Source organism: Ylistrum balloti, unplaced genomic scaffold (genome assembly GCF_031769215.1).
Source record: "Ylistrum balloti isolate Yb309-2 unplaced genomic scaffold, AGI_CSIRO_Ybal_v1 Utg369670, whole genome shotgun sequence".
In the NCBI taxonomy this organism is placed as follows: Eukaryota; Metazoa; Mollusca; class Bivalvia; order Pectinida; family Pectinidae; genus Ylistrum; species Ylistrum balloti.
The window spans coordinates 826227-881816 of record NW_026781916.1 but is presented as its reverse complement, the minus strand read 5'-3'; the positions used below and the strand labels follow the sequence as shown (position 1 = coordinate 881816).

The window sequence follows — 55590 nt, the reverse complement described above, 5'->3', positions numbered from 1 at the left end:
GCTACTGTTTGTAACAGGGATGGGTTCAATTACATGATGACGTAATTAATGAAATTACAATTACATTATGAAAATGGCATTGCCATTGCATGACGGTCCAATGTAATTAATTAAATTACACATTACCTTTCAAGTCATAATGATTTTTGAAATACAAACGTCAAAATAAATTATCATACTGCACAGATTTATCTCATGAATTTAACTTTATGATTCAATCTCTGTATGACCATGGTCAAGATATTCTTATTTTCTAGCTGTCCATCACTTCATAATTTGACAGTCCTGAATGTCAAAATAATTAATTATATTTAATATAGACTCCTATTGGGAAGTTCAAGACTATAAGCTTATACAGAAGTGTATATTTCTTGCACATAATCATAGCAATAAAGAAATATAGTTATTTATTTCCCTTACTCTCTTTCAGCAGGTGGATGTCCCTGAAGAAATGAAATCTGGAATGGTAGAAGGTATCTCTTGATTCTTCTAACTTGGAATTGGCCATTGTGACCAACAATGGATTTGAGGACCTTATGGTGGAGAAAAACGTCCTTCTTTCCGACCTCCAATTAGATGTTGAAGATGGTTAATCACTTGAGGATATGCTAACAACCATGTTGCCTTTTAAGGTCACAGTACTCTCTAAAGGCGGCAATATATTTACCATCACAAAAGAAGAATCAACAAATGGCAGAAACTAAACAAATGTGGAAAAGATCATTGTATGCTGCATTTGTAGTAAATTTCTTTACAATCTTCAATTTACTTAAGTAGAAAGATTCACTAGTTATACCAAGTTTATGTAGAAAGGCTCACTGTATACTGAGTTTGTAGTGTACATAGAAAGGTTTACTTATTTTTTTTTTCTGAGTTATGTATATACAATATATATAAAAACTTTTTGTAGAAAAGATCACCGCATACTGAGTTTGTTGTTTACAAATGTGTAGAAAAGATCGCTGTGCACCGAGTTTATAGTTTACAATTGTCTAGAAAAATCACTGTATACTGAACATAATACGACTTCTGTTTAAAACCTTCATTTAAACTTAGACATGTATTTTTTTTTATTTATCTTAAAAGTCTACCTACAACAATTTTGTGTATGCAATCTTGTACTAGGATATTTACATGACAAGATTACATTGCTGATCAAAGCATGGAAAGAATACTGAATAAAGAAAACAAGATATAAGCATCTTTATCATGTTTTTATTTTTATTATTATCATTATTATTTTTCCATGATGTCTGTCCACATGGAATTTGTAAGCACTCTTGTGCATTCTTATACCACCAAAAGGGTGGGTAAATCGAATCAAGTTGTCTATCTGTCCATCCATCTGTTTGTCTGTCTGTAGACACATCTTGTCTAGACAACTCCAATGAAACTACAGTAATATTCGGGACAATGTGTAGATGTGCATGCACCATTTTCCCCTGGAAATATTGATTGCCATGGCATCTGGTCAATATAGACAGGTTTTGCATGTCGGTCAACTTCTAAACCTGTGGACCAATTTCAACAAAACTTCGCAGGAATATTAGGGAACATGTGCACATGCCGCTGTGTTTCAGAGGATGTTTTTTTGCAAAAGGTCACCATGGGGAGATAACTAAGGCTGTGGGTGATGGGGGTATTAGCTATTTGGATTACAGTTTCAGTTATCCCTGGGCAATGTGGAGAGGATATAGTAATGATTTTGAGGATTGAATGTAGAGGTTACAGTACTTGCATAAGTACTATATGATTACCTTGTAAACGCATTGAGACCAAGACAGTTAGTATACCTTAATCAAATTTGGAACATGTATCCCTTGTGAGGAGAAGTCGGTTTCTTTAGAAATTCAGGGTCAGATATCAAAGATCAAGGTCACAGTCAAAAAACGGATAGTTGCATGGGGGTGTTTTTCCATTGTATTACCCTCGTTTTTCTATCAAATTTCACAACCTAAAAGATATTCACATCTTGTAAATTTCAAGGTTCAAGGTCACTGTAAGGATGTTAAAAAAAATGATAATACAAGAGGAATAAAATATCTTGTGACAAGTTTTAGAGAACAAAGAATATATAAACATGAAAAATTGGAACAAAGTCAATATCTACTTGAAGATTCCCAGAAAAAGTACAAGGAGAATAAGACCAGGTTTTCTGGAAGAATAGGCATCTTCTATTTTAAGTTATGGTGACAAGTCATGTTTGTTTTAGAAAATTGGCACTCTTATGCAGTCATTTACAAACAATCTGGAAAATGAAGCTGTCCAATATTTGTATGTAGCATGTTATTTGCATGATGGTCTAACTAATGGTCTTAAACCAATAGGATACACAGTCTTTAAAGTGATTTATGGTGTCCATGATCAACATTCCCTACAATGTATCCAAAGAAATGGACAACTTCCCTATCATTGCATCTTGGAGCCTACTTGGGACATGTATTACATAAGTAATACTACTATGCTTGTTATTTCTGATATCTGCTGGTCATTTTTTATGGGCTGCAATGATTTATTGATTGCATATAGTTGGTTTCAGTATATAGCAAGCTAATAACAAAGAATTTATTTTTTAATGGTCTTAGCATACCAGTACTTTCAGTACTTTGATTATATTAGAGTACGAGGACTGATGTTTGCTGTGAGAGAACCATTAAGGAGAGTAACACTTGTAGAAAGATAAACTATAGTTTAGAGTTAGCATCCTTTTATATCAGAATATGAGGAGTTATAATTGCTGTGATAGATACAATATGAGGTGTTATTATTTGCTGTTAAAAATCAAATAAAATGAATAACTACGAACGGCTTCTATTATATCAGAATCGTTGGGTGATATTTGTTGAAGAAATTCGATGGAGAGTCGGAGGAAGCAAACTCGTGGAGAGCTACTAAACTTTTCTCTATCAATTCGTGATATAAAGAATGGTATTTGTCGAGGTTCAAGACTTCGGGAGTAGAAAGATCGAATGTAATCAAAAACTACTTAACCTTTTCTTTTTAAATTTCCGTAACGTTTGCTGTATTACAGGGAATAAGAAGGACAAGAGGTTTGATGGGACCTACAAATCATTACTTTTTACATTATAATACGGGGAGTGACATTGGTTGAGAGAGACATTATGGGGAGTTATGAATATAATACAGGGAGTAACATTAGTTGAGAGAGACATTATGGGGAGTTATGAATATAATACGGGGAGTGACATTAGTTGAGAGAGACATTATGGGGAGTTATGAATATAATACGGGGAGTGACATTAGTTGAGAGAGACATTATGGGGAGTTATGAATCTAATACGGGGAGTGACATTAGTTGAGAGAGACATTATGGGGAGTTATGAATATAATACGGGGAGTGACATTGGTTGAGAGAGACATTATGGGGAGTTATGAATATAATACGGGGAGTGACATTAGTTGAGAGAGATATTATGGGGAGTTATGAATATAATACGGGGAGTGACATTGGTTGAGAGAGACATTATGGGGAGTTATGAATATAATACGGGGAGTGACATTGGTTGAGAGAGACATTATGGGGAGTTATGAATATAATACGGGGAGTAACATTAGTTGAGAGAGATATTATGGGGCGTTATGAATATAATACGGGGAGTAACATTGGTTGAGAGAGACATTATGGGGAGTTATGAATATAATACGGGGAGTGACATTGGTTGAGAGAGACATTATGGGGAGTTATGAATATAATACGGGGAGTGACATTAGTTGAGAGAGACATTATGGGGAGTTATGAATATAATACGGGGAGTGACATTGGTTGAGAGAGACATTATGGGGAGTTATGAATATAATACAGGGAGTAACATTAGTTGAGAGAGATATTATGGGGAGTTATGAATCTAATACGGGGAGTGACATTAGTTGAGAGAGACATTATGGGGAGTTATGAATATAATACGGGGAGTGACATTGGTTGAGAGAGACATTATGGGGAGTTATGAATATAATACGGGGAGTAACATTAGTTGAGAGAGACATTATGGGGAGTTATGAATATAATACAGGGAGTAACATTAGTTGAGAGAGATATTATGGGGAGTTATGAATCTAATACGGGGAGTGACATTGATTGAGAGAGACATTATGGGGAGTTATGAATATAATACGGGGAGTGACATTGGTTGAGAGAGATATTATGGGGAGTTATGAATCTAATACGGGGAGTAACATTAGTTGAGAGAGATATTATGGGGAGTTATGAATCTAATACGGGGAGTAACATTAGTTGAGAGAGATATTATGGGGAGTTATGAATCTAATACGGGGAGTGACATTAGTTGAGAGAGACATTATGGGGAGTTATGAATATAAGATATATGGATTTTCTATAAATCCTTCTTTTGAAAACTGATAGAACGTGAGAAAGACAGAAACTCCATGGACCGCTACAAACTTCACCTTTTTCAATATATATATATATATATATATATATATATATATTGAAAAATATATATAAAGAGGATGATACTTGGTGTAAGAGAAATATTTTTGGGAGTTCGAAAAGCTAAAAATAAAGGTGAGGAGGGCCAAGAACCTTTTCTTTCATTTCACATTATGTAGTTGTAACGTATGCTGAGCGGGATTGTTGCACAACACGAGAAGACAAGTCTACAATATTTACAAAATTTATGTACATTTTTTTTTACAATATTTGCAAAGACTTTATCCTGCATTTACTCACAGATACCTCACACATCCGGTCATTCCACCTCACATACAGCTATCCCTTACAAAGATGTTTTGAATCGTTTTCTGAGACAGTTTTTTTTTATTTATTTAACAACAAACTTTCAACCCCTGACTAAATAAAAGTTCACTTTCTGTACTTTTGATTCGCGAAAATGTCCATGACAATTTCCGTATCTTGGTTACATGTACCTTCAGTCTTTGATGTGTCACTTTTAGTGTGGTCACCCGATTCGACTTTATTTTGTTTGAAAAACTTGTCGATCGACGTCTGTAATCCAGAAGCCTTCTACATTTTGAAAATTTGCACTTTAACAACATTATAATCGGAAACGTTGAAATGATAGTAAGAAGTAGAATACTATGACGGGTATAAAGTTCCGGAAAGCAATGCACTAGGCCTAGTTATTCAACAATTTCATATTTCTCATATACGAGACCAGAAAAATAGTACGGGGAATTAGAAAGAGAAAAGTCAACAGAAAGCCACGAACATGTGCTTGTCTTATTGCAATTATTGGGCAGGAACAATCATGATATGGTAATGGACATTGCTTTGAGTTTACCGATAGCGTAATGATAATGGTTTGATGATGATAGATCTGAAATATACCGGTAACTATTAGTTATACTGAAATTTGTGATATAATTCAGTTGTAAGACACTGAAATATGAACGCTTTTGTATCAGACAAGGTTTTTTTTTCTACATGACTTCACTACCATTACTTTTACTAAGCATTGAATCATCGTGACTGGGAGCTGGTCATGCCATCAGTTACATAACGGGAAGATTTTAATTTTAAACTCTGACCACTGGATGTTTTCCTTCTTCTGTCGTTATTTTATTAGATACATCGGCTATATACAACTATTTGAACAGTGGTCGAGCCATTTTACAAATACAAGTAGAGAGGACCATGTCACACAATCGAGGTATCAACCCTGACAATTTCTTATATAGACTTAATTACCGCATGCTAATCATCCCCAGTTTTGTACCATAAGATAAGAAATATTACTCACCTATATAATTTACATGTTTTTCACTGTCTACAACTTGTTCTTGTAAATAATCACCATAGATACTTGACACCTACAACCTCATTCCGGAAGAATGTGTGTTTCATACATCATAACATGTATAGTATTACGTGAAATTCAGCACTTGTTGTGCATTTTCCTTACAACTGCGAGGCAAATGATCGGAAATGAGTGTGTGATAATACATAAAAAGGTTCATTTAATATTAGGTACGTATTTTTTAATATTTGATTTAAATACGTTAAGTATTTTTGACATGAAGACATTATACAATACAACTGAATAACTACATAATAATGTTTATATCTGACATTTGTATCATGTTATATGATTTAGGTGAATTATGGAAAAGTTAGCTTCAGCACAAAATGTATGCTTCAGCATGAGAACGGTTTCATGAATACGGGCCCAAGTGTTCAGGAAGACAAGCGTCTTCTACTACATCGACGATATCCTCCATCTAAATCCTGGTTAATTTAAATGATGATCTTAGAAAACGGAATTACCAGACATACCTCCAAATTTGTTATTAGTATTGGTTAGTAGTTATTAATGACATATCCAAATTAACTGTCTCTAGGACCCTAACTGGACGGGCCAAAACGGGTAAAATTGACTGTCTCTAGGACCCTAACTGGACGGGCCAAAACGGGTAAAATTGACTGTCTCTAGGACCCTAACTGGACGGGCCAAAACGGGTAAAATTGACTGTCTCTAGGACCCTAACTGGACGGGCCAAAACGGGTAAAATTGACTGTCTCTAGGACCCTAACTGGACGGGCCAAAACGGGTAAAATTGACTGTCTCTAGGACCCTAACTGGACGGGCCAAAACGGGTAAAATTGACTGTCTCTAGGACCCTAACTGGACGGGCCAAAACGGGTAAAATTGACTGTCTCTAGGACCCTAACTGGAGGGATCAAAACGGGTAAAATTGACTGTCTCTAGGACCCTAACTGGACGGGCCAAAACGGGTAAAATTGACTGTCTCTAGGACCCTAACTGGACGGGCCAAAACGGGTAAAACTGACTGTCTCTAGGGCCCTAACTGGAGGGATCAAAACGGGTAAAATTGACTGTCTCTAGGGCCCTAACTGGAGGGATCAAAACGGGTAAAATTGACTGTCTCTAGGACCCTAACTGGAGGGATCAAAACGGGTAAAATTGACTGTCTCTAGGGCCCTAACTGGAGGGACCAAAACGGGTAAAATTGACTGTCTCTAGGGCCCTAACTGGAGGGGCCAAAACGGGTAAAATTGACTGTCTCTATGGTCCTAACTGGAGGGATCAAAACGGGTAAAATTGACTGTCTCTAGGGTCCTAACTGGAGGGACCAAAACGGGTAAAATTGACTGTCTCTAGGGCCCTAACTGGAGGGGCCAAAACGGGTAAAATTGACTGTCTCTATGGTCCTAACTGGAGGGATCAAAACGGGTAAAATTGACTGTCTCTAGGGCCCTAACTGGAGGGACCAAAACGGATAAAATTGACTAATATTTTATAATGTCTGCTTGTCAATACCCATACAGGATAGACTAAAAAATACTCATAATGTTTTAAAGGGTTTCAATGTCCTTTATTCCAATTGTGAATTTGATGGCCCTACTTCTCCTTGGGAACGGGGTCAGGTTTACTGTACAATGTAGTTTATATAAGAAAATAGGATGTTTGCTCATGATTTGGTTCAGTTCCATTGGAAATAATTCTAACATGTTTAGAAGTATTAGAATTGTCACCAGGGGCCTGACAGGAAGGGTAAAAAAGGGTAAAATTGACAACTTGTAATTACGGTTTTTACATCTGCCAGCTGCTTGTTATTTTTACATGAACAAATGTATCGTTGTATGATGAGGTAATAGTGTCTATTGTATCGTTGTATGATGAGGTAATAGTGTCTATTGTATTGTGTATGATGAAGTAATAGTGTCTATTGTATTGCTGTATGATGAGGTAGTAGTGTCTATTGTATCGTTGTATGATGAGGTAATAGTGTCTATTGTATTGTGTATGATGAAGTAATAGTGTCTATTGTATCGTTATATGATGAGGTAATAGTGTCTATTGTATTGTTGTATGATGAGGTAATAGTGACTATTGTATCGTTTTATGATGAGTTAATAGTGTCTATTGTATCGTTATATGATGAGGTAATAGTGTCTATTGTATTGTTGTATGATGAGGTAATAGTGTCTATTGTATCGTTGTATGATGAGGTAATAGTGTCTATTGTATTGTTGTATGATGAGGTAGTAGTGTCTATTGTATCGTTGTATGATGAGGTAGTAGTGTCTATTGTATCGTTGTATGATGAGGTAGTAGTGTCTATTGTATCGTTGTAGTGTCTATTGTATCGTTGTATGATGAGATAATAGTGTCTATTGTATCGTTGTATGATGAGGTAATAGTGTCTATTGTATCGTTGTATGATGAGGTAGTAGTGTCTATTGTATTGTTGTATGATGAGGTAGTAGTGTCTATTGTATCGTTGTATGATGAGGTAATAGTGTCTATTGTATCGTTGTATGATGAGGTAGTAGTGTCTATTGTATCGTTGTATGATGAGGTAGTAGTGTCTATTGTATTGCTGTATGATGAGGTAATAGTGTCTATTGTATTGCTGTATGATGAGGTAGTAGTGTCTATTGTATCGTTGTATGATGAGGTAATAGTGTCTATTGTATTGCTGTATGATGAGGTAATAGTGTCTATTGTATTGCTGTATGATGAGGTAATAGTGACTATTGTATCGTTGTATGATGAGGTAATAGTGTCTATTGTATTGCTGTATGATGAGGTAATAGTGTCTATTGTATCGTTGTATGATGAGGTAATAGTGTCTATTGTATTGCTGTATGATGAGGTAATAGTGTCTATTGTATTGTTGTATGATGAGGTAATAGTGTCTATTGTATTGTTGTATGATGAGGTAATAGTGTCTATTGTATCGTTGTATGATGAGGTAATAGTGTCTATTGTATTGCTGTATGATGAGGTAATAGTGTCTATTGTATTGTTGTATGATGAGGTAATAGTGTCTATTGTATTGTTGTATGATGAAGTAATAGTGTCTATTGTATCGTTGTATGATGAGGTAATAGTGTCTATTGTATTGCTGTATGATGAGGTAATAGTGTCTATTGTATTGTTGTATGATGAGGTAATAGTCTATTGTATCGTTGTATGATGAGGTAATAGTGTCTATTGTATTGTTGTATGATGAGGTAATAGTGTCTATTGTATTGTTGTATGATGAGGTAATAGTCTTTTGTATTGTTGTATGATGAGGTAATAGTCTTTTGTATTGTTGTATGATGAGGTAATAGTGTCTATTGTATTGTTGTATGATGAGTTAATAGTGTCTATTGTATCGTTGTATGATGAGGTAATAGTGTCTATTGTATTGCTGTATGATGAGGTAATAGTGTCTATTGTATTGCTGTATGCTGAGGTAATAGTGTCTATTGTATCGTTGTATGATGAGGTAGTAGTGTCTATTGTATCGTTGTATGATGAGGTAGTAGTGTCTATGGTATGATCCACGTGTCTTTATTTGCTTTGGAGCGGGTTCACTCCCATCAGATGATCTTTCACCATTTTGAGGAGATCTTATTTGGTCGACACCAACAACAATTGTACGTCAGACCCATCACTAACTCAACGATGAAAACATTGTGGAATTCATGCAAAAAATTCACAGGAAAGTAATGAAAAAAAATGTACATCATGATACAGTTAAAGAAATTAATGATTTAGTGATGTGGCAGTTATATTTCGGACAAACGTCTGTCCATAGACAGGAGGACGGACAGATGGATTTTGACATACCCCATCCACAGAAAAAGAATTCTTTAAAATTGAAAATATTTTTAAGGAAGCTGCTTCAACGCATGTTTTATTTAAAAATCGCTTTCAGATGATGTTCTAAGCAAGAAGTGAAAAAAATATATAAAATTTCACAATTCATCTGAAGAATAGTTCAGTTTTCAAGTTTTATCCGAATGTCACGAATTCGGTATAAAAATGGCAATTAATACTTAATGAAACTGCTTTGATATCTATATTTATCTTGGAATCTGTTATATGAACCCGGATGTGCCAAATATCCCCAAAAATCACAGAAATTGAAACCTTTCGCACGGTATCTCTTCTTTTAGAAGAGATAATCATAGAACGTCAACGAATCATTCATTTTTTTGGCATACACATTTATCATGAAAATGATAATTAATTGATCACAATCGTTGATGAGAAAATAAGTTTATTTAAACTAATATCATTTTCTGGTGATAAAAACTTACTCGTTCTAGGTTGTGAGCTATATATAGGTCTAAGTTACTTGAGTGACGTAATCATTGTGTTAAAACTGACCTATTTATATGACTGATATAAACTACATGCTTTATTGCCTGTAAGAGTGGTAAGTACAGACGTACATATAAATCGTATCAGTAATAGTTCAATTTATAATGATCTTGAATTTTTTATATTACTGATCTATTGCAAAATTAAGACACGTATGATCAGTGACATGTCCTAGAAAGACGTAAAAGATGTAGAGTTCATTATCTCTATTGTATTCTAAATCTGTAATGAAATGTGCTATTTACTTGTTTGTTTATTGTACGATCACTGAACCTCGAAATAATTTAGCTAATCTGTAATTGTATTATAAATCTGTATTGAAATGTGCTATTTACTTGTTTATTGTACAATCACTGAACCTCGAAATAATTTAGCTAATCTGTAATTGTATTATAAATCTGTATTGAAATGTGCTATTTACTTGTTTGTTTATTTTACAGTCACTGAACCTCGAAATAATTCAGTTAATCTGTAATATTTTTTGAGACCACACTTCACAATAGTGTTTTGTATTAAACTACCGTGTTATTATTGCTGGGAGATAATATAGTAAATTACCATCAATATCACAGCGATGATACTAATAATGTTTTTCATATTTAAATAACTACAGTTTGCTCATTCAAACTCCCAACCATTTACCATACTAGTAAATCAATAGTATTAGTGGAAAAGACAAATTCAGAAAGTTCGTCATCTGTCTATTTTTGACATTTTGTGAATAACCCATGCCCTTTGGCCTCGTTTGGTTGGAGTTCCCTTAGCAGACCGGTTTGGTCAAATCCACCTGTATAAATAACTACTACTTGACTATGTTCACCATTAGATCCGTTTATCTTAGTTGTAATCGTGTACGCCCTAGAAATGAAAGCAAATATAGAAAAATCTGGATCGTTCATGCATCTGTTCTTGGAAACGTCATACCAAGTTTTCCTTCCTCATACAAACATAGAACCGCCCACTAAATCCGAAGTACATGGGAAGGACACAAGTCTTAATGTCAACAAAATAGTTGTTTGAGCCATAGTTACAATTTGTCCATCGTAATGTTAATCCTACCCAAAACGAAAGAACCGATTCGTGTATATTACTCAATCAGAAAGCCACTGCCGCATGTTTGTCTAGTCTAGCCGTTCCACTAAGACAACATTTAATTGATCATTACTTCTCATTTACGCGTATATATACTCAAACACCCCACCCCATACACCAACACACACTCACACCTTCCGCGACCGACACTCTCACACACATACATATGATTTTGACACTTGTAGCACAAATTTCCGAGAGGGAACCCAATTTTTGACCTCTGTCGTGTCTTGACCTCGAATTTTCTTTCGATCTCTTTGGATTTTCCTCGGTCGCCTTCTAGGCCCTTAGCATCACTGAAGAGTCCTAGAAGGACGAACAGCTGTATGACGCAGCTTCAATAATTTTTTGCATCTGTTGTATTTACCTTTTGATTACTAAAATGTCATTCACTTGTGTGTCTGTACAATTTTCCACTTCTTCTGCTAATCATTAGCAGTCTTTGGTGTGGAGGTCGCTTCAGAGTGACGGGGAAAGAAGGAGGCTTTAGCTTGAAAAAATTCTCATTTTCACTCCATATGGCGACAAATGGCAGTTATATTCTATTTTGATCCTCTGATGTCTTCAGTTTCCTACAAGAATGCCTCCACGCCGCCAACTGGATCACGTCGTTACCCTTGTATCTACATAACAGAAAAAGATATTGTTGGAACTGTGACCGGCATATTTAACATACAGCCTATGTTAATAACCATGGGGTTAAATAATAGATTTAATACCCACACTGTTAGTTTAAGTCTACAACAGATCATTGTAGACACAACAAACACACCGATGTAATCCGAAATCACAGTGTAATATTCTCCCCTAATGCCTCCTTAAATCCCCCAATGCCCTTAAATCGCGTAATGCCCCCTCAAATCCCCCAATGCCCTTTAAATCCCGTAATGCCCCTCAAATACCCCTTAAATATATTGTTATAGTTAGCAAATATCTAAAATCCTAAACTGCCTTCATTTTAGACATAAGTGCGGAACTGTCATGGCTGCTGGAGGGGTCGTCTCAACAACTGACCAATACAGGGAGCTACAGGACAAGCTAGAAGAGCTCACAACATGTCCGATATGTCAGGAACGTTTCAAACAACCAAAAATTCTCAGCTGCCATCATACTTTCTGTTGTCCATGTTTGCAAAGTTACTTTATGCAAACACCGGAGGATAACTCGCCGTGTCCTCTTTGTCGGTGTTTGTTTTTCCCGCCAAAAGGAGATGTTTCAAATTTACCAACAAGCACTTTCATGCAAGATGTGGTAATGATGATTGAGAAAAAAAGTCCAATTACGAAGAAAGATTGCATGGTTTGTAAAAATATCAATAAGGATGCTGGCTTTATGTGTGTAGAATGTGACGTACAGATGTGTGAGTCTTGTAGGGACATCCATGAAATGTTCCGAATGGATTCTCATAATCTTTTAAGACTTGATGAAACACAAGACGTTCCGATAATATCTGTAATCGCTGGAAAGAAGACCAGTCGAACATGTGACGAACACAACGGCCAGATAATGGAACACTTGTGTATATCTTGCAACGTGCCGATATGTTCCGAATGTAAAATCACAAACCATTTTCAACATAGGGTACAGAACATAATCCACGCAGCAGAGGAAACCCGAAACATTATCCGGTTGTTAAAAAAGAGCTCAGATCCCGAGGTAAAGCGTCTAAGAGAAACGATTACGGACCTTAAATCTCTCTCGACATCCATTCAAATTTCAACCGACGCGATGAAAGACGAGGTCAGAACGACAGCCGACAAACTGGTAAAGACGGTACGCGAGAAAGAAAGCAAAATGCTCCGTATTGTAGAAACGGACGTCATAGCGAGACAGAAAGAACTCAAGTCGATAGAAGATGCGACAGAGTTACGCCTGACAAGCATCTTCACGTTCCTGGACTACATCAAGTCACTTGAAACGTTTGGAGACGTGACTCAATTGTCCGTTGCTAAGCAAACCATACAGAAACAGATTGATGAAAACAGTGTACAATCCACGCCGACGCTTCCGGCGTCTTGTCAATGCAATCGCAAATTTATACCATCCGACATTTTTGAAAGAATCCTTCATTCGGAAGACCTTGGAAAAATTGAATCATTTGCGATACAGTCCTTACGACAAAATGCGCCCCCAATACCACCAAGACTTCACCGCCACCAGAACAGATTAAACCCTCTTAAGTCAAAAAGTCCTGATGATGATGAACCGATAATTCCTCCACCAAGAGATCCGAAATGGGAAGTGACGCCATCAGAGGAAACATCCGTAAAACAGCGGGCAGAAAGTGATAATGAGTACACAAATCCCAAAGAATTTCTGTGGCGAGAAACAGACATTAACGACAACTCTTCGCCTCTTAATTCACCAAAGAGATCCACCCCGAAACCCCCGCAGTTAAATAGACCTCTTCCTCCACCACCAAGGCCACATGCGTCTTCAGTATCACTGAGCGTGAATGGATCGCAGTATTTGAAAATGTCCTCGGAGACGAAGCAGCAGCGATTGAAGCGGGTGATGAGCGACTCCGATTTACTTGACGAGACCGGAGTTAAGTCAATGATATCAGGTCCAAAAATAACTAGTGGTCAGATGTCCTTCAGTGCTAAGGTAAGAATTTCTGGATTGGCCGTAACAAGGAAAGATGACATGATCGTGGTCAGTAACTATAGTAAAAAGTGTTTGGTGTTCGACAAGTTTGGCGACCTCAAGAATGAAATATCGGACCAACTGGCAAATCCGTGGGACGCAGCTGTCAGTGTTACCGATGATGAACTCAAGGATATCGTTTACCTTACTGACACAGGTAAGTACTCACTTGGACATAGGTCAGCACTCGCACTTCTTAAAGTCTCACGTGCTGTCAAATGTCAGTTTTAACATTCGTAGAAAATATCGGTCTTTGTGTGACCTGTTAAGGTGCTCACGTATAGATTTTGTTCATTTAATTGAAATTTGGTATTCACTGGGTATTTTTTTTACAATTTGAACATTACCTTTTTCAAAGCATTAAAAAAGCAAGCAAACAAACAAAAACTGAGTTTTTTCTTTCCATAGGTGAAAAGTCTGGAGAAGGAAACGTGAAGGAATACAAATTAGATGGGACGTACCTCCGGACACTGGTCAGCAAATTACGAAAACCTCACGGCATCACAACGTCATCAGATGGTGACGTCATATACGTGTGTGACGCCGAGGACAGTAGCATCATCGCCTTATCACCAAGAAGAGGGAAAAAACCTCGCAAAATCAAACAGAATATGTTGGGAAAAAACCTGTTTATCTGCCCTTGGTATGTTTCCGTGACGGCAGGTGGAGAGATATTAGTTTCCGATTTCCACGCGGGAAAATTGGTTGGTATCAATGAGGACACCGATCGGAAGAAGAAATCTTACAAGCCAGAGAAATCCGGAAATTTGCAGGATTTTCGGCCAGCTATGAGTTGTGTCGACTCCGAGTCCAATATCTTCGTTGTGGATCAGAACAGTAATTGTATCTTTGTGTGGGCGGCGTGCAGAAACCTCATGAAAGTCTCCATCCCATCTACCATCGATATCAAACGTCCAGTGGCCTTGGCCTTCGACTCATCCGGGGCACTTTGGATTGGCTCCCGGAAGGGCGAGCTCGTCAAATTACATTTCAACCTGTAATATTGTGATACATGATGCAATATCGATGTTTACTGTAAAACAACAAATATTCGCTCGCGTAACAGAAACCGCGGGAAATTAATAACCACGAATATATTATCTTCATAACAATGAAAGATTCCCGGAAATATATTGACGAATGCGAAATAGTTTAGAAGAGCAAAATCGGGAAAATCATCAGCTCACATATCAATTAGCGATGATAATAGTTTACATCCGGGATAAATTTGATTTGGGAACTTACTGGCAGAAAAGGTTTTAGTTCTTTTACATGCGCAGTCGATGTTAAACGTTTGATGATGGAGGAACCTTTTTCGTGTTCCCTGTTGTGTGTTTTTTTTTTTTTTTTCATTTTAAATGCGTCATGCGGTTTTGAAAAAGACATTCCCTGCGTTGTTGGGTGTTCTGCTTCTAATTGTGGATTGCTACATCGAAGTCACCATGACTGTCCTACCGTCTTCAATTTTCTCTCCTCACTAGAAACCATAAACATTCGTCGCATGGCATCCACTGCAATGACACAACTACAAGCGCACATACCAGTCCGTTTATCAGCTTACTGATACTATTCAACGTTTGCTCAGCTTACTGAGAATTACAAACCGCAACGGGTTAGGAGCGTCGGACCTGACACCTCGGATCTTCTATGTTTATAAAGATTATCGCTCTGATCAACTGAGCTATCGGGGATCCTGACATTGTCTCCATCTTTACAAAGATGCCGACGATAATTTAAGTGATGTAATGCGCGAGACCAAACCAAAGACAAACCATGATGCAGCTTTTTGTTTTATATGTTATTTCTATACTAACTTATCATATACTACAATTACAATCAACAGTGCATTGAACCATATATGGTAATCTAATGAAATGTGTTCGTACATATGTTTGCGTATGTTTGCGTGAGTGAAAGCAACCTTGGGTGTGCATACACAAAAAAATATATATCACGGGTTTTTTATCATCTCTGTTATGGAGAACACGTGGTGAACGTCTTAAATTATAAGCTTTATTTTTTGGCCTCTGGCGAGTCACTTTTGTCTTTCTGTTCCGAGTCAAAATACTGCTTATATTTTAAGACACTGACCACGTTTCTGTTTATCCTGCAACACTGATTGAAATTCAGACTAATGAAACGGAAACAGTTGTTCAATCTATATTCACCTGATGTTGACGTTACGCTGAATTTTACCAGATGACGTAATTTCTCCGCATGGAAATATAGATCCAAACCTCATCGGACATAACAGCGATTTTATGAATTTTCATAGATCGCCATGTTCATTACAACATGTAAAATCGTTTTTGTTCAGCAACTGTTTTTTTTTTTTTTTTTTTTTAATTTTATTTCTAAACGAAATATTTAAATAAATTCAGAGAGTAATTCTGTCGAATTACCGCACGTGATAAAACGCATCTGTTTTCCGTCATTGCCGAGTACAGCAAAGATACATGTGAGGTACCGGCCAGTTGCAGGGTAGAATAATATAATTATCTACTATTTGTGATCAGGTGATCTCTTGATATTTTTGTATATATAAAACAATTATCATTATAGTGGGTATTCGTATTTCCCGATATTTCTTAATGAATTCAACATTCATCATTCCTCGGACGATCTCGAGTCACAAAATAGTTATCATTTCTGTTATTGGAGGTATTAAGAATGCCAACAAAGCTTTAGAAAGGGTTAGGACTATGGTAACGATCTCATTAGGAAATATCTTAATTCCTTGTGCTATAGGTAGCAGTACATAGTTTCTCGGTGTGTCCGTGGATGATATTTTTGTTCATTAGATAACCCCATTATATTGATTCTTTGTCATTTCGACTATGCCACTGCTGGTTGGTATGAAAGTTTGTCAAAAAAACTAAAATATAAATTACAGGTAGCACAAAACAAAGTAATAAGATTTTTTTTTCAACATTCAAAATAGGCAGAGTATAAAATGCAGTGATTTTTTGCGTACAAACATGTTAGACATTGATTCATATGTTTAATGTTTTCCATGAAAAGACTCCAAACTATATGCACAATTCCTTTCACAAGAATCCATGTCTACAAAATACTCGATCCTCAGCATATAATTTCAGTCTCCCATCAGTACAAGGTAAAGAATCTACAACATTCTACTTTACAGGCGCAAAAGAATGGAATTCTCTTCCAGATTATATTAAAAGTATACTAAACAAGCTTAAGTTCAAAATCCAAGTGAAACGTCACTTTCAAAACAAAATGCAAGAAAACATGATAGTTATTATGTATATTATTGATGGAAATACATTTGTAAATCCATTTTAAGGACCCCAATGGAAATAAGCGTTTCAACGATTTTTTTTTAGGAAATCCTAGGATATATGTACTTTTGTCTTTCTTTATAAATATCACTAGCTGATACGTTAAAGATGTAGCAAACAACTTATTCATGATTATGTATAACGTGTTATATGTGCCATATATTCATATGTTTTGTATACAAATCTGAATAGAGGAGGAGTGCCAGTTTGGGCCTTCTGGTGGCCATTACGAATACTTTTTACTTTTTGTCTATTAAAAACTTGAGGTCAGACGGTAATGACATGGCATTAATCTAAGGCCAGCTCAAGGCTGTTCAGTTGTTATAGGGGAGACGAGTGGGGGATCAAATTCATAATTATTGCAATAATTATCAAACTGAAATATTTTTTTTTAGTTTTTTTCTCTTAAATGTCATTTGATGATATATTTTAAAACCTTCATTAGAAAAAATGACCAAAAAATGTGCCATTGTTGAAAAGTAGGTCACAGTAATTAAGTGCCCTAATTACTAATTACACTCTAAAATTTAATGGCGTCGTCAAAACCAACCCGTCAGTCAAATCACAGAGGAGGGCGAACCTGAGACACGGCAAGCAGAACAGGGGAGTAAATTAGTGACAAGGGGAATAACTCGGTGAGTGATGACGTCACACTCACTCCCAAGATAAATACATGATCCTGAGGGACCGTAGGTTTAGGGTGTTGTTAAGTCCGCTATCTTGGATTTTCGTTGTTTTCATAAATTATTTCACAGAATTACAATTTATTTTAAAGAAGTAGCAAAGACATATAGTGAAAACACTTAAATATGTTAACTAAGTGTTTGTTTAACAAAAGAATATTGATAAAGGATATTATTTCTAAGGGAGACAATCGCAGTTTACTCACCATGTATTGTGTACAGTATCATATCTCGGATTTGCAAAGGCCCACGTGACACTACGCTGTCGTTATATTTAATCAGGAAGTTTTGATCTTAGACATAAACATCATGTATAAATGATGATACATCACACTCTTTGGTCACACGTAATATCTATGTTATTATATATTATATTTTATTGTCATTAAATGTACTTCACCATGACATGAGATTTAAAGGGGTTATTGTCCTAACAAGGTCATGCAAAACATTCCGCACATATTCTTTTCTTAATTGGAGTATTAGTTTTGGGGACATGGGCAAGTCTTTGTACCTAGAAAGTGAAGTTTTATCTTGAGTGCAATCTTGCAAAGATACATAGACTGTTTCTAGTTTCTATGGTTATATAAAGAAAATACCAATATGTCAACAAAATCGTAGTCCAAACTCAAAGAAAAAATAGGGCAAAATATAAGCAAAGGAAAGATTTCCTCGAAGGCTCGTGAAAAAGCACAAGGAAAATAAGACAATGTGTTCCGGAACAGTAAGCGTCTTTTGCTTCATTGACGACACACGCCGTATAAACACTGGGCAATCCAATTAAGTTATGTCATGTTCTCAAATAAGAATAAAGTATCAAACCTCGCGCCATTGTTGTATTTTCTGTATCATCAGACACAATACAAGAATCTTAGTTCCTTTGTTATAAAAGACTTTAAAGCATACAAAAAATCTTCTACGAAGTTTACATCGGAGCATTTGGTCTCGGATTGAAACAAATTTATTTATTTCAATTGGTCAGTTTCAGCTATAAAAAGGTATACCTTTTACCTTTGTTATTATAATAATTCAGTTCCTAACTTGACATCATTGAACATGCCGTGGAGGATCGACATTACACACAAAGTCGATATGAACAGTAGTCGAAGGGAGATAACCTTCGATATCGTTAAAAATGTTACAATTTATTTTATTTATCTACTTTTTTAATATACGAATTTCAGTATCACAGTTTATCTTTTTTGAGGGAAATTCGGTTATTTGCTTTACTCAGAAGATATGAAAAAAAAAACTGCTATCCATGATAACGTGGCTTCTGACTGTCCATCACGCATCGACGTCGTCATTTAGTAGTCCCAAAACCGGAAGTAGAAAGTCGCCATCCGGAGTAGAAACGTAAACACCTCTTGCCGAAATTGGGAGCAAATGTGATGTTTCTAGGAGGATCGAGAATTTAGGAACAGCATGATAAAAGCCATTTTAGTATTCAACAATCACGGCAAGCCAAGATTATCCAAGTTTTATCAGTTTTATGTAAGTATGTCATCGACATTTGTCTTAACCAGTAACGCCCTCCTTCCCTAACCGTTTACTCATTCCTTGTTTCAGTGACATACCGTCTTCCAATTCACGCTTTTTGGGTATGATGGTATGCCTCAAGTCTTGTCAGAAAAAGGACATGATGGGAAAAGTTATTAGGTACTGGTGTAAAAGAACAGGGAAAATACAAATTCCTGTCGAGCCCCCAGACCAGGAATCAAAGTCAAGTCGCTGGCGTGATAATCGACTGGCTCTACCAACGTAGCCAAAGTAGCATCCTCTGTCAGCCGAGTGACAGAGATGGTGTTTAACACTATATACAAGTCACACCACCCCATCAGCTGAGTGACAGAGATGGTGTTTAACACTATATACAAGTCACACCACACCGTCAGCTGAGTGACAGAGATGGTGTTTAACACTATATACAAGTCACACCGCCCCGTCAGCCGATTGACAGAGATGGTGTTTAACACTATATACAAGTCACACCACCCCGTCAGCTGAGTGACAGAGATGGTGTTTAACACTATATACAAGTCACACCACCCCGTCAGCTGAGTGACAGAGATGGTGTTTAACACTATATACAAGTCACACCACCCCGTCAGCTGAGTGACAGAGATGGTGTTTAACACTATATACAAGTCACACCACCCCGTCAGCCGAGTGATAGAGACCATATTTATCACTATATACAAGCCACACCGACCCGTCAGCCGAGTGACAGAGATGGTGTTTAACACTATATACAAGTCACACCACCCCGTCAGCCGAGTGACAGAGATGGTGTTTAACACTATATACAAGTCACACTACCCCGTCAGCCGAGTGACAGAGATGGTGTTTAACACTATATACAAGTCACACCACCCCATCAGCTGAGTGACAGAGATGGTGTTTAACACTATATACAAGACACACCACCCCGTCAGCCGATTGACAGAGATGGTGTTTAACACTATATACAAGTCACACCACCCCGTCAGCTGAGTGACAGAGATGGTGTTTAACACTATATACAAGTCACACCACCCTGTCAGCCGAGTGACAGAGATGGTATTTAACACTATATACAAGTCACACTACCCTGTCAGCCGAGTGACAGAGATGGTGTTTAATACTATATACAAGTCACACCACCCCATCAGCTGAGTGACAGAGATGGTGTTTAACACTATATACAAGTCACACTACCCCGTCAGCCGAGTGACAGAGATGGTGTTTAACACTATATACAAGTCACACCACCCCATCAGCTGAGTGACAGAGATGGTGTTTAACACTATATACAAGACACACCACCCCGTCAGCCGATTGACAGAGATGGTGTTTAACACTATATACAAGTCACACCACCCCGTCAGCTGAGTGACAGAGATGGTGTTTAACACTATATACAAGTCACACCACCCCGTCAGCCGAGTGATAGAGACCATATTTATCACTATATACAAGTCAACCCCGACCCGTCAGCCGAGTGACAGAGATATATATACACACACCACCCTATATACACTATATACAAGTCACACTACCCTGTCAGCCGAGTGACAGAGATGGTGTTTAATACTATATACAAGTCACACCACCCCATCAGCTGAGTGACAGAGATGGTGTTTAACACTATATACAAGACACACCACCCCGTCAGCCGAGTGACAGAGATGGTGTTTAACACTATATACAAGTCACACCACCCCGTCAGCCGAGTGATAGAGACCATATTTATCACTATATACAAGCCACACCGACCCGTCAGCCGATTGACAGAGATGGTGTTTAACACTATATACAAGTCACACCACCCCGTCAGCCGAGTGACAGAGATGGTGTTTAACACTATATACAAGTCACACCACCCCGTCAGCCGAGTGACAGAGATGGTGTTTAACACTATATACAAGTCACACTACCCCGTCACCTGAGTGACAGAGATGGTGTTTGAACACTATATACAAGACACACCACCCCGTCAACCGAGTGACAGAGATGGTGTTTAACACTATATACAAGTCACCCTGTCAGCTGAGTGACAGAGATGGTGTTTAACACTATATACAAGTCACACCACCCCATCAGCTGAGTAACAGAGACCGTATTTAACACTATATACAAGCCACCAACCCGCCAGCTGAGGGACAGAGAGCGTATTTATCACTATACAGTCGAATCTCGATAATCCGGACACATTGGTCCCCAGCAGTATTTGTGCGGATTGTGAATCTTCCGGATTGCTGGAACATGACTTTGATGACCGTCAAACTTGTCATTACCATCCAGAGGTGTTGATCACGTATGCCGGACTAAGTACGTATGCCTGCACATGGTACATATTCACATCATGTGTGTTGTTTGTGAGATGCATGTTTGTGAAATATCATGTATTTTGTACATATTATTAAACATAGGATAATAAATTATGTTAATTAATAAAGAGTTGGCAGGTAGTTTTCTTAACACTAACAGGGATTTCTACACGACGGCGTTTGGGTGCGGGGGAAGCCATAATAAAACACTGTAAATGACAAATAGATATCGATTACCAAAAATAAATAAAAGTAAATAAATAATAAAAAGAAAAAACGATCTGATTTCAGACGTAAAAATAAATCTTATAACAAAACAGATAAATCATTGAGTTACTGTATTATGAGTGGCTGAAAGCGATATGATCTTCCGAATGGTCCCGGGCAGAATTTATACACAGTTATATTTTGACAAGCAGACAATTGAACAGAATTCACGTAATCACTGAACACCGTTAATCCAATCATCCTAGTATTTACACCTAGGTTACCTAATGGGTTTTATACCACTGATCATTGTCCAAGCCGAGTGGTCGCGTATAATAACAACGTGTGCCAGTCGATAACACTTGTCACTGTGTGATTTACCTGTGGGAACCTCTCTGTCGCAGCACTGTGCGCATTAGAGCTGAACAAAAACACTGATTTGCATTCCCAAAATAGTGTTTGTTCCTTTTGAAGAGATCGACATTATGGCGAAAGGATAAACAACGCCAATTTCAAAACAACACTTTTATTAATTTCATTCACCTTGGAAAACAGTTTATAATAGGACGACTAATTAACAGTGCAAACATTTCATGGTGACATTAGACAGAGGTCAGCTTGGTGCAATCGATATACAATCATGTGTGACAGACAATGCCCTCAGTCAGGTAAGATAGCGGTCTATTTTTTCTGAAAAAAACAATTTTCTTTTGTATTTTCTGCGTCCGAATTATCGACTCAAAAAAGACCATATTTCTGGGTTGGTTCCCGGAAATTGTGCCCGGATTGCGAATCCGGTTTTCCGGATTAGTAGCTCAAAATAACGTTACAGAAATCCGTTCCCGTTGATTCTCGTCCGGACTGCGAGATTTCCGGACCAACGGAGCTCGGTTTATCGGGTCTCGACTGTATACAAGTCACACCACCCTGTCAGCCGATTGACAGAGACCATATTTAACACTATATAACCTGATCCTATTACTTTACTCTTCTGTTTTTCTTGAGAATCAAACTCGGCTCTCTAGCGTGATAATCTTCTTTGTGTATGCAAGGTTCTGTTTCTTGGGAATTTCCATGCTCCATAAATATGATGATTATGCTCTGTTTGATCCAAGACTGTTGTGGAAATCCAAAGTTACTGTCTTGTATACCTAAGCGCAAATAATTTCCATAATACTGATTTGTCTGTTGAAGGTGACAGTATAGTCATCAAAACATCACACATGAATTTTCTAACAGGTTATGATATAAGAACTGCTATTTGTTAATGATATTGTTATTTTGTTGTTGTCAGGCAGAAGATGTGGAACAGCAGATAATTAGGGAGACTTTTCACTTGGTCTCAAAACGGGATGAAAATGTCTGCAACTTCTTAGAAGGGGGCACGTAAGTATTAGAATAGATTTGAAGGATCTGCATCAGATTGTTGGTATTTGTTTTTCATGGTCTCAAAGATATTTACAGTTGATATATATGTGTGGAAGAATCATAGTAGAGGAAAATTCTTAAAGTTGACAGAAACACAGAAGAATTACTACTCAGAGGGGAAAGGTTTTTAATCAACATTGAAAATGAGGCTTACACAATGTGGGACATCGTAAAAGTCTTACCCTTATGGTTGAGATTACATAGTCTTACCTATGTTGATCTGATCTGTTGACTCAATCTTGGGAAAAAATCATTACTTTATAACTGAAGATTAGTATGCTCTGTTGGAATGGCATAAAAGGCCAGGCAAAAAATCCTTGTGTTTCCTGTAACCTGTTGGAAAAATAAGGTTAATAAGGTAGGCCAAAAAATAATTTTAAGAAATGATTTTATTTAGTTTATAAAGGAGAGAGATCTTCACTTTAACAGTGCTTCTTTGAAAATTGCCTGTTTTTTTTTTTTTTTTTGTCAATGAGTTGTGCCCCTTTATGTGTAATTCTTTAATTTTAGGTTAATTGGAGGTTCTGACTACAAGCTGATCTATCGTCATTATGCTACTCTGTATTTTGTGTTCTGTGTCGATTCATCAGAGAGTGAGCTTGGTATTCTAGACCTGATACAGGTAGGTAACCATGGTAATTAATATACAGGTCTGTGAAAAAAGGATTATGACAGTCAAAGCTTTCATCTGATACTTGAATATCAAAAGTCAGATCACTTTTCACTCCAATGGTAGACATGCCTTTCAAGATTTAGGAGTCAAAGTTCTTTGTTGGGAGTTAAAAAAAGAAGTTTTAAGGGTTATGAAAGTTCAAAGTTATATACATTTTCACAATAAAAAGAGGTTTCTTCTATGATTAACATCTATCTTCAGGTAAAATATTTTGTGTTAATATCAAAACGTTTTGCTTTTTCTGTCTCAAGAGCTGTATTAGAAATTATTTTCAATATAAACTTTTTTTTATTTACAAATTTTTTTTCTCCCCTCAATCAAATTACTTCAGATGATGATTTTGACAGGTTTCTGTGACTGTGGTTTATGAGTGAATGTTACAAAAAGCTGTCCTTACACCAACTATACTTTAATGAAGATTTGATTTGTACTTGGAAATCTAGATTTGTGTAACATTTCATTGTCATACATATGTATTTATGGTTTACAGGTATTTGTGGAGACCCTTGACAAATGTTTTGAGAATGTTTGTGAATTAGACTTAATCTTCCATGTCGACAAGGTAAGTGCTGTCTTCAGGGATATTTGTTATGAGGCTCCCAAAAAGGGAGAGTATATAGGTCACCACACTGTCTGTCCATCCATCTGTCCCTCATAATTTTGTCCGGAGCATAACATAAAATCTTTAAGAGGTATCAACATAAAACTTCATAGGTAGATAGGTCTTACCAAGAAGAAGCTCAATTTACAAGAACCATAACTCTCTTTTGCATTGTGTTGAAATTATTGCCTTTTTGCTTTCAAATTTTGTCTCATTTGGAGAGCATAATTACGGCCCTTGTTGATTTATCTGTCCATTTCAAGCAAGAAAGTTGGATTTGTTCATTTCCAATAATTGATGGTTTCCTGTTATCAGGTTCACTACATCCTGGCTGAACTGGTGATGGGAGGGATGGTTCTGGAGACAAATATGACAGAAATCATTACGCGGATTGAAGAACAAAATAAACTTGAAAAATCTGAGGTAGGCCTTTATATCAGCAGTATTTTTCTGTTTGCATTGAGTTCTGTGTATTTGAGAAATTTTTTATCGCAAGACCCTTTTTGAAACTGTTGAGATTAATAAAGTTCTAGGTTATCTGAAAGATGTTGGTCTATATTATAGACTATGACTTACAACTTTAATCTTTTGTGATAATGTAACCATTTAAGATTTTTAGCATTAGTCTTTTAACTTTTGGTTTGTTTAATGTTATTTCCTTTTTGGATTGCTGTGTGTTTCACCGGTTGATGGCCCTAATCACCTTTTATGTGTTGATGCGCTGTTAAGACTGAAATGATAATGATAAGTTTGTATTGAGGCAAGACTTTTTCCCATATATACTTGTAATTTTACTTTTCCTGAGTCAAGACTTAATTTAGATCAGGTGGTTAGATTACAGCATGATGAAAAATTGATGTATTTAGTTAAATAATGACTTACGACAAATTTGTGCCTCCATATCTGAATTCTGGTAAGGAATTGATCTGTATTCTATAACCATTAATTATTTGTAGGTATGTAGGTATATTCAGTTATACATGAAACTTTTCCAAATTATGTTTAAACTTTTATCATGATAAATTTCTGGGTTCTAGATGTACTGTAAAATAATATATTTTCGTTGTGTTCAACTTCAGTGGTTTAACAGGATTGAACTCACATAATCCACTAAAATTTATATCAATTTGCATTTAAAAAAATTTTTTTGTGAACTTTTAAATTCATGGATCAAGAATAATCACAAGTGAAAATAAAACAACCCCAAAAATGAAAGATTTTCAGTAAGCGGAGTCCCAGTATAATAATAAGTATGCCAGTCTATATAGTGAGAGTGTTGGCCCGGTTAAACCTCAGGTGGAGATCGGTGGTGCATGGTTTGATGCTTTTGTCCTGTTTGAGTTTCTCATCAAGCTGAGATAAGGAATAGTCTGTGTTGATCTGGTTGTGTCTTAAGAAAACCATTTTGCCCTTATGTCTCTGGATGGCCTCCTGTATGATGTTCAGTGAAGTAGCCACCACCAACAAGAGATCCTGCCTTTGAGTCAAAATGACACTGGTTGTTTGTTCAGAGGGGCAATAAACTTAGAGCATAACAAAACAAATATTTCTATAGTTATTAAGATAGAGTCAACGCTGTGCTTTTTAAGAAAAGTTTATAAAGTTCCTTGTATCCGTTGCTTGGATACCTAACGGTATGCCGGGGATTGGAGTAAAGGGACCAGCGAAGAAATAAATAGCAATCACAACACGCTCAGGATAGCTGATTCTTCTTATTTATTTATTTGTCGACCGGTTTCGCCCGAACTTTGGGCTTCATCGGTGTTTTATAGTGTTAAACTTGTGATTTTACACAGTGCTGTTTAGAAGATAAATATTTTGTCTACAGTTTACGTGTCACCAAACTCTTAGTCATCTTGTTGTAGCCAATCAAAATCAAGGTTGCTTTTAAGGTCGACAGGGTAAAGATCTTTTCTGTTGATGACCGTTTTCACATAGGATTGTATTTAGTTAATATTCTGTGCTATGTGTCAACTTTTAGTCTAAATAAATTTGGTCCAAATTGTGGTTTTGAAATATGGAGAAAAATGATAAAAAAGAACAAAAAAATATTGGATGATTTCTGTATTATAATGAATTAAGCAGATCATGATGTGAGGTCAACATGAGGTAGACAAATTAGTAGGAGTTAGTGACAATGTATTCTATGTATATATATGAATTATTAAATGTATGATATATTTTTGTTTCCTGTAGAAAATTTTACAAATCCCCGTAAGTAATATCTGTCTAGCTTGCCCTGAATATGTATATACAGTGAATGTGTGGGAGGGGAGACAACTAACACTGATTTGCATATCAATAGTTTGTAAAGTTACTAAAATGGCATGCTGGACTTGTCATCATGTACAATGGCTCTTGTGATATATGTAGATCAATAATGAATGGATGATAATTGTGATTGTTAAGTGATAATGAGGTAATTGAACATGTTTGTTATTGTGCCATAAGTATTGATATACATACAGTATTGTGTATTTTTTGGGGGTGGGGGAGGAGTGGGGCGGTGGGGGAGGGGTGGGGATTGTTTGGGGTTGATTGATATACATACAATATTGCGTATTTTGAGGGGTAGGGGGAGGGGTGGGGATTGTTTGGGGTTGATTTATATACATACAGTATTGTGTATTTTGAGGGGTAGGGGGAGGAGTGGGGCGGTGGGGGAGGGGTGGGGATTGTTTGGGGTTGATTTATATACATACAGTATTGTGTATTTTGAGGGGTAGGGGGAGGAGTGGGGCGGTGGGGGAGGGGTGGGGATTGTTTGGGGTTGATTTATATACATACAGTATTGTGTATTTTGAGGGGTAGGGGGAGGGTTGGGGGGTGGGGGAGGGGTGGGTGTTGTTTGGGGTTGATTTATATACATACAGTATTGTGTATTTTGAGGGGTAGGGGGAGGAGTGGGGCGGTGGGGGAGGGGTGGGTGTTGTTTGGGGTTGATTTATATACATACAGTATTGTGTATTTTGAGGGGTAGGGGGAGGGTTGGGGGGTGGGGGAGGGGTGGGGTTGTTTGGGGTTGATTTATATACATACAGTATTGTGTATTTTGAGGGGTTGGGGGAGGGGTGGGGGTTGTTTGGGGTTGATTGATATACATACAATGTTGGGTATGTTGTTGGGGGATGGGAGAGGTTTTTGTTTAGAGTGGGAGGGGCATGGTTGAAAGGGTGGGAGTTGCTTTTGTTTTGTTTTTCTTTTGAGGAAGTGGAGGATGGTGTATGGAAACGGGATGTGGGTGGGGGTTGTTTGGGGTTGCAATAAGACACTTTTTAGAAAGTGATGTGAAAATAAAAGAAGAAAAAAATAAGAAAAGTGATGTTGGTTGTTGTCAGGATTTGAGTCAATGTCAATGGAATTCCCAACATCATGACTTGTGGAGTTTTCAGTGATTGGTTGAATTCATAAAAATACTTAAAGGGATATTCTGTCTGTAGAAGTCAGCAAATTTCTGGTATTTTGGAATTTTAGATTCTTTAAAACTGAAATATTATTTAAGTAAACCTTTTTGTACCCCAAGCACTCTATACAATTGATAGATTAATCTCTTTTTGGGCACCTACTAAAATCACCAACACAATATTTTTGATAAAACTGAAAAATCTTGAGAGAAATTATACAAAAATTAACGTTGAATGAACTAAAGCTTTTGTTATAAATGTTAACTAAGTAAATTAAATCTCTTTTGGGCTTCTAAATCACCAAGCACTTTGCTTTCATTCCATTTAAGTTATTTTGGTTCCCATAAATATAAGAAAAAATTGTTTCGTCGTATTGATATCTCTCCTTGCTTCAAATTCATCATTTGCAACAGTTTTTTTGACCAGCTGATTCAGATCTGCTAGACAAGTTTAAAACTGTACCAGCTGATGGGAACCTCTTGGTGATTACAAGAGCTTCCTTTGTTTGTTATATACACAGACAAGATAAAAATAGATATAAAGTTAGGTTTTATGTTTTATATATTTTCTGGCAGGTGACCACCTACCCTTTCACATCCATTCGGGGGATCAAACCCCAGATGTCTTATTGAAAGTAGAGTGCATTACCATGTCGCCAATGACCACTCCGCGACCATCTTTGACTCTAGATACCGCTTGCTAGAGATATCCTGGCACTGCTTTAAATCTTTAATAGAAATTTTTATGCTAAATTAGTTGCTTTTGAATGTCAGCACATTTTCTGTATGTCGCTTGCTGCAAAAGAAAATCTGTTTCATGATATTTTTTATGATCTGTAGCATGTGGGGGCTTGGATTAGGTAGTTATGTAACCATAGCAACATTAATCTCTGTTAAATGTCACCATGTTCAACAGTGTACCTCCCTGTATATTGGTTTGTTTGTCAGTTGATGTAAAAAGTTGTGCATGGATATATATATAAATATATATGTATGTATGTTTCACAAACTTTTCCCAAAAATTCATCGTAGAATGTATAATTGTTTAGTGCAAATCTTTTATTTATGTGCTGTGTCAAGTTTATAGTTATAAAGTCAGCTGATTTAGATACAGATGTTTATGTTTCTGATTAATGTCTAAATATTCAGAGATCAGGAAACAAACATACTATGTCGAAATATCGAAAAGCAAAGCATCATTATATTTGACCAGTATGTTCCTTTTATGAAGTCCAAGAAAGTTTGCAAAAAGAAATGATCTAGACCCACAGTCAAGGTCAAAGGGGTCAAATGGGTTAAACCTTTAAATGACATTTTCTGATTATCCAATACATCTAAGATGGTAATAGGTTCTCAATGATGCCCAGTAATATTTGAGAACAGAAATTACCTTGACCTGTATCCAAGGTCACAACAGTCAAATATGTTAAACCTTTGAACAACTTCTGATTAAGCTAAAGGCTTAGGATCATAATATTTGTCCAAAAGGTTCCCTTAATGGTGCCCACAAAGTGTGTGAAAAAATAGCTTGACCCATAATGATATTTAAGGTCACTGGGGTTAAATTTGGTAAAATCATTAACAACTTCTGACTGACCAAAGGCTATCATATGTGGCCAGTAAAAGTTTCACAAAGGCTTATATACATATATGTAGAACCTTCCAATGACTTACTAAAGGAATATATTTGACTGGGAATTTTCTTGGCATAACTTGGAATAAATTATAAAGACCTTTCACAGTGATGTCACACTGTTCCAAAAATAGATTAAACCAAGCCCCCTGGAGGTCTGAGAGGCTTGAGCTAAGTAATGTGAAAAACTACGTTAGCCAATTACTTATGTTCTATTTACAGCATTAAAATACAGAAAATATGACCGGAAAGAGAATTGCAAGAGCTTCATTTTAATTTAAGATTTTTCATGATTATAGCATAAATAAATAAGAAATTCCAAGTTGATCCCATTTGCTATGCAGTGTTTATAGGTCTACAGTAAACTGTTATCAGTAGATCTCCAGTAACCGGACTTAACTGACTATGGTGACATCACTGATGATATGCATGAAACGTTTTATTATTGGTTTTGGGTAAGGATTATGGTTTATAATCACATGTACCTTAATTTTTCCTGTCTTTATATCTAGTTGCTATATATTGTTGACTTGTGCAAGTCTCAAATATGTTGTATCTGTGTTTGTAAACAATGATCTAAAAGGCAAGTAAGCTTCTGCTGTCCTGGGTCATCCGTCCAGCTATATATTTCATAGTACATACAAATCTACATCACTTGATTCTATTTCTTGTTATTTCAGGCTGGGATATCGGCTGCTCCAGCGCGTGCAGTTTCCGCTGTCAAAGACATGAACATCCCACAGAAAATCAAAGATATGAAGATGCCAGACCTTCCATCTATTGGAAACCTCAAGTTCTGAACAATGGTAGTTTTATATGGAGGAATTCATGTGTATCATTTGTCCCTGTGTTATATATCTTCTGACCAAGGGGTAGAATTGGTGTCGTATCCTTATGTTCCACTTTTCTCTCTGGGTACAGTTTTCTGATTTTACTACACAAGATACGTAGCTTTTGGATTGTGACTAAGTAACCAAAGACACTCCAGATATTATGGTACAAAACGACACCATCACCTTTGTAGTCTTTCTGTCGGTTATATCTGTAGATATTGAACTGAACATTGCAAAATAATTGTTACTGAACTAGTTTTGATACAACTTGAAATAATTTTTATAGAAAAAAAGGTACATTTTCTGTGAACTTTTCGTTAAACTGTAAAATTCTTCATTTTCGACTAAATGATGTCACCTGTTGAAAGTTTTCATGAATTTTTTTGTTAAAGAGATATTTTTTAGTGCTAAAATCAAGTGACCACGTCGTTTTACTATAAAATACTTAATTTTCGACTAAATGATGTCATCTGTTAAAAGTTAACGCAAGGTTTTGTTTAAGTTGTATTTGTTTTGAACCCTGCAGAATTAGAGTCCCACGGAAATAGGATTTCACAGTATACATTGAAGAATGAAGCATTACTGTACAATACTTCTCGAAGATACTTCAGTGTATACAACAAATACAACCAGAGTTCTATCTAATACAATAATAATAATGTCACCAGACTTGTCTTAGACAACGGTCGATCAGTGCTAACATATAAAGGGTCCTGTTCTGGAGTGATCTTTTCATGAGGGCAGTATTTTATAAATCTTACTTGGTATTCAGATGAAGTTCTTCACTACAACAAAAGGTAGAAAGGGTAAATTGAAACTTGGTTGATTGGTCGCTTGGTAACAGGTTTATTTAAATTTCGACTATTTCTATCACGAGACGTCGTAGACAAATGTCAGTGTTCTCGTGATGTGCCAGCTTGGTTATTTTTATTAATAAATGTTACAAACTGGTATTATATCAACAGATATGAATTTTGTCTAAATCGAAGTTTTTAATATTCAGCTATTTATTTAGTGTAAACTCCTATGAAAGATTTAAGAAACTAGCATCATGACTGTGTGGCTACTGAACCGTTTCTGGTATTTAGTGGTAAATCACCATTACATTGTCTTATTCACATGCTTGATAAAACAAAAATTTTACATGTTGATATCAAATTTAATGTTGACATCAGAAGTTAGCTAATCAGAAAAGTTATGAGTTTCCATTTTATGTCAATACCAAGTTACAGGTAGCAGGGAGTCAGAATGTTGACAACATAAAATAAGCGTGAATGAATATAATTTTGAAAAATATTAGCTGTAATTCAGCTGAATTTTGCATTAAAACCTTTCATATTAGACATAAATTTAATCACAAATTTTCATATCCCAGACATTCTTTAAAATGATCAACATTGAAATGTCATAGTTTATATTTTAAACGGAACTTCATTTATGATTTACATTACTATACAGTTTTTGATACCGACGTAACCTGGGGATAAGACTGGTGATTATAGTTGGTATCTAATAGTGTGTCTTACTAAACCTGAATTATTCATTTTAAATATTGACGTGAAGTGATAGTGTCACTATGAAATATGCAATAAGACATAACCTTCTGAGCTGACCAGACTGGCAAATATTGGGGTATGTAACTTACCTCTTGTAATCTGGATTTCAATCTCTGTAAGTAAATAACTCTCTTAATATTTTGATGTTTTTACTGAAAATAAGATACACACTTTTCAAGAAGTTTAGTTTTTGCGCAACTAGGACCGTTTCAGCTGACACTTAAAAACAGCCTGTCTTTAAAAGTACATCCGCGAAAAGCAGTGTTTATAAAAATCAATACTTGTAGGCCTATTATTATCAGTAGTTGTACTGTTACTAATGTTTAAAGTCATTGATGGCATTCATTACATCGTAAATACATTTACCATATATGTCAATTGCACTATTTGTATGAATGATATGAATGATGATGGGGAGACAGAAAGGAAATAAATTATTGAAATGATAATATTGTCTTGTTTTTTTTTATCCCAATGTCATCAGATGAAATCACGCTCCATCCATGGCATTCCTTCTATCCTTCCTAATGAAGATAGATATAAACTTTATTATGAAACATGTAATTTACCACAATTGTGAAACATGTTATTTACCACAGTAAGGGAACATGTAATTTACCACAATTGTGAAACATGTTATCTACCACAGTAAGGGAACCTGTAATTTACCACAATTGTGAAACATGTTATCTACCACAGTAAGGGAACATGTAATTTACCACAACTGTGAAACATGTTATCTAGCACAGTAAGGGAACATGTAATTTACCACAATTGTGAAACATGTTATCTACCACAGTAAGGGAACCTGTAATTTACCACAATTGTGAAACATGTTATCTACCACAGTAAGGGAACATGTAATTTACCACAATTGTGAAACATGTTATCTAGCACAGTAAGGGAACATGTAATTTACCACAATTGTGAAACATGTTATCTACCACAGTAAGGGAACATGTAATTTACCACAATTGTGAAACATGTTATCTACCACAGTAAGGGAACATGTAATTTACCTCAATTGTGAAACATGTTATCTACCACAGTAAGGGAACATGTAATTTACCACAATTGTGAAACATGTTATTTACCACAGTAAGGAAGCATGCAATTTACCTCAATTGTGAAACATGTTATCTACCACAGTAAGGGAACCTGTAATTTACCACAATTGTGAAACATGTTATCTAGCACAGTAAGGGAACATGTAATTTACCACAATTGTGAAACATGTTATCTAACACAGTAAGGGAACCTGTAATTTACCACAGTTGTGAAGCATGTTATCTAGCACAGTAAGGGAACCTGTAAGTTACCACAATTGTGAAACATGTTATCTACCACAGTAAGGGAACATGTAATTTACCACAATTGTGAAACATGTTATCTAGCACAGTAAGGGAACCTGTAATTTACCACAATTGTGAAACATGTTATCTACCACGGTAAGGGAACATGTAATTTACCACAATTGTGAAACATGTTATCTAGCACAGTAAGGGAACCTGTAATTTACCACAATTGTGAAACATGTTATCTACCACAGTAAGGGAACATGTAATTTACCACAATTGTGAAACATGTTATCTAACACAGTAAGGGAACCTGTAATTTACCACAGTTGTGAAGCATGTTATCTAGCACAGTAAGGGAACCTGTAAGTTACCACAATTGTGAAACATGTTATCTACCACAGTAAGGGAACATGTAATTTACCACAATTGTGAAACATGTTATCTAGCACAGTAAGGGAACCTGTAATTTACCACAATTGTGAAACATGTTATCTACCACGGTAAGGGAACCTGTAATTTACCACAATTGTGAAACATGTTATCTAGCACAGTAAGGGAACATGTAATTTACCACAATTGTGAAGCATGTTATTTCAACTTATATTAATCACTCTTGCTGGCCCAGATGTAAACACACAAGTGATCTTATCGTGGGATGAAACCAGAGTACCTTGGGAAAGACATGTGGTCGGGCAGGTGATCTGTTACCTGTTCCAGGAGTCAAACCACATTTAAGTGAAAGACAAGTTTGAACCACCGAATCACCATTTGAACAAAGGTAGTTTGCAGTTCCGTAAATAAAACAAAATTAAATTTTCTCAAGATTATTTTATGAAAAAACTTGAAAATAATGTGTAAGGTGAATGTGGCATAATATAATATACATATAATATGAAAGTGTCTGCACCCTGATCCAACAAAAGCCAGGTTTCTGTATAAAATGTGTTATAGGATGCTTATTTACATATACAGAAGTTAACTACAGGTATATCTTTTGTTGTCAACTCTGCCAAAATATATGGTATTTCAACATTCAGGTATTCAATAATACCATGTAAGCATTAAGATACACATTAGATACAAATTGTAGACATTGACAAGGGCATCCTTTTGACCTTTATTCATTTGAGTAATACATGTGCTGGCGCAAGGTTTGTGTAATAAGTAATTATGTTTACATACGACATCATAGTTTATTCATTTACTATTTTAGTTGCCTTGTATATTCTATAGAGGGGAATAAAGGTGATAAGAGAATAAGGCAGGAAAAGAAAATAAGGGAGAAAAGGAGAATAAGGACGGAAAGGAGAATAAGGGAGGAAAGAAGAATAAGGGAGGAAAGGAGAATAAGGGAGGAAAGGAGAATAAGGGAGGAAAGAAGAATAAGGGAGGAAAGGAGAATAAAGGAGGAAAGAAGAATAAGGCAGGAAAGGAGAATAAGGGAGGAAAGGAGAATAAGGGAGGAAAGAAGAATAAAGGAGGAAAGAAGAATAAGGCAGTAAAGACAAATAAGGGAGGAAAGGAAAATAAGGGAGGAAAGGATAATAAGGGAGGAAAGAAGAATAAGGGAGGAAAGGAGAATAAGGGAGGAAAGAAGAATAAAGGAGGAAAGAAGAATAAGGCAGGAAAGAAAAATAAGGGAGGAAAGGAGAATAAGGGAGGAAAGAAGTGTCACGCACACCTGTATGTTTACCTGTGCATTGTTATTGAGTTGGTCACGTGAGCGGGTATGCGAGTGTGAGCGGAACAGTGGACATTGACTGTCCAGGTGACCAGCACGCCTTTGTTCTGTTTTCGTTACCTGTTTGCCGACTTTATGGCGTGAGTGACTTTGTTTAGTCGTGGAAATGAAGCCCAGACATCTGACTGGGGTAAGTATTCTGTCTTTCTTTCGTAATATGCTGTTTTATGTGGTTGTTTATTGCCATATTTACGATGTCCTTCTTATAGGTCAAGCTATCTATTGTCGGTGCGTGTTCGTTCATGCGTAGCTTTCAGTGTTTACGATGCATGTTTATTTTCTAGGATTTAACGTTGAATTAGGCTGGATACATTTGAAAATTGTTATTGTACATCTAGAGTGGCTATTTTGTCAGTTATTTAGTCGTTGTAAAACCGTAAAGTACACGTAGAAATGTGGTTACGTTCGTGTTAAAAAAAATATGGAAGCCGTGAGTGGAAGTCATGTGCGCATGAACCGGTGTGAGAGCGTCACGGTATAAATTCTATGGAAGGCCGTTAGTGTCGTGTATGTTTCGCGTAACGATATGGTTGTTTTGTTGAATTTTGATATTGTGTATTTTATCACGCACCGTAGAATTGTAAAAATGTAGTCGTGTATTCCCCTTGTATTACACAAACAAGTAATAGATCATTGATTATGAATAATGTTAATTTACTGGTTAATTGTAAGAAACCTTGTGAGTTATATGTAATTGTAGTCATTGGTGGAAGGATGAACGTTTAGTGGTCTTTTGTTTTTGTTTAAAGCTTCACATGATGGGTAAATCAAAATAGAGCCTACAGAAGGTCAGCACCGCTGGAGCGCCAGGTCTTCGCCGTGCAGTAACGGGACCGACCAACGTTACATCTCAGTTACTCAGGGTCTAGGTCAACTGCAAAGAAGGATTGTCTCCAGGGACAGGCTGTCATGTAGCGACTCGGCTGTAATATGTAAGCTAGTCACCGCCCTATCAGTGAGGGAGTTTTCATGATACGGTTGCTTTGTCAGCAATTCGTCTTTGTGTTGGGAACTGAGCGAGTCGTTCCTTTACAACTCGGACTTTGTCAGTCCACGGAAGCTGTTTTGCGTGCACTCTCCGTGTGCACTATTCGACACATTGGAGATGTTGATTGTGAGACCACCTTGTAACTTGTCTGTGAAGAGACTAGCCATCTTTACTGTTAAAGTGTATGAATGGAGAGTGATTGTGAGTGTGACTGGGTGTTTGTAGTTTTCATGTTCTCTTTGTTAATAAATTTGTGTATATGTTCATTTGTTGTATTCTTGTGTTGATTTCCTGATATACTGCACAGAGGCACGTCCCACGTTACAAGAAGAATAAGGAAGGAAAGGAGAATAACGGAGGAAAGAAGAATAAAGGAGGAAAGAAGAATAAGGCAGGAAAGAAAAATAAGGGAGTATATGAGAATAAGGCAGGAAAGGAAAATAAGGGAGGAAAGGAGAATAAGGGAGAAAAGAGAATAAGGGAGAAAAGAGAATAAGGGAGGAAAGAGAATAAGGGAGGAAAGAAGAATAAGGCAGGAAAGAAAAATAAGGGAGTAAATGAGAATAAGGGAGAAAAGAGAATAAGGACGGAAAGGAGAATAAGGGAGAAAAGAGAATAAGTCGGGAAAGGAGAATAAGGAAGGAAAGAAGAATATAGGGAAAAACCTAGAGAAGGATACATCAATTTGATGATGAAGAGTTAATAAAAGTGAGAAAAAGGTAATGTTGTGTTTTGACAACTTTTTATTTAAAAAATGGCATTTATTCTCAGTACATTCTTATTTTGAAAAAAAAGTCTTCATACGAAAATAGTTATGTATAATAAACATCCAATGTACAAGTGAATATTTACTGGATGCATTATGGAACAATAGATTTGAAATATTATTCAACAAGCCACGAATGTGTCTCCTTTTCATTGCTATTTGTATTGATTCTATAACCAACAAAACCAGTACTTTTATTAGTAAGTTGAAATAGGTCTGGAAAGTGCAAACATGCATTGACCTAGCCGTGACAATGCATCAACACGCTGATTAAAACACAGGGAAAATCTTAGTGATAAGTGAAAAGGAGAATATGGCAGGAAAGAGAATGTAGGCCGCCATGAGTTACTGTGCTCAATGTACACAAAGCTGAAATTATTGCAGTTGACCGATCCCTGATATTGCGCGTGTCCTCCCCGAACAGCTATATGTACACCACACGTGTTCCATTGGGTACAAACCGAGCTACGTAGTATAAGGAGGCTAACTTACAGCGGTCATGGTCTGGGTTGCAAGAAAGTCCCAACAAACTCTCGCATTATATTGCCTAACAACATCAAATTGAAACGTCAAACGATGCATGGAAATGCACAGCACAAGATGAGGCCTCAGGATCTCCTCTCGATAGCATCGATAAGTTCCCGTTACTTATCACTAAATGTGTATTAAAACAATCAGAACTTCCTCCACAAGCCATAACCAATCCAATTTTAGATCTGTCGTGCTTCAAAAAACAGGGGTCTGCAATACGCTCTCATCGACGCCTGTGTATACGATGACGAACATCTGGTCGAAATAACGTGAATTATGTTCTTCGGTGAAGAGCATGGAATTCCAACATCCAATAGGAAACGTCTGGGGTCAGGTGACGTCAAACATCGCATCGACATACTCCACGTTGAGGTGCTAGTGGCAAACCAACATACAGGCGACGTGGGCGAAAATTTGCCTCTCGCAGTCTATTTTTATACATTGTTTGGTGGATTCGATTGTTTCTGTGGTATTTCGTGATGATCTGGCTCCCGTCAATATCCTGTCGCGCAAGTGGCCAGCCAGATAAGCCGATCTTAAGATCGCAACGTTATTCTAGGATGTCCGGATCCCAGTTTGTCATCCACTCTTGTGACGTTGAGATGTAACACTTACCTACTAACAGTCGATTTGCGGACTACGAAGCGAGTAGCGACCTGTTGTTGAGTGCTTCTTTCAGTGACGAATGCAAGAGCCAGCCTTCTCTCAAGTTGGGGTAGCCGTAGCATATTTGTAAAAAAAAAATTATTGGATGCAAAGGTTTTTCCGAGTACGCGTTATGGTGATAGTCAGTTATCGATACTGGTTTGTATGGAAAAGAACGCAAGTTTTTTGTACAGTCACGGTTTGTTGTTAATCTAAGCGCACCGGATGTGAATAAGATTTTTGTCACGAATCACGGATCTTTAACATCTTTGGGGATTGGTAAGGCTCCCAAATATTCCTTTTCCTTTTTATACAGTTATGTATATTCAATACAAAATAGTCGACAATTAAAGAAGTTTGCCTTCCTGTATTACAGTTCATTATACCGAAATTACAAGATGTTTTGCTATATTTTTCATTATTCATTAACGGCGACTTCAACAATGTGTGATATATTCCTCATTTTTGTTGTTTGTTTTGTTTTGTGTTTGTTTTATTATTCTAGCTGATCAGTAAGCGTAATGCTGAGTATTTGAAAATGTCTTGTAGTTTGTCGGTACGTTCATAATAAGGTAACAATATAAAAGTATCATTTTTTGCCAAGTGTCAAAAAAAGGGAGGGGGAGGGGAGGGCGATAAGCCGTGACTGTTAATTATTAAGATAAACTGATGTTTGATAAAGTAATAGCATTAACTCTTTCCTGTGACGATTACAACAAAATAGTGTAACGGCCTTTGCATCATCTGAATTGCAATGAGTACCAGGATTATATACTTCAATCAGTACTAACTGTTCGTTTCAAAATGTCATCAAAATTCACAGAATGTAACATGAATATGAAATGATTTCTTTTAAAATTAAAAACGGTATTAACACGATAACATTTGTATTACTGACAAAATCCATTCAAATGGGTTGAAGTAAATGCTTCTTTTTACACAACTTACTAATCACGTGATATGTTGATATAACCGTCTGTCATCCTTCGATGTATTTCTCGTTACAATACAAACTGCCTACATACATCAGTAACGATTATCAAAATACATTGTGTACTTATGTGACTGATAATCGATCAGTTTTTTCTTTGAGTTCATGATTTCAGTAAAATGTAAGGACGCGCTCTTAAAACAAGGTCAACTCTACACAATATGGACCAAGTATTAATTTTCTGAGAATGTAAGCAGCATTTTTTAGTTGAATTTAGCATAATTCTTGTTATAATGAAATGCCAACTTTCTCTTTCAGGAAAAGTATTGATTTAAATTGATCTAATTAATTATAAAATGGTTTTTAACACGTCTTGAGCACTGTTTGACCTACCTGTAATGATGGGAAATCTTACCACTTGGATAATAATCGCAAATCGCTGTATCGCAAACAATGGTATACTCATTCTTCTATAGTTGACGTAAACTGTGAATCAGAAACAGTTTTGATTGCTTGACTTTAAAAGCTATCTTTAATTGATGATGAAGATGTTTTTTAAACTGCCATTTATCAATTAACTGATTAATCATCATTGTTATGTTGAGTTTTTTTATCTTTCTTTTAAACCAGTTAATCATCATTGTTATGTTGAGTTTTTTTTAACTTTCTTTTAAACCAGTTAATCATCATTGTTATGTTGAGATTTTTATCTTTCTTTTAAACCAGTTAATCATCATTGTTATGTTGAGATTTTTTATCTTTCTTTTAAACCACTTAATTATCATTGTTATGTTGAGTTTTTATCTTTCTTTTAAACCAGTTAATTATCATTGCACGTTTTGTTTTTCGTTTACTTTTTATCTTATTTTTTTCCTAATATTGTATGTGTATTTTATGCCGTATCAATTTATTTTTAAAATACTATATATGTATTCTATGACGTATCAGCTTATTTCTTTGTTCGGATAGAGTTTCAAAACTAGATTCAAGATACAAAGAATTTCTACTAGAGTACGAAGGCAAATCAGGCTGAAGTTTTTCTAATTTGTCTGCGTCACCGAGAGTACACCCATCCCATACCTCACAACAGTATTCTAGTATAGGCAGAATATATGATCTGAACTTTTACTTAAAGTTTTCCTATTTAATATATATTTCAATTTACGTAAGACACCCAGTTGTTTTGATGATTTTTTGCAAATATTTTCAATGTGAGTACTCTATTTACAATTTTCATCCAAGGCTACTCTCAGGTGTTTATGACTGTCAACGAAATCAGCACTTACATCATTAAATTTCAAGTCAATAACATACTCAAGTTCAAAATCAGAAATAAGTAATGCTTTTGTTTTTGTGGGAATGAAATTTCCCAGCCATTTATCCGCACAATTTAGAATTTTCTTTAAATTGGGGAATGACATATAATATCTTGATAAGCAGAGTTCATATCAGCGATCGCCAATGTCGCATTTGAGATAAAGAAATTAATTGAAAAAAAATTGAGCTTGGTGTCTTCATAATCCCATATTTAATAATTTTAGGAAGAGTTTGCCACTCTTTATATTTACAGGGTGACCGCCAGATCAAATATTCTCCTATCCAATATAGAGAACTGTCACGTTTTGTGAGGCTAATACACGTTTCTTCTAAACACGATCAATATAAACAATATCTGCTATCAATTTTGTTTCTTTATTTTTCTATTTTTGATGTTCTGACGACCTCATTGCCCTTTATAGCGTACAATTACATGAGTTTCTAAAACAGGACACACCAGCTGTATTTAATTAAAATCAGTTTATGCTAATGAAGAAATAGCGTATATCTATTTCATATCAATTTCAAAGTACAACATACTATTGAATCAATACAGTTTTGACAAAAAAATTTGAGTATTAACCTGAATAATATCAAGTTCAATGTAAGTAGAACTTCCGATTACTTAGTGTAGTTTTAAACTTAATTTATTTGATAACAATCGCCAAACAAGTTTCCATCTCATATAAGTTACTACTGTTTACCTGGATAGAAGAGGCCATTTTCACGTCCTTTCCGGAAATCGAACCCCGAGCGCTGAGGTGAAATACCAAGGTATTACCAGGCGCCACCCGAATTTCCGATTACGACCAAAACAGATACCATACACCTTACTATATCTTTATCAAATATTTTTGTTAAAAATATTGTCCTAACGGTAATTGTTGCACCGACTAACACGTGAATATCATATTTAGATAAAAACATAAAGATAAAGTAGAGCCAAATAGTAAAACTAACCGCTATTTCGTTCTACATAGCACGCGTGTCTGATGCTAGAGCTAAGAGGCGTATGCCTAGGTGGTGACTGAAGAAGTCATCGAAAGAACTGTGATATTCTAGTTGAGGAGCTGCAAGTTCCATTGTTTTATAAATGTCCTGATAAGTCAAGGAGCTCATCTGATTTTAACTTTGAGTCGATATTTATGATATACTTACACAGATGAAATAGGATATACACATACAGACACTGTAGGTAAACCTCTGGAAGTGTACATCATTCTTTGTCCCTTTTTGTCTTTCTTCATCTCTCATTCCGTCGGTAGTTAAAGACATAACGTTGTATGTTTTCAGTTGTTTGCTCTGAGTGAGAATCTACAGAATTATATTCTCGAGGAGTTATATATATATCTGACAAGTCACAGGATAATTGTTACAAATTTGTATCTCAATGAATTACATCATAGATATTGATTCTTGGTATTGTATAACAAATGAAATTTGAGGTTTCATACGCATTTTGTTGTAGAGGGAAAATGTCGAGAAAAATCCTATCGATATTATCATTTAAATTCAACATCTTTTTAATCGCATTATTTTTTATGAAGTGATTATTTGAGATTGTAAACCATATTCCCATATTGATGTTAGTTTTTAATTATTATCATTTTCATGACTTGTCCGTAACTCCCGTCAAACATTGAAACGATAGTTGCTAGATCTACAAGATATACTTGTTTCTTGCGTTTTCCCGTTTCTCCATTTATTCATTTATTTATTTATCTTTTTTTCAAGACATGGTTCTATGAATCATCTCCTTTCCGGTATTTTATGATGTGTCAGCTTATTTTTTTTAATATTGTATGTGTATGTTGTCGAAAACATCGACGTCGAATCCGTTAAACGCCGTACATATCACCTTGATTACCACATCTCCTCTACTCCATAGACTGGTTAGTGTTTTCTTTCGTGTCTTTAAATTGAAACTGGCATCAATGAAAGGTGAAGCAAATTGTATTCGGTGGATATACTTTAATGGTTGTACCATATCCTACGATATCATAGATACGAAAGAAATATGACTTTGATAAACGAAGGTAAATCCCTTCATTTTTTAAGAAAGATTTGTATGATAGCCTTTCTTATGAACAACATATTTCTATTTATTTTATTGTATTTTTACAAATATTATATAAGGCATTAATAAATATATGTATTAAAATTAATTATATATACATATATTTTATCCAGAATTTTAATTATTATTTGATTTGGAAATTACATTTTGTTTACACATGTTTTAATTAGTAAATACTTATTTTCTTAATATGGTGTCCTTGTTTTAGCGAAAGCATCGAATTCGTTCAAATTACAAACATATCACTTTACATATAGTATGTCGTTTCCTCTAATCCATAGACTGGTAAGTGTTTCCATTTATAGCTTTTCTGTTTTGTCTTGACAGAAATGCTCCGATTACATATGTTGTTAACAATACAAATGACTCGATCAAAAGGATGTATGTGAACCACATCGGTGAGTAATGTTCCATCATCGATCCGATGATCACGGGATTAACAGTGGCTCCACAGTCGGCGGCGATGTTTAAGTAGGATGATATATGTCCAGTCACAGGGAAGTAATCTTCCTCTGTCCACGTAAATACTGTTGGTAAAATCACGGCAAAGACAAATCCCAATAAAGCGACTGACAGCCATAAACCGCTATCAGAGGATTGTAAACTACAAAATGTTGTACTCAATAACATCACTGAAACTAGTAGGCATAGTACTCCTAAGATTTTCTTAGGATTTAAGTAGGATACCCAGAACACAGCTACGAGTCTCCCCATTCCCATACAGCTGTAGAACGCACACAATATATATGAAGAATTTGATGTTGTCCACTTAAACTGGGTTATACAAAAAGTGGATAGAAACCCAGAAAACGATTCTTCTATAGCAGTGTAAACACCTGACATTAGGCCGATGTTAATGAGAATCATAACTTTTCGACTTGTTGAAATATATCCTGATGACGTCACTTCCGCTATATCACGATCAGCGTAAATGTTACATTTGAATGATGAAAACATCATCATATACATCAACGCTACCAGCAGGCAAATAATGGCAGGTATCATATAAGCATAAAACAATGGCGATATGATGTAATATTGTGTTGATATCGTCTCATTATCTTTGGTAAGGTTCCTTGAAGAGAAGAAGGTTACTCCTTGGTTGCTAAAATTTCTGTTTTCGCCATAAACGTCCGCTCCTTCTGAATGGTTATTGTTTCTATGATCGACTGTTGTATGGTTGAATGTGCTCTGCTCAGCTTGCTGCCATGGAGACAAAAACTGGGCTGTTACGACAGGGGCGATAACTCCACCAATAGAATCACTGAAATACATGGCCTGCATAAAACTTCGTCCACTTTTGCCCCAGACGGCTAACATCTCTGCATTTGTAGCTGCGTAATAAATATATTTCATTAGAACTTTATCATTGCAAATACAATTGTCTGCAAACCTTGAAAATAATCATGCTTTACAAAATTGACACTTTAATTGGAATATTTCAGTATGAAAAATAGCTTTATTATGTTTCGTATAATTTCCGGTTTACCTGAATCAATTATTCCTATACAGAATCCAACAACTGCGTGCATTGTTACCATGGCGACGTGTAAGTTACAAAATGAAATGGTAACCAATGAAACGGCAGCTAACGTCAAGGCCAAAAACTGTATGATGAATTTGTCAACATGTGTATTGACTGATCCATAGATAAATGATCCGACAACAAAACCAAAGCTGAGGAAGGTCATACAAAGAGAAGATTCATCGAGCGTGACGTTTGTTATTTTCTGGAGGTCGAACAAAGCTGTACTCGATAGGGCGAAGATCCAACCCTGCAAATATGAACACAAACCAATTATATAATGTGAATTTCAATATATATGACATTACAACCACATGTCAATCACATCTCGTTGTCTAAAGCATTCTTAATTTTAAAACATATAAACGTTACAACAATTATGGATGAGAACATTTTGTCTGTGTTTTAACACGTTTCTGTTCTTAAAATAATATGAACACTCTTTCCGGAAACATGTGTCTATATATTTATATGGATAGACAGAGAAAGGGGTTGGTAATTGAATACATACATAACTAATTTTTAACATATACAAATATACATACTTATACTTACAATGAGGAGAGTCCCCCTCCGACACCGACGGTAGAAATTGACACTACACACTTTTCAAAAACTTTCGACTTATCTATTGTTCCTCACATCCTGTGCTTTGATTTTTGTTCTACTTTTTACTCAGTTCGTTCTTGGAAATAAGTTTCTCTTGTGCCGTTGGCATCGGAAGGATCGTTACTTAATGCAAAATTTAGACTTTTATACTTACTTAAAACAGTTTTCAACTGAACTTGATAGAGAGAATGTGGCAATATAGATATAGAAGTAGGGGATTAATTAGGACAGAAAGGGAGTGCAAGCAAAACAATATTCAGAATCTATTTGTTTCTACAATAAATTGTTGCGTTTTTGTTGCTTTTAACACGTTTTCTTGAACTTTGAAATTCAGTATTACCATGTAGTAAAAGCTGCAGGTCAAGTGGAATAAAATAATTTCGTTCGCGGTAGAGAGTAATTCTCTGACCCGAATAATTATTGCAGAAAAGGAAGAAGTGAAATGTATCTTCAATCGGATGTTCACATTGGAAGTGACGAAAATCTATTAAATTGGCATGGAATTAGTGATCGTGTAGTGTGCTAGAGTTATTTCTCAGTCTGGTATGTAAGATATTACTTTTTCGGCCACCAATTAGATAATGCATGTGGACTTGTACTGCATTTTGCCTACGAAGATTATTTTTAAAAACTGTATATGATACACCGTGTTTAATAACGAGATTTAAATGATTCCAGAGTCGGACTGTAGAAGGGAAAAAGACAATGCTGTTGACTGAAGTCGATAAATGGGCAAAGAAGAATTTTCGGAAAATCGGAGATTATATCGGGAAGCATCTGATACAGACGGGGGAAGTAGAGAAGGAAGATAATTAGATGTAAGCTTATTATGAATTTGATAGAATAATTGTAATTTCCGTCTAGTTCTTCGTTCGGATAGAGATTCAAAGCCAGATCCAAGATACAAAGAATTCTACTAGAGTAAGAAGGCAAACCAGTAATGATCATCACAGCCTCTAGCTGAAGTTTTTCTAATTTGACTGCGTCATCGAGAGTACACCCATCCCATACCTCACAACAGTATTCTAGTATAGGCAGAATATATGATCTGAACTTTTTCTTTTACTTAAAGTTTTCCTATTTAATATATATTTCAATTTACGTAAGACACCCAATTGTTTTGATGTTTTTTCGGGATATTTTCAATGTGAGTACTCCACTTACAATTTTCATCCAAGGTTACTCCCACGTGTTTATGACTGTCAACGAAATCAGCACTTACATTATTAAATTCCAAGTCAATAACATACTCAAGTTCAAAATCAGAAATAAGTAATGCTTTTGTTTTTGTGGGATTGAAAATTACCAGTTATGTATCCGCCCAATTTAGAATTTTCTTTAAATTGGGGAATAACATATAATATCTTGATAAGCAGAGTTCATACATGCGATCGCCAATGTCACATTTGAGATAAAAAAAAAATTTGATTGACGAAAAAATATTGAACTTGGTGTCTTCATAATCCCATATTTAATAATTTTAGGAAGAGTTTGCCAGCCACTCTCTGTATTTACAAGGTGACCGCCAGATCAAATAGTCTCGTATCCAATATAGAATTGCCACGCTTTGTGAGGCTAATACACGTTTCTTCTAAACACGATCAATATAAACAATTTCTGCCATCAATTTTATTTCGTTATTTTTCTGTTTTTAATATTCTGACGACCTCTTTGCCCTTTATAGTGTACAGTTACATGAGTTTCTAAAACAGGACACACCAGCTGTGTTTAATTAAAATCAGTTTATGCTAATGAAGAAATAGCGTATATCTATTTCATATCAATTTCAAAGTACAACATACTATTGAATCAATACAGTTTTGACAAACACTTTTGAGTATTAACCTGAATAATATCAAGTTCAATGTTATTTTTATTCTGTAAAATTTCCTTGTGATAATCAGAATTTAGTAAGTAGAACTTCCGATTACTTAGTGTAGTTTTAAACTTAATTTATTTGATAACAATCGCCAAACAAGTTTCCATCTCATATAAGTTACTACTGTTTACCTGGATAGAAGAGGCCATTTTCACGTCCTTTCCGGAAATCGAACCCCGAGCGCTGAGGTGAAATACCAAGGTATTACCACGGCGCCTCCCGAATTTCCGATTACGACCAAAACAGATACCATACACCTTGCTATATCTTTATCAAATATTTTTGTTAAAAATATTGTCCTAACGGTAATTGTTGAACCGACTAACACGTGAATATCATATTTAGATAAAAACAAAAAGGACTTAGATCAAGTAGAGCCAAATAGTAAAACTAACCGCTATTTCGTTCTACATAGCACTCGTGTCTGATGCTAGAGCTAAGAGGCGTATGCCTAGGTGGTGACTGAAGAAGTCATCGAAAGAACTGTCATATTCTAGTTGAGGAGGTGCAAGTTCCATTGTTTTATAAATGTCCTGATAAGTCAAGGAGCTCATGAGATCTCCTTGCTACGCAGGATTAGAGATAGGTCTTCCAACTACCGTTATTTCAACTTTGTCCATATTAGTTATGTAATATGTTAATATGTATATATCATATGTTATCTAGAGTTTCTGCTGTGTCCCTGATTTTAACTTTGAGTCGATATTCATGATATACTTACACAGATGAAATAGGATATACACATACAGACACTGTAGGTAAACCTCTGGAAGTGAACATCATTCTTTGTCCCTTTTTGTCTTTCTTCATCTCTCATTCCGTCGGTAGTTAAAGACATAACGTGGTATGTTTTCAGTTGTTTGCTCTGAGTGAGAATCTACAGAATTATATTCTCGACGAGTTATATATATATCTGACAAGTCACAGGATAATTGTTACAAATTTGTATCTCAATAAATTACATCATAGATATTGATTCTTGGTATTGTATAACAAATGAAATTTGAGGTTTCATATGCATTTTGTTGTAGAGGGAAAATGTCGAGAAAAATCCTATCGATATTATCATTTAAATTCAACATCTTTTTAATCGCATTATTTTTTATGAAGTGATTATTTGAGATTGTAAACCATATTCACATATTGATGTTAGTTTTTAATTATTATCATTTTCATGACTTGTCCGTAACTCCCGTCAAACATTGAAACGATAGTTGCTAGATCTACAAGTTAGACTTATTTCTTGCGTTTTCCCGTTTCTCCATTTATTCATTTATTTATTTTTTTTCAAGACATGGTTCTATGAATCATCTCCTTTCCGGTATTTTATGATGTATCAGCTTATTTTTTTAATATTGTATGTGTATGTTGTCGAAAACAGCGACGTCGAATCCGTTAAACGCCGTACATATCACCTTGATTACCACATCTCCTCTACTCCATAGACTGGTTAGTGTTTTCTTTCGTGTCTTGAAATTGAAACTGGCATCAATGAAAGGTGAAGCAAATTGTATTCGGTGGATATACTTTAATGGTTGTACCATATCCTACGATATCATAGATACGAAAGAAATATGACTTTTATAAACGAAGGTAAATCCCTTCATTTTTTAAGAAAGATTTGTATGATAGCCTTTCTTATGAACAACATATTTCTAAGCCAATATTATATAAGGCATTAAGAAATATATGTATTAAAATTAATTATATATACATATATTTTATCCAGGATTTTAATTATTTTTGTGGATTTGATTTCGAAATTACATTTTGTTTACACATGTTTTAATTAGTAAATACTTATTTTCTTAATATGGTGTCCTTGTTTTAGCGAAAGCATCGAATTCGTTCAAATTACAAACATATCACTTTACATATAGTATCTCATTTTCTCTACTCCATAGACTGGTAAGTGTTTCCATTTATAGCTTTTCTGTTCTGTCTTGACAGAAATGCTCCGATTACATATGTTGTTAACAATACAAATGACTCGATCAAAAGGATGTATGTGAACCACATCGGTGAGTAATGTTCCATCATCGATCCGATGATCACGGGATTAACAGTGGCTCCACAGTCGGCGGCGATGTTTAAGTAGGATGATATATGTCCAGTCACAGGGAAGTAATCTTCCTCTGTCCACGTAAATACTGTTGGTAAAATCACGGCAAAGACAAATCCCAATAAAGCGACTGACAGCCATAAACCGCTATCAGAGGATTGTAAACTACACAATGTTGTACTCAATAACATCACTGAAACTAGTAGGCATAGTACTCCTAAGATTTTCTTAGGATTTAAGTAGGATACCCAGAACACAGCTACGAGTCTCCCCATTCCCATACAGCTGTAGAACGCACACAATATATATGAAGAATTTGATGTTGTCCACTTAAACTGGGTTATACAAAAAGTGGATAGAAACCCAGAAAACGATTCTTCTATAGCAGTGTAAACACCTGACATTAGGCCGATGTTAATGAGAATCATAACTTTTCGACTTGTTGAAATATATCCTGATGACGTCACTTCCGCTATATCACGATCAGCGTAAATGTTACATTTGAATGATGAAAACATCATCATATACATCAACGCTACCAGCAGGCAAATAATGGCAGGTATCATATAAGCATAAAACAATGGCGATATGATGTAATATTGTGTTGATATCGTCTCATTATCTTTGGTAAGGTTCCTTGAAGAGAAGAAGGTTACTCCTTGGTTGCTAAAATTTCTGTTTTCGCCATAAACGTCCGCTCCTTCTGAATGGTTATTGTTTCTATGATCGACTGTTGTATGGTTGAATGTGCTCTGCTCAGCTTGCTGCCATGGAGACAAAAACTGGGCTGTTACGACAGGGGCGATAACTCCACCAATAGAATCACTGAAATACATGGCCTGCATAAAACTTCGTCCACTTTTGCCCCAGACGGCTAACATCTCTGCATTTGTAGCTGCGTAATAAATATATTTCATTAGAACGTTATCATTGCAAATACAATTGTCTGCAAACCTTGAAAATAATCATGCTTTACAAAACTGACACTTTAATTGGAATATTTCAGTATGAAAAATAGCTTTATTATGTTTCGTATAATTTCCGGTTTACCTGAATCAATTATTCCTATACAGAATCCAACAACTGCGTGCATTGTTACCATGGCGACGTGTAAGTTACAAAATGAAATGGTAACCAATGAAACGGCAGCTAACGTCAAGGCCAAAAACTGTATGATGAATTTGTCAACATGTGTATTGACTGATCCATAGATAAATGATCCGACAACAAAACCAAAGCTGAGGAAGGTCATACAAAGAGAAGATTCATCGAGCGTGACGTTTGTTATTTTCTGGAGGTCGAACAAAGCTGTACTCGATAGGGCGAAGATCCAACCCTGCAAATATGAACACAAACCAATTATATAATGTGAATTTCAATATATATGACATTACAACCACATGTCAATCACATCTCGTTGTCTAAAGCATTCTTAATTTTAAAACATATAAACGTTACAACAATTATGGATGAGAACATTTTGTCTGTGTTTTAACACATTTCTGTTCTTAAAATAATATGAACACTCTTTCCGGAAACATGTGTCTATATATTTATATGGATAGACAGAGAAAGGGGTTGGTAATTGAATACATACATAACTAATTTTTAACATATACAAATATACATACTTATACTTACAATGAGGAGAGTCCCCCTCCGACACCGACGGTAGAAATTGACACTACACACTTTTCAAAAACTTTCGACTTATCTATTGTTCCTCACATCCTGTGCTTTGATTTTTGTTCTACTTTTTACTCAGTTCGTTCTTGGAAATAAGTTTCTCTTGTGCCGTCGGCATCGGAAGGATCGTTACTTAATGCAAAATTTAGACTTTTATACTTACTTAAAACAGTTTTCAACTGAACTTGATAGAGAGAATGTGGCAATATAGATATAGAAGTAGGGGATTAATTAGGACAGAAAGGGAGTGCAAGCAAAACAATATTCAGAATCTATTTGTTTCTACAATAAATTGTTGCGTTTTTGTTGCTTTTAACACGTTTTCTTGAACTTTGAAATTCAGTATTACCATGTAGTAAAAGCTGCAGGTCAAGTGGAATAAAATAATTTCGTTCGCGGTAGAGAGTAATTCTCTGACCCGAATAATTATTGCAGAAAAGGAAGAAGTGAAATGTATCTTCAATCGGATGTTCACATTGGAAGTGACGAAAATCTATTAAATTGGCATGGAATTAGTGATCGTGTAGTGTGCTAGAGTTATTTCTCAGTCTGGTATGTAAGATATTACTTTTTCGGCCACCAATTAGATAATGCATGTGGACTTGTACTGCATTTTGCCTACGAAGATTATTTTTAAAAACTGTATATGATACACCGTGTTTAATAACGAGATTTAAATGATTCCAGAGTCGGACTGTAGAAGGGAAAAAGACAATGCTGTTGACTGAAGTCGATAAATGGGCAAAGAAGAATTTTCGGAAAATCGGAGATTATATCGGGAAGCATCTGATACAGACGGGGGAAGTAGAGAAGGAAGATAATTAGATGTAAGCTTATTATGAATTTGATAGAATAATTGTAATTTCCGTCTAGTTCTTCGTTCGGATAGAGATTCAAAGCCAGATCCAAGATACAAAGAATTCTACTAGAGTAAGAAGGCAAACCAGTAATGATCATCACAGCCTCTAGCTGAAGTTTTTCTAATTTGACTGCGTCATCGAGAGTACACCCATCCCATACCTCACAACAGTATTCTAGTATAGGCAGAATATATGATCTGAACTTTTTCTTTTACTTAAAGTTTTCCTATTTAATATATATTTCAATTTACGTAAGACACCCAATTGTTTTGATGTTTTTTCGGGATATTTTCAATGTGAGTACTCCACTTACAATTTTCATCCAAGGTTACTCCCACGTGTTTATGACTGTCAACGAAATCAGCACTTACATTATTAAATTCCAAGTCAATAACATACTCAAGTTCAAAATCAGAAATAAGTAATGCTTTTGTTTTTGTGGGATTGAAAATTACCAGTTATGTATCCGCCCAATTTAGAATTTTCTTTAAATTGGGGAATGACATATAATATCTTGATAAGCAGAGTTCATACATGCGATCGCCAATGTCACATTTGAGATAAAAAAAAATTTGATTGACGAAAAAATATTGAGCTTGGTGTCTTCATAATCCCATATTTAATAATTTTAGGAAGAGTTTGCCAGCCACTCTCTGTATTTACAAGGTGACCGCCAGATCAAATAGTCTCGTATCCAATATAGAATTGCCACGCTTTGTGAGGCTAATACACGTTTCTTCTAAACACGATCAATATAAACAATTTCTGCCATCAATTTTATTGCGTTATTTTTCTGTTTTTAATATTCTGACGACGTCATTGCCCTTTATAGTGTACAGTTACCCGAGTTTCTAAAACAGGACACACCAGCTGTGTTTAATTAAAATCAGTTTATGCTAATGAAGAAATAGCGTATATCTATTTCATATCAATTTCAAAGTACAACATACTATTGAATCAATACAGTTTTGACAAAAAAATTTGAGTATTAACCTGAATAATATCAAGTTCAATGTTATTTTTATTCTGTAAAATTTCCTTGTGATAATCAGAATTTAGTAAGTAGAACTTCTGATTACTTAGTGTAGTTTTAAACTTAATTTATTTGATAACAATCGCCAAACAAGTTTCCATCTCATATAAGTTACTACTGTTTACCTGGATAGAAGAGGCCATTTTCACGTCCTTTCCGGAAATCGAACCCCGAGCGCTGAGGTGAAATACCAAGGTATTACCACGGCGCCTCCCGAATTTCCGATTACGACCAAAACAGATACCATACACCTTACTATATCTTTATCAAATATTTTTGGTACAAATATTGTCCTAACGGTAATTGTTGCACCGACTAACGCGTGAATATCATATTTAGATAAAAACATAAAGGACTTAGATAAAGTAGAGCCAAATAGTAAAACTAACCGCTATTTCGTTCCACATAGCACTCGTGTCTGATGCTAGAGCTAAGAGGCGTATGCCTAGGTGGTGACTGAAGAAGTCATCGAAAGAACTGTCATATTCTAGTTGAGGAGGTGCAAGTTCCATTGTTTTATAAATGCGCTGATAAGTCAAGGAGCTCATGAGATCTCCTTGCTACGCAGGATTAGAGATAGGTCTTCCAACTACCGTTATTTCAACTTTGTCCATATTAGTTATGTAATATGTTAATATGTATATATCATATGTTATCAAGAGTTTCTGCTGTGTCCCTGATTTTAACTTTGAGTCGATATTTATGATATACTTACACAGATGAAATAGGATATACACATACAGACACTGTAGGTAAACCTCTGGAAGTGTACATCATTCTTTGTCCCTTTTTGTCTTTCTTCATCTCTCATTCCGTCGGTAGTTAAAGACATAACGTGGTATGTTTTCAGTTGTTTGCTCTGAGTGAGAATCTACAGAATTATATTCTCGACGAGTTACATATGTATCTGACAAGTCACGTGAAAATTGTTACAAATTTGTATCTCAATAAATTACATCATAGATATTGATTCTTGGTATTGTATAACAAATGAAATTTGAGGTTTCATACGCATTTTGTTGTAGAGGAAAAATGTCGAGAAAAATCCTATCGATATTATCATTTAAATTCAACATCGCATTATCTTTTATGAAGTGATTATTTGAGATTGTAAACCATATTCACATATTGATATTAGTTTTTAATTATTATCATTTTCATGACTTGTCCGTAACTCCCGTCAAACATTGAAACGATAGTTGCTAGATCTACAAGATAGACTTGTTTCTTGCGTTTTCCCGTTTCTCCATTTATTCATTTATTTATTTATCTTTTTTTCAAGACATGGTTCTATGAATCATCTCCTTTCCGGTATTTTATGATGTATCAGCTTATTTTTTTAATATTGTATGTGTATGTTGTCGAAAACATCGACGTCGAATCCGTTAAACGCCGTACATATCACCTTGATTACCACATCTCCTCTACTCCATAGACTGGTTAGTGTTTTCTTTCGTGTCTTGAAATTGAAACTGGCATCAACGAAAGGTGAAGCAAATTGTATTCGGTGGATATACTTTAATGGTTGTACCATATCCTACGATATCATAGATACGAAAGAAATATGACTTTTATAAACGAAGGTAAATCCCTTCATTTTTTAAGAAAGATTTGTATGATAGCCTTTCTTATGAACAACATATTTCTAAGCCAATATTATATAAGGCATTAAGAAATATATGTATTAAAATTAATTATATATACATATATTTTATCCAGAATTTTAATTATTTTTGTGGATTTGATTTGGAAATTACATTTTGTTTACACATGTTTTAATTAGTAAATACTTATTTTCTTAATATGGTGTCCTTGTTTTAGCGAAAGCATCGAATTCGTTCAAATTACAAACATATCACTTTACATATAGTATGTCGTTTCCTCTAATCCATAGACTGGTAAGTGTTTCCATTTATAGCTTTTCTTTTTTGTCTTGACAGAAATGCTCCGATTACATATGTTGTTAACAATACAAATGACTCGATCAAAAGGATGTATGTGAACCACATCGGTGAGTAATGTTCCATCATCGATCCGATGATCACGGGATTAACAGTGGCTCCACAGTCGGCGGCGATGTTTAAGTAGGATGATATATGTCCAGTCACAGGGAAGTAATCTTCCTCTGTCCACGTAAATACTGTTGGTAAAATCACGGCAAAGACAAATCCCAATAAAGCGACTGACAGCCATAAACCGCTATCAGAGGATTGTAAACTACACAATGTTGTACTCAATAACATCACTGAAACTAGTAGGCATAGTACTCCTAAGATTTTCTTAGGATTTAAGTAGGATACCCAGAACACAGCTACGAGTCTCCCCATTCCCATACAGCTGTAGAACGCACACAATATATATGAAGAATTTGATGTTGTCCACTTAAACTGGGTTATACAAAATGTGGACAGAAACCCAGAAAACGATTCTTCTATAGCAGTGTATACACCTGACATTAGGCCGATGTTAATGAGAATCATAACTTTTCGACTTGTTGAAATATATCCTGATGACGTCACTTCCGCTATATCACGATCAGCGTAAATGTTATATTTGAAAGATAAAAACATTATCATATATATCAACGCTACCAGCAGACAAATAATGGCAGGTATCATATAAGCATAAAACAATGGCGATATGATGTAATATTGTGTTGATATCGTCTCATTATCTTTGGCAAGGTTCCTTGAAGAGAAGAAGGTTACTCCTTGGTTGCTAAAATTTCTATTTTCGCCATAAACGTTCGCTCCTTCTGAATGGTTATTGTTTCTATGATCGACTGTTGTATGGTTGAATGCGCTCTGCTCTGCTTGCTGCCATGGAGACAAAAACTGGGCTGTTACGACAGGGGCGATAACTCCACCAATAGAATCACTAAAATACATGGCCTGCATAAAACTTCGTCCACTTTTGCCCCAGACGGCTAACATCTCTGCATTTGTAGCTGAGGAATCAATATATTTCATTAGAACATAATCCTTGCAAATAGAATTGTATGCAAACCTTGAAAATAATCCAATATTAACAAATTATTTTAGGTTGATGAAACATTTCCTTTTCAACCTCGAGGTTAACTATTGTCTCAATGCATAAATGATTTAAACAATATATATGCTTTACAAAACTGACACTTTAATTGGAATATTTCAGTATGAAAAATAACTTTATTATATTTCGTATAATTTCCGGTTTACCTGAATCAATTATTCCTATACAGAATCCAACAACTGCGTGCATTGTTACCATGGCGACGTGTAAGTTACAAAATGAAATGGTAACCAATGAAACGGCAGCTAACGTCAAGGCCAAAAACTGTATGATGAATTTATCAACATGTGTACTGACTGATCCATAGATAAATGATCCGACAACAAAACCAAAGCTGAGGAAGGTCATATAAAGAGAAGATTCATCGAGCGTGACGTTTGTTATTTTTTGGAGGTCGAACAAAGCTGTGCTCGTGAGGGCCAGGATCCAACCCTGCAAATATGAACACAAACCAATTATATAATGTGAATTTCAATGTATATGACATTATAACCACATGTCATTCAAATATCGTTTTCTAAATCATTAAATCTGAAAACATAAACGTTACAACAATTATAAACGAGAAAATTTTGTCGGTGTTTTTACACATTTGTGTTCTTGAAAT

General features: G+C 35.7%; 3 protein-coding genes across 4 annotated transcripts; 2 read left to right on the top strand and 1 right to left on the bottom strand.

Moving 5' to 3' along the window:
- The first annotated feature begins 12191 nt into the window (after positions 1-12191).
- Positions 12192-14857, top strand: LOC132562241 (tripartite motif-containing protein 2-like). Its single transcript, XM_060226980.1, has 2 exons — positions 12192-14013; positions 14265-14857. Exons 1-2 carry the CDS (start codon positions 12192-12194, stop codon positions 14855-14857), a joined length of 2415 nt encoding a protein of 804 aa, XP_060082963.1.
- Positions 14858-19176: 4319 nt separating this feature from the next.
- Positions 19177-32433, top strand: LOC132562012 (AP-3 complex subunit sigma-1-like). Of its 2 annotated transcripts, XM_060226738.1 has the most exons (7): positions 19177-19335; positions 23152-23243; positions 23796-23907; positions 24449-24520; positions 24875-24982; positions 26756-26773; positions 30276-32433. In XM_060226738.1, the coding sequence occupies exons 1-7, from the start codon at positions 19267-19269 to the stop codon at positions 30393-30395; spliced, it is 591 nt and encodes a 196-aa protein (XP_060082721.1). In that variant the 5' UTR covers positions 19177-19266; the 3' UTR covers positions 30396-32433. The 2 variants fall into 2 exon arrangements, with proteins under 2 accessions (XP_060082721.1, XP_060082727.1); XM_060226744.1 differs by lacking the exon at positions 26756-26773.
- A 21382-nt stretch (positions 32434-53815) lies between these two features.
- On the bottom strand, positions 53816-54865 carry LOC132562222 (sodium-dependent glucose transporter 1-like). The gene has a single exon (XM_060226959.1). The coding sequence runs from the start codon at positions 54863-54865 to the stop codon at positions 53816-53818; it is 1050 nt and encodes a 349-aa protein (XP_060082942.1).
- Positions 54866-55590: the final 725 nt, after the last annotated feature.

What these genes read in the sequence shown, in the direction of transcription:
- LOC132562012 (XM_060226738.1), top strand. Translation starts at nt 19,267, where the DNA reads ATGATAAAAGCCATTTTAGTATTCAACAATCACGGCAAGCCAAGATTA. An exon ending in CCAAGTTTTATCAGTTTTAT is followed by an intron (nt 19,336 to 23,151) that starts GTAAGTATGTCA and finishes TGTTGTTGTCAG; the next exon opens with GCAGAAGATGTGGAACAGCA. An exon ending in GTATTCTAGACCTGATACAG is followed by an intron (nt 23,908 to 24,448) that starts GTAGGTAACCAT and finishes TATGGTTTACAG; the next exon opens with GTATTTGTGGAGACCCTTGA.
- LOC132562241 (XM_060226980.1), top strand. Translation starts at nt 12,192, where the DNA reads ATGGCTGCTGGAGGGGTCGTCTCAACAACTGACCAATACAGGGAGCTA. An exon ending in CGTTTACCTTACTGACACAG is followed by an intron (nt 14,014 to 14,264) that starts GTAAGTACTCAC and finishes TTCTTTCCATAG; the next exon opens with GTGAAAAGTCTGGAGAAGGA.
- LOC132562222 (XM_060226959.1), bottom strand. Translation starts at nt 54,865, where the DNA reads ATGTTAGCCGTCTGGGGCAAAAGTGGACGAAGTTTTATGCAGGCCATG.